The 72,089-nt window shown below is 39.1% G+C and overlaps 1 protein-coding gene across 2 annotated transcripts; it reads left to right on the top strand.

Moving 5' to 3' along the window:
• Positions 1–39,165: 39,165 nt before the first annotated feature.
• On the top strand, positions 39,166–54,446 carry IL15 (interleukin 15). Of its 2 annotated transcripts, XM_068990194.1 has the most exons (6): positions 39,166–39,177; positions 40,273–40,370; positions 41,657–41,741; positions 49,225–49,269; positions 51,204–51,341; positions 54,339–54,446. In XM_068990194.1, the coding sequence occupies exons 1-6, from the start codon at positions 39,166–39,168 to the stop codon at positions 54,444–54,446; spliced, it is 486 nt and encodes a 161-aa protein (XP_068846295.1). The 2 variants fall into 2 exon arrangements, with proteins under 2 accessions (XP_068846295.1, XP_068846296.1); XM_068990195.1 differs by lacking the exons at positions 39,166–39,177; positions 40,273–40,370 and adding an exon at positions 40,941–40,969.
• The last annotated feature ends 17,643 nt before the right edge of the window (positions 54,447–72,089 follow it).

Here is a 72,089-nt window from a genome sequence, read left to right as displayed (position 1 = left end):
GCATTACAGGCATATTCTTTACCACTGAACCGTAAGAGAAGCCCAAAATACACAGATGGAGGAGGTGGGGGTTGAACCTGGGGCCTCGTATATGCAAGGCATGCAATATACCACCGAGCTACACCCCCTGCAACTTTTTATTGGCCACCACTTAATTGGAAAATAAAGTTAAAAATGCAGGTGTCTGATTATGTAGGACTTTGAAAATGCTATATAATTTATTTATTATTTTTAAAGAAATGTTTCCTTTTATTAAAGAAACTCTTTAAATCATTCAGACTTCTTTATAAACTCCTCTTATGGCTGTACCTCTGTCCTATAAGATCTCAACTCCTAAATTGGTCCTTTTACCTGGGGTTTATTTTCCTTTTTTTTTTTGCTTTTTATTTTAGGTTGGTGTATAGCCAGTTAACAATGTTGTGGTAGTTTCAAGTGAACAGAAAAGGGACTCAGCCATACATATACATGTATCCATTCTCCCCGCAAACCTCTCTCCCATCCAGGCTGCCACAGAACATTGAGCAGAGATCCATGTGCTATACAATAGGTCCTTTGTTGGTTATCTATTTTAAATATATCAGTGTGTACATGACCATCCCAAGCTCCCTCCCTATCCCTGCTGCTGCTGATAAGTCGCTTCAGACACGTCCAACTCTGTGCAACCCCATAGACAGCAGCCCACCATAAACTCGAACAATGCCGTATAATTTATACATACAATAGTAAGCAATGGAAAACTTGATACAGTTTAAGTGATCTATGATGATAATAAAGTTGTTGTTTTAAATCAACCCATTAGAGGCACAGACAGCAGAATTAAAGAGTGAAACAGAGATTATCGTTATGGGAATTCAGCCTTAAGGTGATGTAAGTTTCAACTAAGTTGTTGAAAATAGCGGTGGTGACACACAAAAGCAAGAAATGGTTACTGGGGCTCAGAGAGAGGCTCTGACAACAGGTGCTTCTGAGCCAGGGGTCATGGTCGAAGCAAGTTGAATGAAAAGTTAGCAGAAGGTGTTGTCTTGGCAGAAAAGCTTTGCTTTTAGATTAATGAAGTTTGAAAAAGTGATAGCCTATTTGGGTGGAAATACCATTGATAGCGATCAAACTTTTTCATGTAAAGGGTCAAATAGTAAATATTTTAATTGTTGTGGGACAACTATTGTCTCTGTTACATATTCTTCTTTTTTAATTTCTTTTTTTTCTAATTTTAAAATGTAGAACAGAAGCTTCAACCTGATTTTCCCCATCAAGCCATATTTCCCAAACCCCTGCTATAATTTATTGTCAGAGGACCGAATGATGGCAGACATGTCCAGGCTAGAAATCTAGATTTCCTAATCTTTAGCATATATATGTTTTGAAAAGTCATTACTGAAGTGGGTTGCCATGCCCTCCTCCAGGAGATCTTCCCAACCCAGAGATCAAACCCACATCTCTTCCATCTCCTGCATTGGCAGGCTGGTTCTTTACCCCTAGTGCCACCTGGGAAACCCCAAATTAATATAGACTTTAAAAAATCGTTAGAATTAACATAATAGTTTCTGAAAATTCTTAAGTTCATAATTCTAAACAAATTAATGTAAAGTTTGGCTTACGTTTGGTTTATGAGAGCATCATGGTAAATGATAAAACAAAACAGCACATAATTGTAGCTAGCTGCACTTGGCATCAAGGATTGGGGATTATTTATGTTTTAACTATGGGATTAAAGGGTGTAATAATCTTTTAAAACTGACCAAAATAAATGCATTATAAAAAGCATGTAATAAAACAACTTGAGTTCTTTAATTCTATCTAAATTAACCAAAATCAATGGCACAGTTTAAAGAAGCCTCTTAAACTAGCTAAAATTAATGAGTCCATTTATTCCCTCAATTCAAGTAGATCACAAGAGAATAATTATATTTTCCAACTGAGTTTTATTGATCTTAAGTTTAACTAAGGCATTTTGCTTCTTACAACAGATTTCTAGAGAGATTCAATCTCATCCCATTAGAACCAAGACATTATTTTATTTGTTTTCTTTAACGTGATACCTTATTTCAGATAAACTTTTGAAATTTACAAAGCATTACTTTCTTATAGATGCAGAATTCGGATTACAGAAAGGAGTTTTAGATAAATTTATTATTGTGTTTAGTTTTAGGTGCTAAGTTTTGAGAAAAACATTGATATATTAGGTTTTACTTACAAGGAGGCAATCAGGAATAGAAGCTATCTATTACTAACTCAAGTGAAAAATAGCCAAAACACCTAGCAAAGAAAGACTTTGGATGGGCTGTGCATGAGGGTGGCTCTATGTATATCAATTTTTTAAAATATTTATAAGAGTAGAGGAAGTAACGGGTTGATTCATCCATCCATTTATCCAACCATCCATCCAACCATCCATCCATCCAACCTTTTAAAAATTTCCTTCTTTACGTTTGTCATCTTGCATGTGCTTGAGATTCAAAGATGAGTAAGACATCCCCTACCTAAAGAAGATCACAGATTAGTGAGGATAGTTTTGTGGGCACAGTTTTAGCTGAGTAAACTAGTCAGCCTTTGTTTTCTCTTCTTTAAGTCTGGATATTAATAATAACTAGCTCATAAGGTTATGGTTAGGGGGAAAACTAGGTTGTGAAATGTACTGCAAAATGCTGTAGAAAGTTAGATGGTTTAACATTATAGGCTGAGGTTTATTAACTAGAGATTACTAACTCATATTTTCTAAATCTTACAATTTAGAAATTTGTATACGGTGAATCAGTTATCTGTTGCTAGGTAACAAATTATCCAAAATTAGTGGACTTAAAGCCACAGTGCTTTATTATTTCTTGCAATTCTGCTTGTTGACTGGTCAGTTTCTCTGTTGGTCTTGTCTGGACTTACTCAAGATTCCTCACTCACATGTCTGGGCCCATGGGGCTGGCTGTGATCTGAGTTTTTCTCTATATATGATTATTTCATTTAGCAGTCTAGCTGGATTTTCTTTCATGGCAGTGGAAGCATTCAAAGATGGAGAAAACAGAGAGGCACGGCTTCCTACAACCTAGCCCTGGAAATTCCTTTTTATTTTTGCCAATCTTCTCAACCTCAGCAAGTTATAGAGATAGGTCCAGCCCAGGTTAATGGGACAGAAAAGCGATTCCATCCCTCTATGGAAGGAGAAGTAACATTACATTGCACAAAGGCACAGGGATGAAGGGATTGTTGTGGCCATCTTTGCAATATGGTGAGTTTTCATTTTACCTTTGATAAAATCTTTCTATATACAGAGACTGACAGTTGTATTTTTTTAATTTTGGTAATCATTACTAGTAAATAATTATATGAAATAAGATAAAGGAAATATTGCAGCTTCTTCTGACTTATGCATTTGTTATGAGTAAAGGTTCTATCTGTATATGGGTAAAATCTACTAATTTGAATTTTACATCCCATTAGTTGATCTTCAGTGGTTTAACCATAGAAATAAGTCCTACCTCTTACTAGCTGTCATTTTCATTCCTTCATAACAAAAAGATAAATGTATTTTAATTCAGTTTTCTTTTATTTCAGTGTATAGCCAAGGCTTAGAGATAATAGAGTAGAGATGGGGAGCAATTTTGTTTTATTTTTTAATCTGGTGGTTTTAATGGCTTCCCCCAATGACCTAGCGGGTAAAAGAATCTTCCTGCGATGAAGGAGACTGGGTTTGATCCCTGGGTTGGGAAGGTCACCTGGAGATGGGAATGGTGACCCACTCTTGTATTCTTGCCTGAAAAATCCCGCTGGATAGAGGAATCTAGTGGGCTATAGCCTGAAGGGTCACAAAGAGTCAGACATGACTGAGCAACTGAGCAGAGCCGAGTAGTTTTTATGTCATTTCTGTTTTAATGTCATTTCTAGCTGTTTAGTCTCCTTACTTTTTAAAATTTTTAATTGAGGGATAATTGCTTTGCAATGTTGTGTTGGTTTCTGCCATACATCAACATGCATCAGCCGTGGGCATGCATGTTTCCCTCTCTGCTGAGCCTCCCTCCCACCTCCCATCCCATCCTACCCCTCTTATGATCCTGTGTGTTTCTGCATTGTCTTTTGTAATCTCTTTTTCATTCCTAATTTTGTTGATTAGAGTCTTCTCCCTTTGGTTTTTGTTTGTTTGTTTGTTTTTGAGTCTGGCTAATGGTTTGTCAATTTTGTTTATCTTCTCAAGGAACTAGCTTTTAGTTTTATTGATCATTGCTATTGTTTCTTTCATTTCTTTTTCAGTTATTTCTGCTCTTAACTTTATGATTTCTTTCCTTCTACTAACTTTGGAGTTCTTTTGTTCTTCTTTTTGCCAGTTGCTTTAGGTGTAAGGTTAGGTTATCTATCTGATATTTTTCTTGTTTCTTGAGGTTGGATTGTATGGCTATAAACTTCCTTCATAAAACTGAGTTTGCTGTGTCCCATAGGTTTTGAATCATTGTGTTTTCATTATCATTTGTTTCTAATTTTTTTTTTTATTTCCCATTTTATTTTTTCAGTAACCTGTTGGCTATTTAGAAATGCATTGGTCAATGTGTTTGTATTATATATATATTTCCTTGGTCAGAAAAGATGCTTGATTTGACTTCAGTTTTTGTTAAATTTACTAAGGCTTGATTTGAGACCCAAAATATGATCTATCCTAGAGAATGTTGTGTGCACCTGAGAAGAAAATGTATTCTTCTGCATAGGATGGAATGCCCTGAAGATATCTATTAGATCTAATTAGGTGTAATATGTCACTTAAGGCTTGTGTTTCTTTATTTTCTGTTTTGATGATCTGTCCATTGGTGTAAGTGGGGTGTTAAAGTTCTCTGCTATTATTGTGTTTACTGTCTATTCCCCCTTTTATGTCTATTAGAGTTTGCCTTATGTATTGAGGTGCTTGTATATTTGGTTCATAAATGTTTACAACTGTTATGTCTTCTTGTACTGATCCCTTGATCATTATGTAATATCCTTCCTTATCTCTTATAATATTCTTTATTTTAAGGTATATTTTGTCTAATATGAGAATTGCTACTTCTGCTTTCTTTTTTTTTTATTTTATTTTATTTTATTTTATTTTTTTTTCTTTTTTTTTACTTTTTTTTTTTTAATTTTAAAATCTTTAATTTTTACATGTGTTCCCAAACATGAACCCCCCTCCCACCTCCCTCCCCATAACATCTCAGTGAGTCATCCCCATGCACCAACCCCAAGCATGCTGTATCCTGCGTCAGACATAGACTGGCAATTCAATTCTTACATGATAGTATACATGATAGAATGCCATTCTCCAAAATCATCCCACCCTCTCCCTCTCCCTCTGAGTCCAAAAGTCCGTTATACACAGCTGTGTCTTTTTTCCTGTCTTGCATACAGGGTCGTCATTGCCATCTTTCTAAATTCCATATATATGTGTTAGTATACTGTATTGGTGTTTTTCTTTCTGGCTTACTTCACTCTGTATAATCGGCTCCAGTTTCATCCATCTCAACAGAACTGATTCAAATGTATTCTTTTTAATGGCTGAGTAATACTCCATTGTGTATATGTACCACAGCTTTCTTATCCATTCATCTGCTGATGGACATCTAGGTTGCTTTCTTTTGATTTTCACTTGCATGAATATCTCTTTTCATCGTCTCACTTTCAGTTTGTATGTGTCTCTAGTCTGAAGTGGGTCTCTTGCAGACAGCATATATGTAAGTCTTGTGTTTGTATCTATTCAGGTAGTGTGTGTCTTTTGGTTGGAGCATTTAATCCATTTACACTTAAAGTGATTATTGATATATATGTTCCTATTAGCAGGGAAAACAAATTACATATATTGATTATAGTCTCTCATGATAGGGAATGTCTTTTATTTTTCTTGAAGATGAACAGAATTTCTTATCTTCTGACTTTTAAATATTCTGCTACTTTTGGATAGAATCTTTTGTATATGTCTGTTAGGTCAGATGACTGGCCTAACATGTAGTTTAAATCAAGGGTTTCCTTACTGATATTTTGTCTGGATGATCTATCCACTGATATCATTGGGATGTTAAGTCCTTTGCTATTATTGTATTTTTTTTCCTTTTCTCCCCTTGGGTACATTAATATTTGCTTTATATATTTAGGTGCTTCTATGGACAGAGGAGCTTGGTGGACTATAGTCCACGGGTCGCAAAGAGTCGGACACGACTGAGCGACTTCGCTTTCACTTTATGTTGGTGGATAAATATTTATGAATGTTTCATCTTCTTGTCGGATTAACCCTTTGTCACTGTGTAGTGTCTTTTCCTTAACTCATATCCATTTGTGTCATTTATATGTAATATTTTGCTCTCATCCTAACAGTGGTCTCATAGATTCACTTTATTTTTCATCTTACTATATGGTTTATCCTCTTTCAAAGTATTCTAGTTTCTTTCTAACTCTATTACATGGTTTATCTTCCTTCAGAGTACTCTCATTTCTTATCCTATTCCTAATATTCCAACATAATTAATTTTCTGCTCTTTTCTCTCAAGCCACGTTTCCACTCTCATAACTATGCCTTATTTTGACTAGTCAAACCATGTAAGCAAATTGAGCATTCACAAGGCACTTACTCTTTCCTGTTTGGGTCCTAAAATTGAGAGTGTTTTGCTAAAGTTGATATTAGCCTTGCACAGGTTTCAGGTAATTCTTCAGTTGTTCTTTATTGTAATAGTGAACCAGAACCTAGAGCACTTGTGACTTTATTTATCAGGACCCTAATCTTGTTTAAAGATATCTTTAAAGATATTATTATTGTTTTTTATGCTCTGCTGAATTGGAGCATGTATAAGATGAAAATACACAAATGAGCCAAAATCATTTTCAAATGTACTTTGTGAATCATCTGATTAATTTCATGTGTTATCTCACATGACATTTCAATTACACACACCTGTTAAGTCTGTTTAAGGTATTGGCGACCTTGGCAGAAATAATAGCCAAACAATTTTGCAGGGGATTTCAGAATGGTTGACTTCCAAAATGTGACAAATATCTTTGAAATGTCATAAAATATTTAAAAGTACAGTAATTGCTTCTTAATTTCTTATTGCATGCTAATTACTTTGGAGAAGGAAATGGCACCCCACTCCAGTATTCTTGCCTGGAGAATCCCATGGACAGAGGAGCCTGGCGGGCTACAGTCCACGGGGTCACAAAGAGTCAGACACGACTGAGCGACTTCACTTCACTTTCACTTACTTTGCTAGGTTTATCGTGTGCATCATCTCTTTACTCTTCATTACAGCTTCTTATGATTTATATTGTCATCTTTGCTTTTTACAAGCTTTGGGAGGTAAGTAAATTGCCCTATGTAGTAGTTTTCTATGCCGTGTAACAAATCATTCCAAACTTAGTGGCTTAAAATAACATCCATTAATTATATTACAGTTATGTAGATCAGAAGTCCAGACAAGCTTGACTGGGTATTTTACTCAGGGTCTCACAAGGTAGAAATCAAGGTGTTTTCCAGGCTGGGCTTTTTATGTGGAGGCTTTGAAACTCCAGAAACATCGATTGCCAAGCATTTAAGTTAAATTTAATTATTCAGCATAATTCATTGTGAGCATAATTCAGTTCCTGTGGTTGTACGAGTGAAGTCCTTGTCTCCTTGCTGCCTGTCAGCAGGGGCTACACACGAGTCCTAGAAGCCACCAGTATCCCTTCTTACATGACTCCCTTCATCATGAGACCAGCAAAGGCATGTGTAGTCCTTCTTATGACTTGAATCTCTTTGGCATCCCTTTGTGCCACCATCCAGAAAATGTTCTGAGCGCATGTGATTAAATTAGTTGTCCTCTTTGCCCACTTCCCCTCGTATAATCTCCCTGTTAAGGTCAACTGTGCCATATAACATCTCCATATAACAGGGGTAATACCTCACCATATGCACATTTTAAGGTAGGATTTGGTAGGGGTGCAGGGTGAGGTATATAATTTTGCTTGTCATGCCCTGTTCCTCCAAAATAGTAATTGACTGAGTTGGGCAAGCCTGGATTTGGTTGAACTACAGAACTTTGTCTCCATAGCACATTCATCAGAGGGCCTGATTTTATACACGGGCATTATGGGAACCAACATTATTGCTACATAGCCAGACTGTGTTGGTTCTATGTACTGCTGTGAAAAGTACTGCATTAGAGGGTGCCAGCACAAGCTTTACATGAGCACTGGACCTACAAAATAGGATATCCAGATGGCCAAGAGTAACCTAAATTAGGCTTTGTTATGCTCTGCATATTCCCATGATTTGCACTGGACTTCAGTTTAATCCGCCCTGTTGTATTTCAAGCTGTGGTTTCTGCTTGCACCCTGTCTCCTCTCTGCTTATCTTGGAAATGCACTTTAAAGACTTGATTAACTGAGTCAAACTCATTTCAGTTTCTTTTGGAAATCAGAGTGCAATTGTAGTTTTTCTTCTTTATTCATATTCTTTTCAGAGGTAATTGAAGTGAATGACTATAATTCCTTTAAGAGTGTGCTAAGGGAACTGCAAAAAATATAAAGTCAATGAAGAAAATTCCCACTCTTGAGGATGGCAAGCTACCATTAACTAGAGACCACATGGAGTAGAATTTTTGATCTGGTGCACTCGCACATATACAGCACATGGTGTTATATTGAATATATGATATATACTACTTAGGCTATTGAGTGTAACTTTTTCTGAGAGTACTATTGATTTCTTTGTTGACTGCTTGTGAATCTTGTTTTTTCTCCCCATTAAGACAATGAGAGAATCTATTTTTTCCACATGATTTAGAGGTTGGATCCACCCTCACAGTTGTGGGAACCAGCTCAGTTGTATTAGGAGCAGTATAGTTTATGTGTGAAACAGTGTGCATTCTGGATTTTCATAATAATAATTACTTTAATAATTATTATTTACTCAGTAATTAAGTAATTTGGGGCAAGTCAGTAGACATCTCTGGACCTCACTGTCCCAACTATAAAATGAACAACCTACTTTGGCTAGTTTCCAGGTTGCTAGAGACTTTTAATTTATTTTGGTTTGACTACCTAGAGTTTGTTGGATCTCAACAAAACATACGAAGAAAATTTACAGATGCATGTTTGTGACTATTTTTTTTTAATTTAATTAGGTCCCATTTGTTTATTTTTATTTCCATTTCTGTAGGAGGTGGGTGTGTGACTATTATAATAATAAAATTGATTGGAATGTACGTGGGCTTGACAAGTTATAGGACTGTTTTTCTTTCTTCACACAATGAAACTCTTTCTTAGCTTCCAGTTTTGATGCTCTGCTCTTCTCAAGTGTTTCATTTTCTCCTTCTTTTTTTTTTTTCCTTTTATCCATTTCACCAAGCATATCTTTTATACTGATTATTTGACTATTTGGTTACAAGCTAGGCATGATTATTCTCACTTTGATGAGACAGTCATATTTCCGCTATCTAGGATAAATTACCAAAATATTGAGACACAGGCATCATAATAGCAGACCAGAGCCAGAATAGTTATCACACATTGTCTTAGCAAAGTTGTTTTTGCCTTTCTTTGTGAAATATGTTGTATGAAATACTGGTGTCATTCTGACAGGCTCTCCCCCAAATTGATGGCCCAAGTCGTAGCATCCACAGGACATTTTAAACTGTTAAAGAAAATTAAGTGAATGGTTAAATTAGAAATGGGGTCTGAGCTATAACTTCTCTCCCTAGAGGGGAGGATATTATGAGCAACATGCATCTAGGGAATGATTTTTCTGGTAATAAAGTTTGGAAAATAGCAACCCAAACAGAACAAAACCATTCATGCTGCCATTCAGTATGCAGGGAACAAAAAGACTTTTCACAATGCAAGAACCCTTACTACTATATGTTTGCAGCGATGCCTTCGTGCAAGGGGAAACAGCTGTTTATCTGTTTTTCTTTTGGTTTTATTTTCTTTTTACTCTGCCATTCTGTCAGCGCGTGGCTTCATAAAGCTGTAGGATTCTGATAGGAAAACTAGTGAGTCCATGTGCTTTGGAAGCCAATGTGTTGATTTTCTAGCTGGATAACAATGTTTTATTATAGCTAGAGGGAGCGTGTGACTACAATCGTTAGAGGCAGGAAGCCTAATGCCACCAGTATCATGTCCAGAGTGAGCTATCTCCTGTTTTATGCGCTTCACTCTACTGAATGAATATTGTATCACTGCTTTTATTTTTTTGTTCTTTGAGTATCAGAGACTTGTCAGATGGTTCTGTTTCTGTCAAATACTTGATGGAAAGTAAAGCTTCCTGCATGGAGATGGCTTTACAACTTGCCTATAAAGGAAATCTCATAAAAGTTGATTGGAAATTGTCTTTATGAATTCTGCCCTCTGTGTTATTACAAAGTTCATAACTCAGCGCTGTGTTTGCCTAGTGTATTTGGATACATCTTTCATCTGACCACCCTCTTCTGACAGAACATCTGTCCCACTAGCCTTTCTTTGGGGGCTCAATCAGTTCAGTTCAGTTCAGTCAATCAGTCTTGTCCGACTCTTTGCAACCCCATGAATTGCAGCAGGCCAGGCCTCCCTGTCCATCGCCACCTCCCAGAGTTTACTCAAACTCATGTCCATCGAGTCGGTGATGCCATACAGCCATCTCATCCTCTGGTGTCCCCTTCTCCTCCCACCCCCAATCCCTCCCAGCATCAGAGTCTTTTCCAATGAGTCAACTCTTCGCATGAGGTAGCCAAAGTATTGGAGTTTCAGCTTTAGCGTCAGTCCTTCCAATGAACGCCCAGGACTGATCTACTTTAGGAAGGACTGGTTGGATCTCCTTGCAGTCCAAGGGACTCTCAAGAGTCTTCAACACCACAGTTCAAAAGCATCAATTCTACAGTGCTCAGCTTTCTGCACAGTCCAACTCTAACATCCATACATGACGACTGGAAAAACCATAGCCTTAACTAGACAGACCTTTGTTGCCAAAGTAATGTCTCTGCTTTTCAATATGCTGTCTAGGTTGGTCATAACTTTCCTCCCAAGGAGTCAGCGTCTTTTAATTTCATGGCTGCTGTCACCATCTGCAGTGATTTTGGAGCCCCCCAAAATAAAGTCTGACACTGTTTCCACTGTTTCCCCGTCTATTTCCCATGAAGTGATGGGAACAGATGCCATGATCTTCGTTTTCTGAATGTTGAGCTTTAAGCCAACTTTTTCACTCTCCTCTTTCACTTTCATCAAGAGGCTTTTTAGTTCCTCTTCACTTTCTGCCATAAGGGTGGTGTCATCTGAATATCTGAGATTACTGATATTTCTCCTGGCAATCTCGATTCCAGCTTGTGCTTCCTCCAGCCCAGCATTTCTCATGATGTACTCTGCATATAAGTTAAATAAGCAGGGTGACAATATACAGCCTTGACATACACCTTTTCCTATTTGGAACCAGTCTGTTGTTCCATGTCCAGTTCTAACTACTGCTTCCTGACCTGCATACAGGTTTCTCAAGAGGCAGGTCAGGTGGTCTGGTATTCCCATCTCTTTCAGAATTTTCCAGTTTATTGTAATTCACAGTCAAAGGCTTTGGCATAGTCACTAAAGCAGAAATAGATGTTTTTCTGGAACTCTCTTCCTTTTTTGATGATCCAGCAGATGTTGGCAATTTGATCTATGGTTCCTCTGCCTTTTCTAAAACCAGTTTAAACATCTGGAAGTTCACGGTTCATGTATTACTGAAACCTGGCTTGGAGAATTTTGAGCATTACTTTACTAGAGTGTGAGATGAGTGCAATTGTGCGGTAGTCTGAGCATTCTTTGGCATTGCCTTTCTTTGGGATTGGAATGAAAACTGACCTTTTCCAGTCCTGTGGCCACTACTGAGTTTTCCAAATTTGCTGGCATATTGAGTGTAGCACTTTCATAGCATCATCTTTCAGGATTTGAAATAGCTCAATTGGAATTCCATCACCTCCACTAGCTTTGTTCGTAGTGAAGCTTTCTATGCCCCACTTAACTTCACATTCCAGGATGTCTGGTTCTAGGTGAGAGATCAGACCATCGTGATTATCTGGGTCATGAAGCTCTTTTTTGTACAGTTCTGTGTATTCTTGCCACCTCTTCTTAATATCTTCTGCTTCTGTTAGGTCCATACCATTTATGTCCTTTATCGAGCCCATCTTTGGGTGAAATGTTCCCTTGGTATCTCTAATTTTCTTGAAGAGATCTCTAGTCTTTCCCATTCTATTGTTTTCCTCTATTTCTTTGCATTGATCTCTGAGGAAGGCTTTCTTATCTCTCCTTGCTATTCTTTGGAACTCTGCATTCAGATGCTTATATATTTCCTCTTCTCCTTTGCTTTTCACTTCTCTTCTTTTCACAGCTATTTGTAAGGCCTCCCCAGACAGCCATTTTGCTTTTTTGCATTTCTTTTTCTTGGGGATGGTCTTGATCCCTGTCTCCTGTACAATGTCATGAACCTCCGTCCATAGTTCATCACACACTCTATCAGATCTAGTCCCTTAAATCTATTTCTCGCTTCCACTGTATATCATAAGGGATTTGATTTAGGTTATACCTGAATGGTTTGGTGGTTTTCCCTACTTTCTTAAATTTAAGTCTGAGTTTGGCAATAAGGAGTTCATGATCTGAGCCACAGTCAGCTCCCGATCTTGTTTTTGCTGACTGAATAGAACTTCTTCTCTTTGGCTGCAAAGAATATAATCAATCTGATTTCGGTGTTGACCATCTGGTGATGTCCATGTGTAGAGTCTTCTCTTCTGTTGTTGGAAGAGGGTGTTTGCTATGACCAGTGCATACGCTCGGCAAAACTCTATTAGTCTTTGCCCTGCTTCACTCCATACTCCAAGGCCAAAATGCCTCTTACCCCTGGTGTTTCTTGGAGAAGGCAATGGCACCCCACTCCAGTACTCTTGCCTGGAAAATCCCAAGGACGGGGGAGCCGGGTAGGCTGCAGTCCATGGGGTCGTGAACAGTCGGAAACGACTGAGCGACTTCACTTTCACTTTTCACTTTCATGCGTTCGAGATGGAAATGGCAACCCACTCCAGTGTTCTTGCCTGGAGAATCCCCAGGACGGGGGAGCCTGGTGGGCCGCCATCTATGGGGTCACACAGAGATGGACACGACTGAAGTGACTTAGCAGCAGCAGCCAGGTGTTTCTTGACTTCCTACTTTTGCATTCCAGTCCCCTATAATGAAAAGGACATCTTTTTTGGGTGTTAGTTCTAAAAGGTCTTGTAGGTCTTCATAGAACCATTTAACTTCAGCTTCTTCAGCATTACTGGTTGGGGCATAGACTTGGATTACTGTGATATTGAATGGTTTGCCTTGGAAACGAACAGAGATTATTCTGTTGTTTTTGAGATTGCATCCAAGTACTGCATTTCAGACTCTTTTGTTGACCATGATGGCTGCTCAATTTCTTCTAAGGGATTCCTGCCCACAGTAGTAGATATAATGGTTATTTGAGTTAAATTCACCCATTCCAGTCCATTTTAGTTTGCTGATTCCTAGAATGTCGATGTTCACTCTTGCCATCTCCTGTTTGACCACTTCCAATTTGCCTTGATTCATGGACCTGACATTCCAGGTTCCTATGCAATATTGCTCTTTACAGCATCAGACCTTGCTTCTATCACCAGTCACATCCACAGCTGGGTATTGTTTTTGCTTTGGCTCCATCCCTTCATTCTTTCTGGAGTTATTTCTCCACTGATCTCTAGTAGCATATTGGGCACCTACTGACCTGGGGAGTTCATCTTTCACTATCCTATCATTTTGCCTTCTTATACTGTTCATGGGGTTTTCAAAGCAAGAATACTGAAGTGGTTTGCCATTCCCTTCTCCAGTGGACCACATTCTGTCAGAACTCTACCCCATGACCCGTCCATCTTGGGTGGCCCCACAGGGCATGGCTTAGTTTCATTGAATTAGACAAGGCTGTGGTCCATGTGATCAGATTGACTAGTTGTCTGTGATTATGGTTTCAGTGTGTCTGCCCTCTGATGCCCTCTCGCCACACCTACCGTCTTCCTTGAGTTTCTCTTACCGTGGATGTGGGGTATCTCTTCACGGCTGCTCTAGCAAAGTGCAGCCGCAGCTCCTTACCTTGGACGAGGGGTATCTCCTCACGGCTGCCCCTCCTGACCTTGAACATGGAGTAGCTCCTCTCAGCCCTCCTGTGCCCGCGCAGCTGCCGCTCCTTGGACGGGGGGTTGCTCCTCCCGGCCGCCGCCCCTCACCTCAGGCGTAGGGTGGCTCCTCTCGGCCGCCGCCCCTGACCTTGGGTGAGGGGTATCCCCTCTTGGCCATGCCTCTGCGCGGTCAGTCATTGCTGGCGCGCTTCTAGTCTTGTTCAGCTCATCCTTGCGGTACATTAGAATCAAGCTTTTGTAGTTCTTTCCTTGGCTATTTGCACTGTAAAGGATCAAACATCATTTATGTTCAGTAATTCACCTCTTTTATTACTCTAGGCATAACTCCCAAGAAGTGCCTCAGACCAAGGAATCCTCACTGAGCATTAATTAAACATCTTGGAGAGGTTTTTTTGTTTGTTTGTTTTGTTTTTCCATTGAAATGAGCATACTTTAATGCCAGCTTTTCCTTATTAAAATTTCTCATTCTCCACTTACCCTTTGTGGTTACATCACCTGGCTATGTATCCTTACTGGCTGACATTTCTGGTGCTCAACTCAGCCTTAACACCCGCCCAATAATTCTGTGACTCTAAGTGGTCTTGTTTTACCTTAATTAAGCCAAGCCTGAGAGAATGCCTGTTTCTCTCACTGTACATTTTCCTTCTTTCCCCAGAACCCCACTTGATTGTTGCTCAGAACTCTTACATGAGATGCGCTGTGAAACACGGTGCCTTTCCTTCTTCTGTTTTCTTAAGAGTTGGCATGTCTCATTAACCCGAGTTAAAAGAAGAAGACATTTTTTTAAAGGGTTAATAGAAGTCACAGTAATCTTTTCTTTGCCTGGAAACAGGTTGTCCAGCATCCCAACGGAATCTAACAATACAGATATTTCTTCACATTTTCCTTTAAAAAAAATCAAAGGGTAGGTGGCAGTCTAGAGGGTCTATTTCCCTGTTCCTTAATGACTCATGGGAGCCCAGATGTTGAAATGCTCTAAGTGGGGAAAGAATTTTCTTTCATCATCTTTTCTGCTAATGGTGTTTATTTGATGTAAATATTCAGTTCAAGCATGATAATGGGTGCCCGAAGGAATCGAAGTGAAAAAACAAGATTTTTAGCATATTTTTCATTCCCGTATAATTTATGTTTTATGTGTTTCTGTTGGAAACGGAGAAAGCTTTTTTTTTTTTTTTTTCCCCCAAAGGCAGTTACTCTGCATGGCCTTTTACCCTATTATGGGGCTTTCTTTCTTTTCATATGATAATCCATAGACTCTTCAGGAGCTCAAGTTAAGTCATTAGTTTCTTGAGAAGAGATCATTAGTGCAGAGCTGAATCTCCATTGGTTGTACAAAACTCCCTGACATCAAGTGATCCATTTTGTTGTTTCTGAGGCCAAGAATTACTATTTTCTCTTGGCATCATGCAGATTGTGTATTTCAATAGAATTCACAAATTTACAGCTCATATTCAAGTAATTTATGCTGAAGACTAATTTCTCTATACAGTTGTTCAATTTTTTTAAACACTCCTTTTCCACTGCTGCTTTCTGAATTTTTGTTCTGAACTCTTCTTAATTTTTTTTGGACATGCATCCAGAATGCAGAATCTTTGTTCCCCCGCCGGGGACAGAACCCATGCATCCTGCAGTGGAAACACAGAATCTGAACCACCAGACCACCAGGGAAGTCCCTAATTTTTTTTAATTAAGAAAGAGAAGTCGCTTCAGTCATGTCTGACTCTTTGCAACCCCGTGGACTGTACCCACCAGGCTCCTCCATCCATGGGATTCTCCAGGCAAAAATACTGGAGTGGGTTGCCATTTCCTTCTCCAGGGGATCTTCCCGAGCCAGGGATCAAACCTGGGTCTCCCACATTGCAGGCAGATGCTTTAACCTCAGAGCCACCAGGGAAGCCAACATTAGATATATTAGATATATTTGAATGGTCTGTTCTGCTACAGAGATTATTAATGTTAACACTTTGTTCTTTTAATGTACTTTCTTCCTTCAGGGATAGTTTGTGATATACAGTGAGTGTTTTCTTTTTTCTATATTTACTTCTTTCGTTTTATTTTTTGGCTGTATGGGGTCTTCGTTGCTCTCCGTGGGCTCTCTCTAGTTGTGGTGATCGGAGGCTACTCTTCGTTTGGGTGTGTGTGCTTCTCGCTGCCGCGGCTTCTCTTGTGGAACACAGTCTCTGGGCACTTGAGCTGGGTAGTTGTGGCATGCAGGCTCAGTGGTTGTGGTACAGGGGCTTATTTGCTCTGTGGCATATAGAATCTTCCTGAACCGGGGACTGAACCCATGTGCCCTGCATTGGCAGGTGGGTTCTTATCCACTGGGCTCCCAGGGAAGTCCATTGTGAGCTTTTTCTGAACACTTATTAATGTTAACAATAAAGACAGGTTCAACTATTATCTTCCTATGTAGGTGACTACAACCATAATATCCAGCTTTGTTCTCCTTCTCTATACTTTCCTCTTAAATTCAGATCCATAAGAAATGTTAACAACAAGGTGAACTTGAGTTAGTGAAATCTGAGTTTTCTGTCAAGTCTAACCTTGGAAAATATTGATAATTGAATTCCACAAAAATTTTGATTTTATCTAATTACAAGCTTTTCCCCATCAAACTTTTGATCAAAACCATTTAAGGTATAAGGTACTAGCTAGAATTTTCCATCAGAAGGCCAGTGCTATATACCTCCCCATAGCTACAACACCCTTACATAATAGTCACATCACAAAAATATATAAGATTTATAGAAGTGGAGACTTTTATCAGATTCTATGAAATGGGAAAGATATGTATGTGTGCACGTCGCATGCACACACACACACGCACATAGATAGACATACAACGGCAAGCCAACACTGGGAAGTTCCCCGGACAGTTAAGGAATAGTGAGAGACACTGTGATGTCATAGATAAAGTGTAGGAACCTGGTATAATTTATTTAACAACTTATGGCTCACTTTTATCCTATCTATATATTAGGACAGTATTCTCAAGTTTGGGGCTTCCCTGGTGGCTCAGAGGTTAAAGTGTGGGAATGTGGGAAACCTGGGTTCGATCCCTGGATTGGGAAGATCCCCTGGAGAAGGAAATGGCAACCCACTCCAGTATTCTTGCCTGGAGAATCCCATGGGCGGAGGAGCCTGGTGGGCTACAGCCCATGGGGTTGCAAAGAGTCAGACACAACTGAGCGACTTCACTTTCTCAAGTTTACTTCCACTTTCAGTCATTGAAATAATATTTGTTTGCCAGTGGAGAAGGTGGTGCTGAAGGGGAAGAATAAGGTTTTTGGCTGGAGATGGGGTGGTACAAATTTTCTGGGAAAGAAAAAAACATTGTTTACTTTTCACTTTTATCAATAGTTAGAGTTCTAAAGAGGGCCATAACCAAATGTAGTCTGAAGGGATTTATAGAGATTGAATGAAGGCTGGCTTTAGTAAGCCAGTCAAAATGCAGAAACACCATGCATACTTGATAAGTCTAATGACGTATATATAATATATTATGTATATTACGAGAGACAACAGTCACAACCCAGATGGAAGTTCCTATTGGGCATATGTGCTGGAGAGACTGGAGAATTGTATGCTGGAATCTCAACTAGTTATGACCCAGTCCTCTATTTACCCTTCTAATAATTAACGTGTGGTTCAGCATGCCATCACCGACAAATTTCACTCTTAAATAATCAACAGTCTCTATTTTCCTAGAACAAAAGGATGATTGTTGATGACCAGGAAACAAAAGCTAATTTTTTTAAAGTAGAAGAGCTATCACTCAGATTAAGGTAATAGTTTGTCTAATAAGTAAACACTTGGTTGAGCATCATACTAGCTGATGTTAAAAAATGATGAATGATTTTTTTCTCTTCAGTTATGGGTTTAATTACTGACTAATTCTTGTAAAGTATGATTGTTAGGTAGCTTCACTGTCTTAAGAATCTGAAGTTGTATTCTGTTGTCCAGAACAAATATCTGATTCTTCACCTTGACTTGGAAGGTCGTATATAGTCTCACTCCAATTCACCTATTCAGACGTATTTCCTTTGACTTCCTTCCTTACTTTCCAGTTGGTGACTCCTCTTAAGTTTTTTCATCCTTGGATGGTATAATTTATGCTGGGGCTATATTAGCTGGAATAGCCTCCTTCTTCCTATTCAAATCATATTCACTCTTTAGTACTAACCTCAATTGCCCCCAACCATCCCAAAACCTCCATTTGCAGCAGCCTTTCTCCTGTCTTATTTATTATTCATATATTCATGTATTCACAATCCACAAATACTTATTGAGTACTGCCTATGTTACAGGTACTCTCCTCACCTAAACATGAATTTTTATTGCATGTATAGTTATATCCAAGTAGTTATACTGAGTTTGTGGTTTAATGTTTATTTTACGTCTGCTCTAAACCTGAACCCACAGTAACAATAATTATGTCTTTTTTTAAAAAAGGAAATCATAATATAGTGTAAGATAAGACCAGGCAAAGAATTACAAGGATGGTTCTGTCTTCTGTTGGCTACTTAGTTCTTGGGTAATTGAAATCAGTGGACATTTATTAAAACTTCCATCGTGTTAACTGCAATGCTAGGCACTGTAGGAGATAAACGAATGTATTTTATGTATGTGCCATGTATAAGATTTAAAAAAAATCACTTTGCAGAGCCAACAATTTAGAAAAAAGGTATTCTGAAACCTTTAGAGGATTTGATGTTTTAGCTTCATATGATTTCATCCAAATTTTTGGATATGTGTTTATATGCATTTTTCTGAGGAGAGAGTGCATAGCTTTTAGATGTTAAAGGTGTCATTGATCATTTTAAAAAAAGAGAGATTAAAGAGCTCATGTTTTCAATTTGTATAAAACAAGCACCCAACTAAAGAACAGAGGCTTTGGAAGAACAACAATACTCTAAGCTGGGTTTTTGTCTGCATACACTCAGATTTCTCCTTTTATGTGATAATGATTCTTAATGTTTTCTATAGGGAGAATAGAAGGAAAAGTTATTGTTTCCTGTGACAGAGTAGATTGAAATTTTTTTTTTTTTTTGGTTGATGGTTTAGGAAGTATTCCTTTACCTTCAGAATGCATTACCAGAAGTAGTGCATTTTTAACCTCCTCCGAAGGCAATGGCACCCCACTCTAGTACTCTTGCCTGGAAAATCCATGTACGGAGGAGCTCAGCTTTCTTTATAGTCCAATTCTCACAGCCATACATGACTCTGGAAAAACCATCGCTTTGACTAGATGGACTTTTGTTGGTAAAGTAATGTCTCTGCTTTTTAATATGCTGTCTAGGTTGGTCATAACTTTTCTTCCAAGGAGCTAGTGTCTTTGAATTTCATGGCTGCAGTCACCATCTGCAGTGATTTTGGAGCCCCCCAAAATAATAGAGTCTGTCACTGCTTCCACTGTTTCCCCATCTATTTGCCATGAAGTGATGGGACCAGATGCCATGATCTTCGTTTTCTGAATGTTGAGTTTTAAGCCAGCTTTTTCACTCTCCTCTTTCACTTTCATCAAGAGGCTCTTCAGTTCCTCTTCACTTTCTGCTATAAGGGTGGTGTCATCTGCATATCTGAGGTTATTGATATTTCTTCCGGCAGTCTTGATTCCAGCTTATGCTTCATCCAGCCCAGCTTTTCTCATGATGTACTCTGCATATGTTAAATAAACAGGGTGACAATATACAGCCTTGATGTACTCCTTTCCCGGTTTGGAACCAGTCTGTTGTTCCATGTCCAGTTCTAACTGTTGCTTCATTAGCACATATCTGAATAGAGCATCTGGGTTTCCTAGGTGGCGCTAGTGGTAAAGAACTCGCCTGCCAGAGCAGAAAACATAAGAGACATGGGTTTGATCCTTGGGTCTGGAAGATCCCCTGGAGGAGGGCATAGCAATACACTTCAATATTCTTACCTGGAGAATCCCAAGAACAGAGGAGCCTGGCAGACTACAGTCTTTAGGGAGGCAAAGAGTCAGACATGACTGATGGAACTTAGCATGCAATATACACAAATATAAAATAGCTGAAAGCCCTGAGGAGTCAAGGCACCAGGCTTGGTGTTCGGGTCCTTGAGAGTCATGGATAAGGTTTAGATTCCCCATGAGGTCTGCTGGGGTTAGGTTGTCACTGGAGTCAAGGTAGATTGAGGGGAGTACTGTCAGCCTGCCTGCTGATAGGACCTGCTGTTAACCTGAGATGCCAACTAGGAGGTAGAATGTGACACAAGGCTGGGGTCACCCTCCATGCCTCCACTACAGGGCTGGGGCTCTTCCTTCCTCGCCATTTAAAATAGGAGCATTGGAACTTCAGAGCTACTAATTACATGATAAATCTACCTCATTCTAAGTGCTCAGAAAGTTAGAACTTAACCATTATTATTTAGTCTTTTGTCCCAAATAATGTTTCAGTCAGTCTCTGGGAATTTTGCAATGAATGTCTTTTAAAAATCTTATATATTACTTTAAATGTTCCAGAGTAATTCTCTTTCTACACTTTATGCCAAACAGGGTGGGATTCCAGGTGACCTAACCTTTTACTAAGACAGATTTTAAAATGGCTTGTTCCAAGGAATATTTATGTTTGAAACTTCAGGATCCTATTAAAATCAAATCACATGGAGATAGAAGTGCTGTCTTTCCTTCATTCTTAAGACTCATCTGCAGTGGGTGCCATGCTATGGCTGTATTTTCCTTAAGGAGTGATGACTTTGCCGTCCGCTTGGTTGGGAGTGCCGGTTGCTGGACAGTCCTCTCTGGGAGAACCTCTCGTTGCCCAGGTCACAGCCACCCCCGGGGCATTGTGCACCCAGTGTTCTTTGCAGAGAGGGGAGTCTTACAAAAGCCCTGTTTTCTCCAAGATCAACCACGTCAAGGGCCATCCCAGCTTCAGTGCACCATAGAGCCGAGAGAGAGACTGGGCCTTACTGGGCTTTATTTCTCCTTCCTTACCCCACTGGGAGTGATCCCAAAGACACTTCTCAATATACATCCTGCACATAAATCTGTTTCAGAGTCTCCTTCCCAGAGAACTTGCCTTGAGATGCCGTCATTGTCTTTAAGAAGCACCTATCTTTTTACTAGAGAAGGCAATGGCACCCCACTCCAGTACTCTCGCCTGGAAAATTAGCTTTTCTCGACATGAGATTAGAGATCATTTATAAGATGGAACCCTACTTCAGAAATGTTTGAATTGAAAAAATGCGCTTTGTACATTCAAAAAAATTGTGCTGAGTCCATAGGAGAGCTGTAATTGCTGGCTGTGTGATCATGTCTTTGTTGTTCAGTTGCTAAGTTGCGTCCAACTCTATTGTGACCCCATGGACTAGCCTGCAAGCCTCCTCTGTCCATGGAATTTCTCAGGTAAGAATCCTGGAGTGGGTTGCCATTTCCTCCTCCGGGGGATCTTCTCTACCCAGAGACTGGACCTGCGTCTCCTGCATTAGCAGGGGAGTTCTTTACCACTGAGCCACCAGGGAAGCCCAGGATCATGCTGTGGTTGTTGTTTAGTTGCTCAGCCAGGTCCTATTCTTTGCAGCCCCATGGACTGCAGCACGCCAGGCTTCCCTGTCCATCACCATCTCCTGGAGCTTGCTCAAACTCATGTCCATCCAACCATTTCATCCTCTGTCGTCCCCTTCTCCTCCTGCCCTCAATCTTTCCCAGCATCAGGGTCTTTTCTAATGAGTCAGCTCTACACATCAGGTGGCCAAAGTATTGGAGTTTCAGCTTCAGCATCAGTCCTTCCAATGAATATTCAAGATTGATTTCCTGTAGGATTGATTTGTTGAATCTCCTTGCAGTCCAAGGGACTCTCAAGAGTCATCAGTTCTTTGGCACTCAACCTTCTTTATGGTCAAATTCTCACATCCATACATGACTACTGGAAAAATCATAGCTTTGACTATATGGATCTTTGTTTGCAAAGTAATGTCTCTGCTTTTTTTTTTTTTTTAATATTCTGTCTAGGTTGGTCATAGCTTTTCTTGAAAGCATCTTTTAATTTCACGGCTGCAGTGACCATCTGCAGTGATTTTGGAACCCAAGTAAATAAAGTCTGTCACTGTTTCCATTGTCCCATGATCATGTTAGCTGTGACTAACCCCAAGCAATTAGAAGCCTTTCACCAAAGCTATCATCTGAAGAAAGTTTAAAGATTATTCTTCCCATTTCTCACTGCAGTTTTCTCTTTATATGCTCTCCTAGCTTGATCTGAATTCATGGTTTTAAGCCCATGCATTATATCTTCAGCGCTGCCATGTCTTAAGATTCTAATTTGTATATCATCTGTCTTTGATGATATGCAAACCATTATCTTTGCTATTCCACCACCCTCCCAAGCTTCACCCTGAGTGAATCATCTTCCCTTCCAGCCAACCCTGTCTTATGTCCAGTCTCAATTAGTAGCTCCACTACTCTGACATTCCAAACCCAAAACCTGTGAGTCATTCAAGCCTCTTCCTGCTTTCTCCCTCTACATACCAGACAGTCAATGCAACCTGCCAATTTTTCTGTGAAATGTTACTCCAATAAGTAACACTGTTGCTGCTGCTAAGTCACTTCAGTTGTGTCTGACTCTGTGAGACCCCATAGACGGCAGCCCACCAGGCTCCCCCATCCCTGGGATTCTCCAGGCAAGAACACTGGAGTGGGTTGCCACTTCCCTCTCCAATGCATGAAAGTGAAAAGTGAAAGCGAAGTCACCCAGTTGTGTCCGACTCCTTGTTACCCCATGGACTGCAGCCCACCAGGCTCCCCCGTCCATGGGATTTTCCAGGCAAGAGTACTGGAGTGGGGTGCCATTGCCTTCTCCAAGTAACACTATTCAGTTCAGTTCAGTTCAGTTCAGTCGCTCAGTCATGTCCGACTCTTTGCTGTTACTACTTTGGAATTCCTATTACTACTTCTTCAGATGTGAACTATGTACGGTAGCACATGAACTATCCACTGTAATAATGTTGATTTGTTTTGCTACCTTCAGGCTTGCTTCCTTTAAATATATTCTCTTCAGGGTGGTCAAGATATCTAAATCGAATGCAAATTTTGATTGTGCCTTGCACTTCTGAATACAGTGAGCAGCAAGTTCTATCAAGCAAGGTTTTCCATGACAACTCATTTATCCTTGATCATACCACTTTCATAACACTTTTGGGCTTCCCTTGTGGCTCAACTGGTTAAGAATCCGCCTGCAATAGGGAGGCCTGCGTTGGATCCCTGGGTTGGGAAGATCCCCTGGAGAAGGGAAAGGCTGCCCACTCCAGTATTCTGGCCTAGAGAATTCCCCAGGCCAGAATAGTATAGTCCATGGGGCCTCAAAGAGTCGACTGAGCGACTTTCAATTATTCCACTTTTACCCCCTTTCTCCAACTTGATGTGTTGGTAAAATTGAAGTGCTTGGAGTTTACCTGAATGCTTCACAGTATTTCTTGCCTCCATGCCTTCCCCCCACTATTTTCCTCTGCTTGAAAAGCCCTTTTCCCCTTTCTAAGACTGGCTAACTTTAATTTCCCTTTAAGGTAATCAGTTTTTGTCATCTCCTCTAGGATGCTTTCTCTACCTACAGACCTGGATATCCAAACTGGTTTAGCATTTACAGTATTGGGCTTCCCTAGTGGCTCAGTGCTAAAGAATCTGCTTGCCAATGCAAAAGACATGATTTTGACCCCTGGGTGGGGAAGATCCCCTGGAGAAGGAAATGGCAACCCACTTCAGTAGTCTCGTCTGGAGAATCCCATGGACAGAGGAGCCTGGCGGGCTACAGTTCATGGAGTTGCCAAAGAGTCAGACAGGACTTAGTGACTAAACAACACCAAGGAAAGTATGTTTGCTTTCTGTGATTTCTTCACAGACAGGGACTGTGGTTATTCACCTTTGTAATCCTAATGCCAAGCACACAGAGAATGCTCAGTAAATGTCTGGTGAACAGAACTGGAGAGTGAAGACAGCAGCTCTCTGGTTCCCTTTTTATTTACTTATTTAAAGAGTCTGCCTGCAATACAGGAGGCCTGGGTTCTATCCCTGGGTCGGGAAGATCCCCTGAAGAAGGGAATGGCAACTCACTCCAGTATTCTTGCCTGGGAGATCCCACGGGCAGAGAAGCCAGGCAGGCTACAGTCATTGGAATCGCAGAGTCAGACACGACTGGGTGACTAACACACACTTTATCGCTTATTTAGTGTATTATCAACATTCCCAGTATTCTTTTTGTGGTCTTTGTCCTGGAATCCAGTTCTCACTCTCTTCCTAACATCTTGATAAAATTGGATGCTTAACAGCTGTGGGACTTAATCTTTTCAAAACGGAACTCCTGACTTTTCTCTTAAATCACCACTCCCTGACTCCCTCAGCTGAATAAGCAGTGAACTGGCTCTTGCCATTTCAGGCCCACATCTTCGATGTCATCCTTGACACTTCTTTTTCTTTTATAACTAACATCCAATTCAGCAGAAAACCCTGTATCTTCAAAATATACACTCTCTCTCTCTCCATTACTGTCATCCTGGACTACTGTAGCAATATTACAATCGTTTCCCCAAGCCTGTGCTTACCCAAGCAAAGTCTTTCTCAATATGGTAGCCAGAGTGTAGCTTTAACAATCTAAACCAGAGCAGAAAGGCCAATCCTGCAGCCTCAGCAAATAAATGGTTAGGAACAAAAAGAGATGAGGTGGAGATTAAAGAAGACTTAAAAGACAGAGAACTAGGAGAGTGAAAAAGGAAAGAACTTATTCCCATTAAAAACAGAATAGTGGTTACATTTAGCAGAAGGCAGGAGATTGTGTTTGAATAGAGAAAAAAGGTTCCTTCCTGTTTGGAAAGACTGGCTGAAAGGTACACAAGAATCTTTTCTGTTATTATTACAACCATTCTGTGACTCTGAAATTATTTTAAAATAAAAAAAATTTAATTGTAAAAATAAATAAATAATACAAATCTAAACCAGCTTACATCCTTCTTGTGCTCAGTATGTTTCAAAGAGATTTTCCAGTGAAAGCTCAAGTCCTTACCCAAGTCCATACCTCTTGCCCCTGTCCCCTACTCTTGTCTCACCTCACTTCCTAAATTTCTGGCTGAATTACAGCTTCTTTGGGTCCAGTGGTTAAGAGTCTATGCTCCCACTGCAGCGAGGGGGTGGGGGTGGGGCGGTGGGTAGGGGGACATTTTCGATCCCTGGTCTGGGAATTAAAATCCCACATGCCATGCAGCAAGGTCAAAAGGATTAAAAATAGAGCCTCCTTGCCTTTCCCAGCAAGCTTTTCCCATACAAGGGTCTTTGTATTCCTTTTTGCTTCTGCCTGGAAAACTGTTTCCTCAGACACTGTCTCACACTCTTCCTTTAGGACTTTGCTTCAATTTCAGTTCAGTTCAGTTCAGTTCCTCAGTCGTGTCTGACTCTTTGTGACCCCATGAATCGCAGCATGCCAGGCCTCCCTGTCCATCACCAACCCCCGGAGTTCACTCAGATTCACGTGCATCGGTCAGTGATGCCATCCAGCCATCTCATCCTCTGTCGTCCCCTTCTCCTCCTGCCCCCAATCCCTCCCAGCATCAGAGTCTTTTCCAATGAGTCAGCTCTTCGCATGAGGTGGCCAAAGTACTGGAGTTTCAGCTTTAGCATCATTCCTTCCAAAGAAATCCCAGGGCTGATCTCCTTCAGAATGGAGTGGTTGGATCTCCTTGCAGTCCAAGGGACTCTCAAGAGTCTTCTCCAACACCACAGTTCAAAAGCATCAATTCTTTGGCGCTCAGCCTTCTTCACAGTCCAACTCTTGCATCCATACATGACCACTGGAAAAACCATAGCCTTGACTAGATGGACAGATGTCACCATATTAGTGAGGTCTTTCTTGCCCATCTCTTGTAAAATAGAGGTTAACCTCATAAGTACTGTATTTATTGTTTTCCATGGTAGTTGTGTTTTGTCAGTCATATATATATATATATATATATATTTCACTCCTTTAGTTATGTCCTGACTTCCTGGGTTGTTTCTTTTTTTTCCTTTTTTCAGTGCTGTGTCCTTAGGATAATGACTGAGACATAGTAGGGGCTTAATATATTGTTGATGAATGTGTGAGTGAATGAAGGAACCAGGAATAAATTCCAATTATGTTTCTGCTTACCATGTGTAATGTTGGGCAGATGATTTCACTTCTTTGAGTTTTACTCCCTTCCTTTTGTGAACGGAGGCTGATAATAATGGTGCCTGCCATATTTTTCTCAAAGGTTGTTGATGAGACGCTAGTGTAATATTCAGAGATGATGTTGTGAGTCCTTACTATGCCTTGTGCACAATATAAATTTTAATCTTCACAGTAATCTTCACGATGATCATAAGAGATATGTTCTATGATCATCTCCATTTTGATGATCTGGGGGAAAAAAAGGAACTAAGGCATATGCATGTCTTGAAGTCACCTAGAGTATAAATGAGAGGATTCAAACCTGTATAGTTGTGACCATGTCAGTGTTGACTGGCAGCCCCGAGTGTGTGTCTGCTCATTCAGGGCCTGTACTTTGTGTAAATGACCCCAGATAGGAATCTTACAGGTTTGTATCAGACACTGTTTTTCAGTTGGATCTTATTCTGATATTTTAAAAATTTTGTGCTGAATTTTCTTAAATTATTTTTTCCATCTACAAAGGCAACCATGTGACTTTTCTCTGTTTATCTGTTAATGTAGTGAACACACAACTAAGGGCTTCCCAGGTGGCGCCCTGGGAAAGAACCCATGGTCAAGAACTCGTCTGCCAAGGCAGGAGACATAAGAGACGCAGGTACTGGAGGAGGGCATGGCAACCCATTCAAGAGAGGAGCCAGGCTGGCAACAGTCCACAGGGTTGCAAAAAGTCAGACATGACTGAAGCAACTTAGCACGCGTGCATGCACACAAGTAAACTTCCTGATGCTGCCATCTTTTCAAGGACAAACTTCTCTACTTAGTAAAATTTAATATTTTGGAAATTAGTATCTGTGTTCCTATAAGAGATTGCTATATGATTTTCTTTCCTAGGTTATCATTACATAGTTTTGATGTAGATTTTGGTGCCCATGAATTAGAATAATACTGTAATTACCGTAAGGATTTGTAAATTTCCTGAATTTTTGGTAAAAACCTTCCTAAAGAATTCAGAGTCTTTTAATACATGTCTGTGTTAGTCGCTCAGTAGTGTCCAGCTCTGCAATCCCATTGATTGTGGCCCGCCAGGCTCCTCTGTCGATTGGATCCTGCAGGCAAGAACACTGGAGTGGGTTGCCATTTCCTTCTCAAGGGGCTCTTCCCAACCCGGAGATTGAACCTGGGTTTCCTGCATTGCAGGTAGATTCCTTAGTAATCTGAGCCAACAGAAAGCCCCCTTTATTACATATATTTTGATTAATCTTTAATTGTTTTCCTTATTTTCATGAGTCCATTTTGATAATTTTCTTAGAAATCAGTGTTCAAATAGATTTGCATGAACGTATAATTTACAAAAATTATACTACTAATTGCCTTTTTGTATTTTAATACATATATTTGTAATCTGACATTTTGCTTTTTAGTTTTGATCAGATTTATTTTTCAAAGATACATCTCTTAGTTATACTAATTACCTTTTTCTACTTTATTACTCTTTTTATCTTTAGTAATACTTAATTCTCCTTTTAAAATTATTTTATACATTCTTGAGATTAATAAATAGTAAAGTATTTCAATCTACTTATTTTCTGTGAGAATCTATAGAATTCTATATGTTATGCTTTTGCCATAATGTTTTTTAATGACATGTAATTTTCAAATTGATTTTCTTTTATACCAGCTCTATTTAAAAGGGTAATTTACATTTTCAAGTGTATACATTTTTTATTTTCTATTTTTATTGCTTTTTAATTCAACAGCATTGATATTATTTTAATTCAACATTATTCAATTCAATCATCCAATATTATTGATATTATTGATTTGTGTTTATAGCATGTGGCATATAGAATCTGATTTCAGATTTTTGTGTAATTTTTTTGAGACATTAAGTTTAGCACATTGATGCTTTAGGAATATGTCATAAGCAACCTCTTAGGAATGTCCTATGTATTTATTTTCTATGTGCTATAAGGTAGAATATTTCATCTATCTATAGGTAATCTAATACACATACACCCTACATAAAACATTGTTCATTGTGCTTTAAAATTTACCACAGGCAGTGGTGTGCTAGAGCCAGCTCTAATTGGCTTGTGAGAGCCAATGGTTAAATATGCAGAAATTTTGTGAACCAGTTGTTAAAACACTGTGACTTGAAATCAGTATGGTGAGGTACTTACATAACAGAAATTGGCAAATGCTACAAGGTGATGGTGGTGGTGGTGTTTTGAGAATTAGCTAACTCACATACCCAAACCACAGCCCTACTCATTTTTTTAATGTTTAAATTTCTGAGCAGAGTTTAAGATTTTTAAATAATTCCTTGTTTTTCTATTAGATTTTCCTTTATATAATTTGAAGCTATATTGTTATATATTTGAAACTATATTCTTAGAAGCATAAAGCTTCATGGTTATTATATCCTCTTACAGATAGTAACTTTCATCCATATCCATTATCTTTGCATTGCTTAGAATTCTAGTTGAATTTCTGCCTTGAATTCTAATTTTATGGTATTATTATTACTATACTCATATTTGCTTAGCATATCTTTTCTTGTACTTTCATTTTCAAGCTTTTTGTAACATTTTATTTTTGTTTAATTTTTTACAAATACCATATTAAAAAAACATTATCTGTTATCTGTCTGCCTCTCTATTTTTAAAACTCAATCTAAGTGTCTTTTAGTAATCAAATGTAGTTTTTGATCACATCGTTTCATGTATGGGTGAATGTACTTGTATATTTAGATTTACTACTGCTACATTACTTTTTATGTGTGAACTTCTTATTGTGATTTCTTTGTTTAATTTTCTCCTTTCATGCTTACCATTACCTTCTGTTAGTTTGCTTAGGTTTTCTTTGCCTCATTTTACTTTATTTTATTTTTAAGCTTGAAAATTACAGTATATCCAGGATATTCTTTTTCTGTATTGAACTTTTGATTTCTGCATAAAGTAATAATCTTAGCATGAGTTTTCCTCTTTTCTCACAATATTTACCACATTGAATTTACCTGTGATTTTCCTTCCACACTGCTATCTGGAAAAGTACATATTAAGTCAGGAGTTGCCTGGTGTAGAGGTTGGGACTGGTGTGACTGTAAAGGGGCATGGGAGAAATTTTGATGATTATAGCTGTTTTCTGTTTTTGTGGAGCAATTTCATGGGTATATACAGTTATCAAAACTCTGCATATCATATACCTAAAATTGGTATGTTTTATCACCTTGAAATTATATCAATAAAATTGATTTTAAATGTATAGTGGGGAATGTCAGAAAGAAACAGAAATCATTAGCAAGATGTAGAAAAGGCCCAATTAAAGATTGCATCTCAAAAATTTATCAGGGAACATTTTTTCCAACAATACTATGTAGCTTGGAATTGGACACTGGCAAAATAAAAGTATCAGAAAGGTGAAATGTGGAGAAAACTCGGTGGAGGAAAATTTAGATTCTCTTTAGGATAGTATTACAGTGGCCGACTGGGACACCTGCTGGATAGCGAAGCAAGTGCAGGTAAGAGTCTGATAGTTCTGAGTGTGTGTGTGTGTGTGTGTGTGTGTGTGTGTGTGTGATGGGGGCAGTGTAATTGTAAAGAAGTGAAAAATAAAACCCAACAAATGTGACGTGTGCTCATTATGTACCTAGTATGCTTTTTTGTTTTGGAGTTCAGTAATGAACACGATACACAAGGTTACTACCACAAGAATCTCATATTTTTGCAAAATTAAATGAATGAATGAGATTTATAAAAAAAAAAAAAAAACTTTAAAAAATGTGGCTGTTATTTATACCCAAGTGTGAATATTACATGTGTTGGGCTCCATGATTTCTTATATCCCATATTTTTCTTTTTCTTGGATAACTTTTTTTTTTAGTTTCCTAAAATGTATTTTCACATTATTATTTCATAGACATTCAGTGGATTTTAAATTTTCTGAGGTCTGGTAGGAAGAATGTTCTTTATCCTCTTTCTCAAATACTAATGTTCTTCTGTACTATGGTTTCATCTTCACCAGTTTTTGGAAAAAAGTGCTTTTGGAAACTAAGCTAGAGGAATAGATCTTATTGACCATTTCTGGACAGTAGGTTAAGTATTAAAGTCGTGCTGCTCTGCAGAAGCTGTCTACTTACACCTGCCCTAGAGTTAGCCTTTCTCAAAAACATTTATCCAAAACATTTTTCAACAACACTTACACCAAATGATAAAAAATGCACATGAACATATTGCTGTGTAGAACTATTATCAAAGAGTGGTAAGAGCATCGTTTGTATATGCCCTTTAGCTACGTATATGCTTCATTGTCTGGAAAAGGAAATGGCTACCCACCCCAGTGTTCTTGCCTGCAGACTTCCATGGGCAGTGGGGCTTGGTGGGCTACAGCCCATGGGGTCGCAGAGAGTCAGACACAACTGAACGGCTACCGTGCATACACACACACACATGCATCATTGTTGTCTTTGATGATAAACTACCTTAGGTGTTTCTATATTCACTTTCTGTAATACCATCTGTCTAGTTAAGGCCTTTTGAGTTGTCCTGGTAACTAAGGTGTCCAAACTTCGTAACTACCTTTGTCCTTGGCAGTGTGATATTTAAATGGCTGTGATCTGTTTGGAAGCATTTCAGTATAGTTAAGCAATTTGTCTTAAGTATTCCAAGAACTTCATGTTGTTTTATTTAAAATATATGTGTATATTATTTTATAGGTCTTACATGAAATAGCAATTTTTAAATACTAAAATAATCTTACTTAATCATTTATTTTTGTTGTTTTGATAAACTGTTGTGATTCATAGGCCTTAATAACATATTGTGTGGAGTCATGAAAATTAAATGGCAACTTCAAATCTTGTTTTTATTTTTATTTATTTATTTAATTTTAATTGGAGGCTAATTACTTTATAATATTGTGGTGGTTTTTGCCATATATTCACATGAATCAGCCATGGGTGTACATGTGTTCCCCATCCTGACCCTCCCACCCACCTCCCTCCCCATCCCACCCTTCAGGGTCATCCCAGTGCACCAAGTCTTGTTTTTAAATGGAAGTAATTTTTAAAAGTCACAGTAGTAACTCATGGTAACATAGTTCACATTGGATTTTTTTAGCCTTAATATTGAACACAGATTGTGTGTTTAAGAAATTTCTTATTTGAAAATTTCATAGTATTGGTGTCAGTTGAAATCAGCTTGAAAGAAGTTACTGAAAAAATGCCAGTACACTTAATGACAGGACAATTTAAGATGTTAAAGATATCACTTTCTCAACTCTACTGAAATTGGGAAGGCGGTGGCACCCCACTCTAGTACTCTTGTCTGGAAAATCCCATGGACGGAGGAGCCTGGGAGGCTGCAGTCCATGGATTCGCAAAGAGTCGGACACGACTGAGTGACTTCACTTTCACTTTTCACTCTCGTGCATTGGAGAGGGAAATGGCAACCCACCCCAGTGTTCTTGCCTGGAGAATCCCAGGGACGGGGGAGCCTGGTGGGCTGCCATCTATGGGGTTGCACAGAGTCGGACAAGTGACTTAGCAGCAGCAGCAGCAGCAGCAGCAGGAAATCCCTAAGTGTCAGAGGCTGGCCTGTGGGTCAAATCCATCAACAGTCTATTTTGGTAAGTAAAGTTGTATTGGATATACCCATTCATTCATGCATTGTATATGGCTGTTTTCACATTGTGTCAGCCTTAGATAGTTGAAACAGAGACTACAGGATTTACAAAGCATGAAGTTTACTATCTGACCCCTTACAGAGAGTGTTTACTGACTCCTGCTTTATACAATAGCGACAGTCTTGTTTACAGTTTCCTCCCATTACTTTCACACCATTATCAAATGGGTGGGGAAGATCCCCTGGAGAAGGAAATGGCAACCCACTCCAGTACTCTTGCCTGGAGAATCCCATGGACAGAGGAGCCTGGCGGGCTATGGTCCACGGGGTCGCAAAGAGTCGGACACGACTGAGTGACTTCACTTTGTTATCAAATGACTCACTTTCCTCTGAGTACACAAGTCCTTGAAGGCTCTTTTCTCCACCTAAAGTCTTGTTTCTTTTTGCTCATATCTAAAATCTATCTGTTCTTCAAGATATGATTCAATTGAAGTGTTTAGTTCCGAAGTCTTGTCCAACTCTTTGTGACCCTATGGACTGTAACCCACTAGGCTCCTCTGTCCATGGGATTTCCCAGGCAAGAATACTGGAGTGGGTTGCCGTTTTCTTCTCCAGGGGATATTCCCCACCCAGGGATCAAACCCACATCTCCTGCTTGACAAGCAGAATCTTTACCACTGAGCCATCAGGAAAGCCCCATGATTCCATTAACCCTTCCTTTATGAAGCTCCACAATTACAATTTTTAAAAAAGAGTGATATTACCTAGACACATGTCTTTTATACTCCTTTACGTATACTCTAAAATCCCTTGCCTTTCTCTTGGTTGTACTTGCTTGACATATGCTACTGCTGCTGCTGCTAAGTCGCTTCAGTCGTGTCCGACTCTGTGCGACCCCATAGGCGGCAGCCCACCAGGCTCCCCCGTCCCTGGGATTCTCCAGGTAAGAACACTGGGGTGGGTTGCCATTTCCTTCTCCAATGCATGAAAGTGAAAAGTGAAAGTGAACTCCCTCAGTCGTGTCCGACTCTTAGCGACCCCACGGACTGCAGCCCACCAGGCTCCTCCAGCCATGGGATTTTCCAGGCAGGAGTACTGGAGTGGGGTGCCATTGCCTTCTCCATTGACATATGCAACCATGACTAAATCTGTTTCTCTACCTACCCCAAGCCTAGCTATTCTTTGTATGTAGTAATGTGGCTGTAGGAAACACAAGCATGCTGACTCATCTTACTTTCTGGCCATTCATGGCCATGAACTTTCATTAGGCTAGTGAAAGTGAAGTCACTCAGTCGTACCCGACTCTTTGTGACCCCATGGATAGTAGCCTGCACCAAGCTCCTCCGTGTATGGGATTTTCAAGGCAAGAGTACTGGAGGGGGTTACCATTTCCTTCTCCAGGGAATCTTCCCAACCCAGGGATCGAACCCGGGTCTCTCACATTGTAGACAGACGCTTTACCATCAGAGCCACCAGGGAAGTCCATTAGGCTAGGCTCTTGTAAAATACTTAACATCTATGCACTGTCCTCTATACCTTGATAGCTCTTTCATGTATTCTCCTACCTTCAACCCATACACCTCCTTCCCAGGCTATCTGTTGATGACTTTAGTCCTAGTTAACAGAAAATCGAAGCAATGTCAAGAAATTTCACCACCACGTCCACCTGCCTCTCAGCCTGAGCATCTAGGCTTCCTTCTACTCAGCCTTCCTTCCCAAGATCATATTGAAAAGGTGACCAGTTTTGGACCTTCTTGTGTATAAAATACTCTTTTGATGTTCTGAGCACTAAGTTTCAACGTGAGGAGGGTGGATTTGCCCTATGACTAACAGGCAGTCCTCAGACACCAGTAGGGTGATGTCCAAGAATTCAACTCAGTTCAGATACTTTTTACCCAAATGAGGAGTCAGATCTGACAGGTTGATGGTTCAGCCATCCAGACTGGCCCCCTCCCAGCCTTCCATCATGAGCTTTCAGTTGCCTGTGGAAAGTCTAAGTTGTTATCTATGCTTCTGACCAACTGGCTATAAATCAGAGGTCCCCAACACCCCCAGTTTATTGGTTTTTAATAAATGAATAACTCAGGATTAGGTAGACGGAAGAGCTGCACAGGACAAGGTGTGAAGCAAGGGCACAGAGCTCCATGCCCTCTCCTAGCACCTCCACATAGCCCCCAAAACCCTGAAGCTCTCCAGACCCGTACTTTTGGTTTTTTTATGTACATTTCATTACATAGACATGACTGATTAAATCGCTGATCCTTGGTGATTGAACTCCATCTCCAGTTCCTCTCTCCTCTCCTGAGGTGGGGGCAGAAAGAGGACTGAAAGTTTCAACCCTCTAATCACATAGTTGCTGCTACTGCTGCTGCTAAGTCACTTCAGTCATGTCCAACTCTGTGCAACCCCCTAGATGGCAGCCCACCAGGCTACCCCGTCCCTGGGATTCTCCAAGCAAGGACACTGGAGTGGGTTGCCATTTCCTTCTCCAATGCATGAAAGTGAAAAGTGAGAGTGAAGTTGCTCAGTCGTGTCCAACTCAGAGACCCCATGGACTGCGGCCCACCAGGCTCCTCTGTCCATGGGATTTTGCAGGCAAGAGTGCTGGAGTGGGGTGCCATTGCCTTCTCTGATCACATAGTTGGTTCTCACAGTTGGTTTCTCCCTGAAACCAGCCCACATCCTTGGATGGACTCCAAAAATCACCTGATAATCATAATAAAAGATCTCATCACTCTCAAAGACTCCTTATCACCCTCATCACTGAAAATTCCCAGGGTTTTAGGAGCTGTGGGCCAGAAATGAGAATGAAGACCAAATACATATGATAAATCACGATACCCCAGATATCATCCTCGCTTGCCTATTCGAGAATATCACTCTAACAATCGTTCCCCTCTCTTGTGTGTGTGTTAATCGCTCAGTTGTATCCAAGTCTTTGGGACTCCATGTACTATAGCCTGTCAGGCTCCTCTGTCCATGGGATTCTCTGGGCAAGAATACTGGAGTGGGTAGCCATTCCCTCCTCCAGGGGATCTTCCTGACCCAAGGATTGAACCTCGGTCTCCTGCATTGCAGGCAGATTCTTTACCCTCTGAGCCACCAGGGAAGCCCTGTTTAAGAGTATCCCTCTGACAATTGTTCCCCTCTCTTCCATAATCAGTTTTTACCACAGCATACAAATGTGCTGTTATTTCCCTCACTTTCTACCACCTATTATCACCTTTTGGAGCAATATTCTTCAAAACATTGTCTGCGCTTCAGTTCAGTTCAGTTCAGTCGCTCAGTCGTGTCCGACTCTTTGCGACCCCATGGATTGTCTGCACTAGCAATTTAGAATCCTTTCGCTTTCTCTGCTGCCCATTTCACGTAGGCTTCTGCCTCCATTACTCCCCTCTAAGTGCTCTTTTGTGTCACCCATGACCTTCATGTTGCTAAGCACTCAGTCTGTGTCTTCCTTGACCAGTCAGCACATCTGACATGCTCTTCATTTCCTTTTCCTGAATGTACTTTTCTCGCTTGACTTCTAGAATATCACCCTTCTTAAAGTTGCAGCCTTGTCCTTCTTACCTGTTTCCTTTTTCCTGTATCATTTAGCCACTCTTTAATGAAATATATAATCCATTTACTTATGTATACTATATATAGTCCATCTTTCTTCCTGAAACCAAGGTGCTTCTGTGTTCACTGATTTGCTTTGTGAACAGGTATGCCTCAGTCATACCAAAACGTCCAGCAAGTAGTAAGTACTCAATAAATGCATACTAAATGGTTAAGGACAGCCATGTAATCTTACATTTTTGTATTCCACATAAGCATTCAACCTTGGTCTGCCCTCGGTTTTAGTTTTTTTTGAGTGACTAGCTGAATATGTGTGGAGAAGGAAATGGCAACCCACTCCAGTGTTCTTGCCTGGAGAATCCCAGGGATGAGGAGCCTGGTGGCCTGCCATCTATGGGGTCACACAGAGTCGGACACAACTGAAGCGACTTAGCAGCAGCAGCAGCAGCTGAATATGTGTACCAAATAAACCAATACTTATAGCCCTTCTTTTCTTGCAGAGTCTATTTAAGTTTATTTTAAATGTGTGACTAGGCAGGTAAATAATTAAACAGAATAAAGCAAAAGAAAACAGCAGTATGCTCGATTGTTTGTCCTTACTGGGAAAAACTACTATTGGCATAGAATAGGGGCTTCCCAGGTGGTGCTGGTGGTAGAGAAACCACTTGCCAATGCAGGAGACTTAAGAAACGTGGGTTCAGTCCTTGGGTTGAGAAGACCCCCTGGAGGGAGGGGCAATCCACTCTAGTATTCTTGCCTGGAGAATCCCATGGACAGAGAGCCTGGCAAGCTATAGCCCGTAGGGTCACTAAGAGTCGGACACAACTGAAGCACCTTAGCGTGCAGAATATTTACAGTTGTTTTCACAAGTCACTCCAGAATTAAAGCTACTGGAGCCACCCTGTTGTGTGGGTTGTACTTTTCACGATGTCTAACTCTTAGGCAGTGAAATAGATAGTATTGCTGCCATAAGTTCAGGGAGTGCCCTGCAGTAAGACCCTGTCACAGGAATCAAAAAAAATCAGCTTAAACTCTGATACCTCTTTGAGAGTAGGGCTTGGATTTAGTCTGTTTTATTCCTGGATCTAGGTATGCAGGTGAATGAAGGACACGTCAAAGATGCTGATTGCTAGGGCCTTTCATGACCATATGCCAACTGTGTGCCAGGATTAAACCCTGCTTCCACAGTTCTCCGCAAATATGACATTATAAGGAAGTGGACAATTTATTTCATCACTACACTTCTATTCTCGGAAAGTAATTAACCTGGTTTCAGCCACTTTTGTCTAACAGGTACTTTGTGGGGGTCAAATGAGATGATGTTTGTGAAAGGACTTGAGTTTTGTTTCACGTCACAACAGTTTGAAACACATTTGTTTGTTTGTTTTTTTATTGAAGTACAGTTAATTTATAACATCTTGCTAATTTCTGCTGTATAGCAGAGTGATTCAGTTACACACACACACACATGTATATAAATAAGCACATATGTTCTTTTTTATATTCTTTTCCATTATGGTTTACCTGAAGATATTGCATATAGTTCCCTGTGCTATACAGTAGGACTTTGGGATGTTTGCACATTCTGTGTATACTATTTTGCATCTATTAATTCCAAACTCCCAGTCCATCCCTCTCCCACCTTCCTCCCCCTTGGCAACCACAAATGAAAGACCTGTTTGTAAACTGTCAGAGAGCAATGGCTTTTTATGATTCACATGGGATGGATCAGCTGCTTTTTACAGTAAGGACCTCCCCTTCTCAAGCAGAGTTTATTAGTTCTTGCATCTCTCTTCTACTTGTGCAACCTGGATTGTGAGGTAGCATTTTGATAGCCACATATGACATTTATCTGAAGCAAGTCACTTAACCTCTCAGAACCTCAATTTCTTCACTGTAAAATAAGAGTTATATATCTCATATAAAGATATTGCCAGGATTGAATATGATAATGTATGTGAAATAATTTTGTAGACTTAAAAGCACTTGGTAAACAATTCTTACTCTAATTAGTATTGCCATCGTGAGTGATGATTATATTAAATGTCAACACTGAGTCTTACTCAAAGAGAAAGTTACAGAGTATTTTACCTTTTTGGATCTTCTTTACTCTCCTGGATGACACACACTCTCATTCTTAGGAAAGTTATTGATCCACAGAAGTATGGAATGTCAAAACTTCCAAAGCTGTTATGAAAATCTGTCTTTCTGTCAGCCAGAAAACTATGTCAGTTCTTTTGCCAAATTAACAAAGCAGTAAAAATATCCTCAAGTAACACTGGTTTTTATTATCATTATTTGTTAGACGTCTTTGAGGTCATTTCCTACTTGTTCTACCATACTTGGCATGGAGCATTCTGACTAACGCTGTTAGTTGTCCTTGACTTACAGCAGCTGCTAGTGGGTAGGCAGGACAGTGAAAGTCTGACTGGTAAGATTTTAACATCCTGTGTGTGTGGAGACGCACTGAAGCAAAAGCCCAGGATTGAAATACTCATTGCTTACTCAAGCAGCTTCATGAGGCCTCATTAACAATTGTTATCACCCTTTGTACTGCTTGGTCCCAGCTCAGTAAATCCTGTTTCTTGAACAATGTGGAGTAGGGGGTCCTACCACTAAAAAGGAAGTGGGGAATTTAAAAGAGTTTGAGTGAAATGGTGAAGATAATTTTCAAGTTTTGCAAATAATTTGGAGCAGTGAGATAACATAGACAAAGAGAATGATTAAGATGAGAGTAACAGAGGTTGCTTTAATTAAACTGATTAATGAGTGATTTAGATTATGTGTAATAGGAAGATTAGGCTTAATATTTTGTTGTGGAATAGATGGCATTTTTATTGGAAATACACTTATACTCTCTTTTTTAATACTTGGTTGAATTCTAGTTTTTCTTTTAAAGAGTTATACATCATATAAGGTAATCATTTTTATATTTCAAAAACATCTGAAAATAAAATAATTATTTCAATCTACAAAACTTAATTGCAGTGAATACTTATGTTGAGAGACATGGCAGATTTTGGTTTTTGAAGGAAAGTCAACAAATACTATTTTAGAATGATGGCCAAAATAGTTGTTTAAATTTTATATATTTTGGTTTTATTTTTTTTTAAATAAAGTGGAATTGGATATGGGAATGTGTAATCTTCATATACTTCATCACTTTGAATTAAAGAAAACAGGATTTTGTTACTTATGAAATTCTCAAGTGAGTTTCAGTTAACAGTGATATAAAGACTGAAGACATCTATTCAGTGTCTATAAGAAGTAGCTACTTCTGTTGTAAATTATATTAATAGCCAGTAGTTTATATGCATTAAGGTATTTGGCTGCTTCAACTTTTCATTAATATGTCTTTGGAATTCAGTCAATTCAAGAATCTAATATAGTGGAAAGGACTTGGGCTTTGTAATCAGACAAACCTGGTCTCAAATCATGGCTGTCTCATACTTCCTGTGGGGCTTGGGTAGCTCACCCCAAAGTTGCTAACCCTCCGTCATAGGATTGTTCTGATGATTAAATGAGGTACACATTTCTAAGTGACTAATCGAGTGACTGTGAAAAAGTTGGTGCTCAATAACTGTTAATTCTCTTCCCTTTCTTTGCCCCTACTAGTCCACTTGTGTTTTTAATGGATCGTCTTTACTCTGGGTTGTATTGTAGGAAGTATTCTGGATGGATGGCTGCTGGAAACCCATTGCCATAGCCAGCTCTTCTTCAATACTGAAAGATTTACTCTGGCATTGAGTAATGAGAATTTTGGTAAGAAAAATTAGAGGAAGATAGTATATGGACTTTTCTTAAAAGGTCACTTGTGTCTCAGATACTTCATAATAATTTATATGGCTCTTCTCTGGAGATTTTGGGATGTCACAGATGTCTGTTGACATTTGGGTTATTCTTATTTTGAAAGTAAATAAACTAGGTTTTTAAAGTCTATTAGCACCTTGATGTGCTCTTCATGTTGTTTTTCACTTATCTCACTCTATTTTGTTCTTTAAATGTCTAATCAATAAGTTGCGTAATTCATTCTTTCAGTGTGAATAACATGGAGCACAGATTCTTAGAGGTTAAGTCAACACTGCTCTTTGCGGACTTCCCTGGCAGTTCAGTGGTTAAGTCTCTGCCTTCCAATGCAGGGGGCTGTGAGTTTGACCCCTGGTTAGGGGGCTGAGATCCCATGATGCTGCAAGGCCAAAAAATAGAAAAAGCATTGCTCTCTGAAACTATAAAGATTTTGACCACATGAAAGAGGCAGGCAGAAATATCAAAACTCCAGGAAGTTCTGAGATAAGTAATCTTCCTAAATCACCCAGAAAATTTATTATATATCAGCTCTTAAGTTAGCATAGAGTATCTTTGGTTGGTTCCGTTTCTATTCAGTTTGTCTCCAAATGATATTAATATGTAATTAATTTTCATATTGTTATATGAAATTAATATATAACTAGCATACCTATATTAGTAATTCATATAACTAACATGAAATATGTTGGATAATTAAAAAGGAAGTAAGAAAAAAAGAAGAAAGGAAGTAAGGATGAGAAGGAAGTTAAGGATAATAGAAACAAATTACATTACCATATAGGTAAATTAGTAAATATACATATTTCCTATGCATCATTATTATTGAAATGCATCTGGAGAAATATGTATTAAAGAACTTTGCATGTAGGAGATAAAGTTGAAGGTAGGGGAGAAAGCAAAAAGGATACATTCTAATTTCATTAATTCCAATAAGGAATTCTGAAAGTTTGATATATTTACATTTTGGAACCTAAAAATATGATAAGGTATTGTTTTGAATCTCATTTTTTCACTGAGTTTAACCACTTTGTCTATAATTTTATTTTTCAGAAACCATATTTGAGAAGTACTTCCATCCAATGCTACTTGTGTTTACTTCTAAACAGTCATTTTTTAACAGAGGCTGGCATTCATGTCTTCATTTTGGGGTAATTTTATTTTTCAGCATAGAATCATCATGTTAATAACCAGCATCATTGTTCTTCAATATCTTCTCTATTAAATTGGTTCATGTACATTGTTTAAATCTTTAGGTTCTTAGTATGTGGGGTATGAGAGCAGATTATGGAGATTCAGAGGAGGTTTGGTAAACATCCTACAGAGAATTTCTATATTCTTATAAAATTCCAAATGAGTATTACATCCTGCAAATAAATTGGACTTCTTGGTATCTGACTAAACTTGGGAGGAAACTCTTTATTAACATCCTGTGTGATTTTGACACCAGTAAGAAAATAGATATTGAGGGCTTACCAATGTTACTTTTTTATCTACCCCTGGCATTGACTCTTGCTATCCTTTGAGCCCTATCTTAGTTCAGTTTGAAACATTTGTTTCTTCATTTAGGCCTTTTGATTTTCCTCTTAATAAACATTCATATTTTCCCATGCCTATTAACTGTTTCCTTCTCTGTTAGAGGAAAACTAATATACTGCACTCACCCAACTTGTAGTTTTGTGATCTGATTTGCAATTCAGTTTTATTCTGCTAATGCCTTCATGTTATGGGGAACCATAGATTTGTGCAGGTAACTCCTCTCAAAAACAGAATAGTTTTGACTTGCATGCTTCTTTCCTGGATCCATCAGGGAGCAACTATTTTTCTTGAAGCTATAAGAATTATTCTGCAGTTACTTGGTCAGTGTGTGTATCTTTTGTCCTGATATTAAATTCCATTTTGCAAAACTAAGTAAGTTGTATGATCTAGTTTTGTGACTAGGCCCGAGTCCATAATGTTTATGGAGAAAGCTGCTATAAGGTGCATGTAAGGGGCATATATTTACTGTCAAAATCCTTACATGAAAAAGGTGAGGTGATTGCTTATTTAATGATTTTACCCATTTATTAGACTTAAAAGTCTGATGGGACCTCTACTTAAAGGAAAGTAATAATTCATTCAAAAACATATTCTGGGCACTGCCACATATCAAGCAATGTTTTTATTTAGATATGATAAATTGCACCAGCTTATCTATACAGTATCCCTCTGAATTAGATTTTTCTGTAATCCAGGTTGGTCATAAAGCTAGAGTAAAGCACCAAAATTGTATTCTATGTTCAGTGTTTATATTCATCTACGAGGCACAAAGGCAAAGATAGCACTCATTTTTTCACTTGTTGGAATGAAAAGGTCTTGATTGCTCTTTTGCCTGTAGTATTCATCAAGACAGTATTATGTTCATTCACAATGCTTTGCTCTTTGGTTTTGCTTTCAGCTGTATCAGTGCAGGTCTTCCCAAAACAGAAGCAAACTGGCAGTATGTAATACATGATTTGAAAACAATTGAGCATCTTATTCAAGTAAGTACTCATTTGTCCATAAAATATTTCGTATAATTGCTATGGAGTCTGTTTCTCCCTGTATTTTGCTGTCAGTCTTAATGAAATCTCACATAAAATAATAATGTTTCAGTAGAATTGGTATGCCTCATAGAACCTCCAATGAAATCTTTTATTTAGAATTTTCAGACAGCAATTACCTTTAAACCTCAATTTATGAATGGCCTAGCATGAAGAGCTCTATGTGACCACAGGCCAGAGAGACTCCCTTTTCCTGTCAGATATATAATAGATATATCCTCCAGATATAAAACGGACTGGAGAAGCTCGTTAGCAGAAAAATCAGGTGACTTGGGGACGCTTATACGGGAAATAGGCTGATCCAGGGAAGGACTCTCTGTTCCATGGGCTAGAAAACCCCCTCTAGAGACACCGGTTGTTCTGGCAGAACCTGTAGAGGATAGAAATAGGGGCTGTATTGTTTTATGGGCAACACAAGAGGACAAGTGAGCATCCCAGGGACAGCAGGTATACCAGACCTTCCAAATTTGCCCCACAAAGATTCTGAAAACTAAACCATCATTGGATCACAGCATACAAACATAAGTCAGCCCCTCTGTGCTAAGCCTACACAGAGTGGCTGCACGCTAAACTACAGGACTTACGTAGGACCAGGGTCTCCTTACATAATATCCTAAATACCAGAATATATTGAAAACTCAGTTTTCAAACCAAAAAGCAGGAAAATCACAACTTGAATGAGAAGAAAGTCTGAAACAGACTCTGAAACCGAGATGGATTAGATGTTGGAATTATTTGACAAGAATTTCAAAGCAGCCATCGTGAAGATGTGCCAGCAAGCAATTGTGGATATCCTTGGAACAACTGAAAATAAAACAAAAAACAACTCAGAAAGTCTTAGCGAAGAAATACAATATGTAAAAGCACACCAAATGGAAATGACAGAACTGAAAAATACAATAGCTGAGATATAAAACAGACTGAAAAGGCTCATTAGCAAAATGAATATGACAGAGGAAAGACAGTCAACTCGAGGGTAGAATAGAGAGAAAACAGATTGGAAAAAAGTAAATAAAGCCTCAGGGATTTTGGGGACAATAAAAGATCCAGCCTTCCTGGCATTATCATCCTAGAAGGAGAGGAGAAAAAGAATACTGACAAAAAGACATAGATCAGCCAAATCATTGACAAAATACAAACTGACTTTGTGCTGTCTACAAGGAAATAGATAGGTTGAAATTAAGAAAGAGAAAAGAATATGTCATGTTGTAGTAGATTGAATAGTGTCCACCCCTAAATTCACATTCACCTAGACCACAGAAGTCTTTGCAAATATACTCAGTTAGGGTGAGATTACAGTGAGGTGAGGTGGGCCCTAAATCCTTGACTGTTGTCTTTATAAGAAGAGAACAGGATACATAGACACAGGGAAGAAGGCCCTGTGAGAACAGGCAGCCACAGCCAAACAAGATTGGAATGACTGGCGTGATGCAGCAAGGGTTTGGGAGTCAGAGGGAGTGACAGTTCTCTAGTACCTTCAGAGGGAACAGGCTCAGCTGAATCCCTGGCTTTGAACTGAAAGAGTATGAATTGTTATTTGAAGGCCCTCACTTTGTGGTTCCCTGCTACAGCAGCTCTAGGAAACTGAGGCACACACACATAGTCATTCACACAATAATTTTAAAACTCAGAAATGGCTTTATTCATATCAGATAATGCAAACTTAATAGCAGATAAAATTACTAGAGTCAGGAGAGACATTACACCTTGAAATTAAATTATACACTTAGAAACATTCCATGGGTCAAAGAGCAAGTCTCAAAAGATATTAAAATACAGAACTGAATGAAGACAAAAATGCACCATAGGAAGATCTGGGGGGTTTAGCTAAAGCATTACTGAGTGGAAAACTGATAAAGTTACATGATTACGTTAGAAAAGAGGAAAGATCTCAGACCACCAATCTAAATTAGTGCCTCAAGAAACTGGGGAGAGAAGAGCAAAATAAATCTAACCCATGCAGAAGGAAGGAAGTAATAAAGACAAAAGCAAAAAGTAATGAAATTCAAGTTAGGAAAGCAATAGGGAAAAATCAACTAAATATAAAGCTCATTACTTGTGGAAAAAAATCAATAAAATTAATAAACCTTTAGAAACCTCGACAAAGATAAGAGATGACAGATACCATTAATATCAGGACTAAAATTGGGGTCTTACTACAGAACCTACAAACATTAAAAGGATACTAAAGAAAAACCACGAACAACTTGATTCTCATAAATTTGATAATTTAGAGGAAATGGACAATTTTCTCATAAACCACAACCTATCTAAATGTAGCCAAGATGAAATAGATAATGTGAACTCTCCTATAACTACTAAATACTTTGAATTCAGCAGCTCCCCAAATAGAATCTCCAGATCAGCTGGTTTCAGTGGAGATCCACATACAGCTGTGTAAAAGTAGTAAATGGGGTTAACAAACTGTAGTTCATCCATACAGTGCACCGTTACTCAGTAGATAAAAAGAAACAAGCTACTTAGCCATGAAAAGGTAAAGAGGATCCTTAAAACCCATTTGCTAAGTGAAAGAAGCCAATCAAAATAGGCTACATGCTGTATGTGATTCCAACTATATGACATTCTGGAAAAGGTTGGATACAATAAAATCATCAGTGATTACCAGTGGTTAGGAAAAAGGGATGGATGAAAGTCTGGAGAACAGGTGATTTTTAGGGCAGTGGAACTATTTTGTATGTAACTATAATGATCCATGCATGTCATTACACATTTTCAATAACTATAGGTGTACAATACCAACAGTGAACCCTAATGTAATCTATGGAGTTTAGCTGAAAATGTATCAATATTGACTCATCAGGTGTAATAGATGTACCATCCTAATATAAGATATTAATAATAGGGGCAACTTGGGAAGGGGCCTGGGGCCATATGGGAACTCTTCTGGCCATGTCCTGCAAACCCACAACCGCTTAAAAAATAAAGTCTATTAACTTTTTCAATAAGCCAGTTTCAAAAGGTTACCTACTGTATGATTCCATTTATATAATATTCTTGAAATGATATCATAGGAATGAAGAGCAGAGAAGTGGTTGACAGGTATATAGAAGGATGGTGGGGGGGAATACGAATGTTTCGGGAGGAAGGTGATTTTAGCTATAAAAGAGTAATGAAATCTTCCTTATGGTAATGGATTGTTCTGTATCTTAAATATGGCAGTGGTGACATGAATTTGCACATCTGATAAGATGGTAAGGAACTATACACATACACACAAAAACTGGTGAAATCTGAACAAAGTCGGTGGCTGTATCCATGTCAATCTCCTCATTACGATCTTGTGCCATGTTACGCAGGGCAAAATGTGGTCTACTGGAAAAGGGAGTGGCAAGCCACTTCACTGTTCTTGCTTTGAGAACCCCATGAATGGTACGAAAAGGCAAAAAGATAGGACACTGAAAGATGAATACCCCAGGTCAGTAGGTGCCCAATTAGCTACTGGAAATCAGTGGAGAAATGACTTCAGAAAGAATGAAGAATGGAGCAAAAGCAAAAATAGCACCCAGTTGTGAATGTGAATGGTGATGGAAGTAAAGTCTGATGCTGTAAAGAACAGTATTGCATAGGAACCTGAATGTTAGATCCATGAATCAAGACAAATTGAAAGTGGTCAAACAAGGAGATGGCCAGAGGGAGCATCAATAATTTAGGAAGCAATGGACTAAAATGGACTAAAATGGGTGAATTTAACTCAGATGACCGTTATATCTACTACTATGGGCAAGAATCCCTTAGAAGAAATGGAGTAGCCCTCATAGTCAACAAAAGAGTCCGAAATGCAGTACTTGGATGCAATCTCAAAAATGACAGAATGATCTCTGTTCATTTCCAAGGCAAACCATTCAGTATCACAGTAATCCAAGTCTATACCCCAACCAGTAATGCTGAAGAAGCTGAAGTTGAACAGTTCTATGAAGACCTATAAGACCTTCTAGAGCTAACACCCCCAAAAAGATGTCCTTTTCTTTATAGGGGACTGGAATGCAAAAGTAGGAAGTCAAGAGATACCTGGGGTAACAGGCAAATTTGGCCTTGGAATACAAAATGAAGCAGGTCAGAGGCTAACAGAGTTTTGCCAAGAGAATGCACTGGTCATAGGAAACACCCTCTTCCAAGAACACAGAAGAAGACTACACATGGACATCTACATATGGTCAATATCAAAATCAGATTGATTGTATTCTTTGCAGCCAAAGATGGAGAAGCTCTATACAGTCAGCAAAAGCAAGACCGGGAGCTGACTGTGGCTCAGATCATGAACTCCTTATTGCCAAATTCAGACTTAAATTGAAGAAAGTAGGGAAAACCACTAGACCATTCAGGTATGACCTAAATCAAATCCCTTACAATTTTACAGTAGAAGTTAGAAATAGATTCAAGGAATTAGATCTGAGAGACAGAGTGCCTGAAGAACTATGGACCAAGGTTTGTGACATTGTACAGGAGACAGGGATCAAGACCATCCCCAAGAAAAAGAAATGCAAAAAGGCAAAATGGTTGTCTGAAGAGGCCTTACAAATAGCTGAGAAAAGAAGAGAAGGTAAAGTCAAAGGAGAAAAGAAAAGATATATCCATTTGAATGCAGAGTTCCACAGAATAACAAGGAGAGATAAGAAAGCCTTCTTCAGTGGTCATTGCAAAGAAATAGAGGAAAACAATAGAATGGGAAAGACTAGAGATCTCTTCAAGAAAATTAGAGATACTAAGCAAACATTTCATGCAAAGATGAGCTCAATAAAGGACAGAAATGGTCTGGACCTAACAGAAGCAGAAGATATTAAGAAGAGGTGGCAAAAATACACAAAAGAACTGTACAAAAGAGATCTTCATGACCCAGATAATCATGATGGTGTGATCACTCACCTAGAGCCAGACATCCTGGAATGTGAAGTCAAGTGGGCCTTAAGAAGCATCACTACGAACAAAGCTAGTGGAGGTATTGGAATTCCAGTTGAGCTATTTCAAATCCTAAAAGATGGTGCTGTGAAACTGCTGCACTCAGTAAACCAGCAAATTTGGAATACTCAGCAGTGGTCACAGGCCAAACGTCAGTTTTCATTCAACTACAAAGAAAGGCCATGCCAAAGAATGCTCAAACTACCGCACAATTGCACTCATCTCACATGCTAGCAAAGGAATGCTGAAAATTCTCCAAGCCAGGCTTTAGCAGTATGTGTACCGTGAACTTCCAGATGTTCAGGCTGGTTTTAGAAAAGGCAGAGGAACCAGAGATCAAATTGGCAACATCCACTGGATCATGGAAAAAGCAAGAGAGTTCCAGAGAAACATCTCTTTCAGCTTTATTGACTACGCCAAAGCCTTCGATTGTGTGGATCACAACAAACTATGGGAAATTCTTCAGTTCAGTTCAGTTCAGTTGCTCAGTCGTGTCTGACTCTGTGACCCCATGAATCGCAGCACGCCAGGCCTCCCTGTCCATCACCAACTCCCGGAGTTCACTCAGACTCATGGCCATCGAGTCAGTGATGCCATCCAGCCATCTCATCCTCAGTCGTCCCCTTCTCCTCCTGCCCCCAATCCCTCCCAGCATCAAAGTCTTTTCCAATGAGTCAACTCTTCACATGAGGTGGCCAAAGTACTGGAGTTTCAGCTTTAGCATCATTCCTTCCAAAGAAATCCCAGGGCTGATCTCCTTTAGAATGGACTGGTTGGATCTCCTTGCAGTCCAAGGGACTCTCAAGAGTCTTCTCCAACACAGTTCAAAAGCATCAATTCTTCGGCGCTCAGCCTTCTTCACAGTCCAACTCTCACATCCATACATGACCACAGGAAAAACCATAGCCTTGACTAGACAGACCTTAGTTGGCAAAGTAATGTCTCTGCTTTTGAATATGCTATCTAGGTTGGTCATAACTTTTCTTCCAAGGAGTAAGCATCTTTTAATTTCATGGCTGCAATCACCATCTGCAGTGATTTTGGAGCCTAAAAAAATAAAGTCTAACACTGTTTCCACTGTTTCCCCATCTATTTCCCATGAAGTGATGGGACCGGATGCCATGATCTTCATTTTCTGAATGTTGAGCTTTAGGCCAACTTTTTCACTCTCCACTTTCACTTTCATCAAGAGGCTTTTTAGTTCCTCTTCCCTTTCTGCCATAAGGGTGGTGTCATCTGCATGTCTGAGGTTATTGATATTTCTCCCGGCACTTGAAATTCTTCAAGTGATGGGAATACCAGACCACCTGACCTGCCTCCTGAGAAATCTGTATGCAGGCTTAAGCACCAGTTAGAACTGGACGTGGAACAACAGACTGGTTCCAAAGTGGGAAAGGAGTATGTAAAGGCTGTATATTGTCACCCTGCTTATTTAATTTATATCCAGAGTACATCATAAAAAATACAGGCTAGATGAAGCACAAGCTGGAATCAAGATTACCGGGAGAAATATCAATAACCTCAAATATGCAGATGATACCACCTTTATGGCAGAAAGTGAAGAATAACTGAAGAGCTTTTATGAAAGTAAAAGAGGAGAATGAAAAATTTGGCTTAAAAATCGAAGTTCAGAAAACTAAGATCATGGCATCAGGTCCCATCAGTTCATGGCAAATAGGTGGGAAAATTTAGGGAAACGGTGACAGACACTGTTTTGGGAGGCTCTAAAATCACTGCAGATGGTGACTGCAATCATGAAATTAAAAGACGGTTGCTCCTTGGAATAAAAACTATGACCAACCTAGACAGCATATTAAAAAGCAGAGACATTACCTTGCCAACAAAAGTCCGTCTAGTCAAGGCTATGGTGTTTCCAGTGGTCATGTATGGATGTGAGAGTTGGACTGTGAAGAAAGCTGAGCGCCGAAGAATTGATGCTTTTGAAATGTGGAGTTGGAGAAGCCTCTTAGTCTCTTGGACTGCACAGAGATCCAAACACTCCATCCTAAAGGAAATCAGACCTGAATGTTCATTGGAAGACTGATGTGGAAGCTGAAACTCCAGTACTTTGACCGCCTGATGTGAAGGACTGACTCATTTGAAAAGACCTGGTGATGGGAGGGATTGGGGGCAGGAGGAGAAGGGGACGACAGAGGGTGAGATGGCTGGATGGCATCACTGACTTGATGGACATGAGTTTGAGCAAGCTCTGGGAGTTGATGATGGACAGGGAGGCCTGGCGTGCTGCAGTCCATGGGGTCACAAAGAGTCAGACATGACTGAGCAACTGAACTGAACTGATGGTGCATGACGTCATCACTGGGGGAAGTGGTGAAGGGGTACACAAGATCTCGCTGTATTTTTCTTATAACGTCACATGAATAAAATTATCTCAAAATAAAGACTTTAATTTAGAAAGTTTAATTTAATGTTTTCAGTAGGTTGTTCCCATCGTATCTAAAGCAGGGAATAGCTTCTCATGTTGCTTCTTTTTGTTTCTTTTCAGTCTATGCATATGGATGCCACTTTATATACTGAAAGTGATGCTCATGTGAGTATATTTTGTTTTCAACATTGCTGTCTTTTCCAGTGTTCAAAGGCTTGGAAATATATTTTTATAAATTTACTGGAACATGTATAGTTTTAAAATCTAATGTTTGCGGTGTTCATATGATCAATGAATTTTATATGCAATTGTTGAGATTGTAGCACTTTAGGGAGAAAGAGCTACATAGATGCTATTTACACTGTAGCATCTTTGTCAAATCAAGACATGAATAAGCCTTTTTCTATCAATGTCAAACAAAACATAGTATATATATTCTGTCATGCAAGTAAAACATAATGCAATTGATGCAAGAATCAAGTTGGTCAATTTAAAAATATCCAACATATCAATTTTATCCAGTGCTATCACTTTCAATCATATTTTTTACAAATTGTTTAAGTATATTCCTGTTCTACATTTTGCCTGAATCTTTACAGTAGTCAGAAAAGGATTCTGACTGGTTATTCTTTATGTGAGAAAAGAAACAAACAAAACCCGTAATATCTATCAGAATTCAAAAATGATCTTAAATCACTTCATTAATATGCTGACATTGCTTAAGGCATATAGAATTTCTGTTCAGTTGGTGGTCCATTCTCTCTGAATTGGTTACTAAAACCAAGACACAAGTCCCTGACATCTTCTCTTCATGGAAAACAAACTCTGTGTTGTGTGTATTCACAACAGTGAGTCTTCTATTATTCCTTAATTAGAACTTCTCCGAAATAGAAAGTTTACCCTACTGAGACTTCTTAAGCATTGGAAAGAAGCCACAGCCAGAAATTAGGGGAGAGGGGCACAGGTATCTACCAACCCTTGGATACAGTGCTGCTGCACTAGAAACAGTCTCCTCTTTTGGCTTCGACATGTTTTCCATTTTCCTTTGCATTTTCTTCAAAGTAGAAAGCAGTCAGTTAACCGCCAACACTCAGAATCCTGAGACTGCTGTTTTTGTAAGAAGATAACCTTGCTGCTCCTGGGGTTGTAGCTAGCAAGAAGCTGAGACCGAAATTTAGATTTAAACCCTGACTCAGCCACTTTCTAGCTTTGTTGCCTCGGAAGACACTAAATACTTCTGAACCTCAGTTTTATTATTTATATTTTAGTTGTTATTTATTTTATTGACATGGCAACAGTATTTACCGTTTCAATCCAGAGCAGTGGCTATGGGAAGGTAAGGAGTATTTCCAGTGCCAGCCAGGTGGCTGTGTCCTTTCCTTCCTTCCCGCCTTCATTCATTCAGGAAGCACTTGCCAAGTGCCTGCAGAGCTCCAGGCACTACTCATGGCATTGGAAACAAGGATTCAGACAGTCTCTGTCAGATCCCCCACATGCTCATTAAATACTTTGGCTTGAAGTTTAGGTTTTTGTTTAAGTAATCATCTTGAGAAATGTATTTTTATGAGACCTGAGAAGTACCTTTCTGATTTGGCCAGCCTGCACATAGGCCATACTCCTGCTTTGATTTTTCTAAGAAATTTCTTGGAATCCTGTGTGCCACTGGAACTTGCAGGAATAGTATGATTAGCAGCTACCAAATTTAAAACGTTAACCATACAGTCTGATTCAAAAAAAATCTTCCATATGCACCATCTATATTCATGTTTTGAGAGTTCCAGGTCAATATTATCACCCCTTTAGACAGAGGAAATGTGCTTAGTGGGGAAAAGTGGCGTATTATTTCTACATTGTCTAGTTTCATGTTCTTTCTTCTGCACAGTAGCCCCATCTTTCCTGACTGTTTTTTGTTCTCAGTTTGTTTTTGTTTTGATTTCAAAGCCAAAAGAGGAAAATAAGTGAAGCTGTTTCCTATGTAAAACGTCTTACGAGTATTGTGTTGGATTGACTTTTTACAAAATCAGAATTGCATCTGTGTGAAACTGAAATAATGGGAAAATAATTGTTATCAAAAACGATTCTTTGTAATTCTGTTTTAGCCCAATTGCAAAGTAACAGCGTTGCAGTGCTTTCTCCTCGAGCTACGCGTTATTTTACACGAGTCCAAAAATGCCACCATTTATGAAATAATAGAAAATCTTACCATGCTAGCAAACAGAAATTTATCTTCTATTGAGGTGAGTTATCCAGTAGTTGTCCAGAGTTGCATCAGATGCTCTTGGATTGACTGGGGGCAATCATTAGCTGGATGGGAATAGACACGGAGACCCTTGGAGGGAGCACTTGGGAAAAGGAGTTAATTCCAGCAGAATGGCTGCCAGAAGCTGCACCCCCACTCCTGTGCACACAATCGTAAACTTTTCCTTGATTTATTTATTCAACAAACATTTCCTACATGCTCCACAGTGTGTGCTTCAGTGCACACAGGGGTGTGCTGAGATGTGTTGAAATGACAAAGGTTAACTAGACAAAGAGGTCACTGACCTCATGGTGTCGATCACCAGGTATAGTTACATAATTGTTAAGCGTGTGTGTGTGTCCGTGTGTGTGTGTTAGTCACTCCGTCCTATCCAACTGTTTGTGACCCTGTGGACTATAAGCCACCAGGCTCCTCTGTCCATGGAATTCTGCAGGCAAGAATACTGGAGTGAATTGCCGTTTCCTTCTCCAGGGGATCTTCCCAACCCAGGGATCAAACCTGGATCTCCTGCATGCAGGCAGATTCTTTATGTCTGAGCCAACAGGGAAGGTTCTTTATGTCTGATGCCCAATTGTTGAGCATCCATAGAGTAATACTTGTGTTATTACTCTGTGCCAGATGCTGTTCTTCCAGGGTCAGATGGTAACTCGTTGAATTCTCTCAGTCAATCTGTGAGATATGGTTATCATTGTTTCTGTTTTGAGGTTTAAAAATTTGGGGCTCTGGGAGCTTGCATCTCTCTCTCCAGTTTATGCAGTTAGTAAAATGAGGAGCCAGGAATCCCCGAGCAATTTCTCTCCAGAGGCTCCTTCTTATCTACTCAAAGGATAAATGTTGCAAAAAATAATCATAAAAATCTGAATACTTGGAGTATAAGGTATACTCCTAGGTAGCAAGAGCAGTATCGGGCTCCTGGAGAGCAAATGCCAGGGACCCCTATGCTAGGCTGGAGCATCAGCTATGCAAGGCCCTGAAGTACAGACGATTATGGCTTGCATGGTGAAACACTAGTGGCCAAAGGAAAGTGGACAGAAAAAGTTTTATAAACAAACAAAGCCATCATCATAATTTGTTCACTTAACAAATACGCTTTGGGACCCATTGTAGGCCCTCATGATAACAGAAGTTAAAACAAACATACTGTTCCTGCTCTTACAAAAGGAGGAAACACGTAGTAATCAATAAGCAAATAAATAGTAGGTCAGGTGTTTATTAATAACTGTAGTGGCCACAAAAGAGGCAGATAAGGACACTGAGGCTCTAGAGAAGGTTTGCTTACAAAGCTGACAATTGGCAAAAAACATGAGAGAGAATGAGCTTCAAGGATGCCATGGGGAAGTATGTTCAGTCAGAGGCAACTGAAAGAGCAGAGACCCTGAGCTAGGGTGGCTGGACACCGCTGATTTTCCCTAAAGTACCAAGCTGCTTTAGGTCTCTACTTCAGTGTCACCATCTCACAGCAATGTCACTTCTTCACAACTGCAATCCTGCCCCCACCTCAGCATGCCTCACCGCCCTCTCTATATGTCCCACCATCTTAAATACTATACATTTTACTTGCTGGATATTGTCTGATTTTTCCTACTAGAATTTCAGCTTCAGAGGGGCAGGTGTTTTGTTTCCATTTTTTTTTGTTTGTTTTTAATGCTGTATCCCAAATCCTAGAACAATGCTTGACATGTACTAGAATGCTGATCTATTTCTGAAATGAATATATTAATGTTTAAAATACTCTTGTGATATGTTATCTCTCTGTTATTGGTGGAAAGGCTGAGCCATGCAACAGATAATTCATAGCAAGTGTCAATGGGGAACTCTTTAATGTGCATTTTTATAGTCCCCCTCATCATGGCATAGTGTGGCCCAAATGCACAGTCAGAAGACCTGGATGTGGAGAATTTCACTGATTGTGTCAACTAAATGAGTCATTTACTATCTCTGCCTTCCTATCTGACATGATTACTTTCAGAATCAAATAGGACAGCATTATATGGAATATGACAACACCTGGCAGAGGGTATGTTCTTGATAAATGTTGGTGAATTTGAATTTTAAATGTTTAATGGATGGAAGATTCTCAGTTTGATTTTTCCTGAAACAGCTTTCACAGTTCAGATGATCCTGGGAAAGTTTGTTTTGTAGATTGCTACACTTGTAGAAACTGTGTTTAAAGTACAATAATTTATGGTATTCATAAAAATAGTTCAAATTAACCAATAATAATTGGCTGAATAGCATGTGCCAGGCCCTGTGCAAAGCAACAATATGTAGCCTTGACTTCCTGGAAGAGCCTAGAGCAAACAGTGGTCTGAGAAGCATAAAGCTCCTTAATATCAGCCTAACCCATGATGTGATGTGAGAGAGAGCCTCAATACAGAGTTCTGAGGATGAAGAGATGGGACATTTAGTCCAGCCTCGGGAGCTCCCAGGTTCAGAAAAGCCTTCCCAGTAGAGACAGCACCTGAGTGATCTTAAGTGTGAATGGTTGTAGCTAAAATAGAAGTGTGGAAGGAAGAGAGAAAAGCAAAGACAGCAAAACACCTAATAGGTTATGTATGTATGGGACCAAAAGGCATGAGCCCAGTGTTCCTAGGGCTGAATCTTTGAGCTGTGGGAAAAGTGAAAGAAATGGGTAAGGAATAGCTCAAGGAGAGCCGGCATGCCACGCAGGGGACCAGGGACTTCATGCTAGGATAGACGACCAGAAACTACTGCAGGCCTCTAAGCAAGAAGTTTGTGGTTCAATAGATCTTTTTTAAAATTATATTTTTCACTGTCCTTAATTCACTCTAGGGAAAAATCAGTCCTTATTAAATCTCTCCAGTTCTCTTTTCCCTTAGTTCTTCCTAATATGGTAATTAATCTGCCAAATATTTTATGTCTCGACACCTCACCATGTGGTTCAAATGATATGATATTCACAGGAAAGGCATATTTTAGATTTTCCAATCTAATCCTTTCTTTTTATTTGCAGAATAAAACAGAATTGGGATGCAAAGAATGTGAGGAACTGGAGGAAAAAAGTATCAAAGAATTTTTGAAGAGTTTTGTACATATTGTGCAAATGTTCAACACTTCTTGATTGCAGCTGATCCTTTTCCACATTTCTATTATTAACAAACATTTTTCCACGGCTTAGAGGCAACAAAGCACTCAGCATTTCAAATGTGCTGCCAGAACAAATTCTCCTGGCAAGACGATGCTCAGGATCTTGGTTGGGATGGATTCATAACGGTAAAAGTTGAAACATAGCAGTGAGATCACATTGTCTGCCAAGGACGGACTTATTTTGTTCATTTATTTTTAATTTATTACTGAAGTTGTACATATCTGTAGCATAATGTAAAATGTTGAATAAAATTGTGTACATATTTTATCCTTTGAAATTGCACTGATGTTTTACATCTTATAAGAAAATAGAGGGTGTTTGGTTCAAGGGTGACAGTCAAATTATTTAACAAGCTGTACCATTTGGTACTACGGCTATAGGCATAGAGGATGCCCCAACCAATGTGGAAATTGACTACCAACCTTCAATTACTTCTTCAGGTGTAGCACTTGGAAGGAGAATTGACTACCAACAAGAAAGGAGGAACTCGGTAGAAACCAATAATTTCATTATTGATATACAAGGCCCTTCTTCTTGCTATTGTTGTTGTCTAGTTGCAAAGTCATGTCCAACATTTTTTGTGACTTCATAGACTTTAGCCCTAGAACATGGCATCCAGTCCCATCACTTCATGGCAAATAGAAGGGGAAAAAGTATAAGTAATGACAGATTTTATATTCTTGGACTCCAGAATCCCTCCAGACAGTGACTGCAGCTACAAAATTGGAAGGTGCTTGCTCCTTGGAAGAAAAACTATGACAAACCTAGACAGCGTAATAAAAAGCAGAGACATTACTTTGCCAACAAAGGTCCGTAGAGTTTAAAGCTATGGTTTTTCCAGTAGTCATGTATGGATGTGAGAGTTGGACCATAAAGAAGTCTGATCACTGAAGAACTGATGCTTTCAAACTGTTGTGATAGAGAAAACTCTGAGAGTGCTTTCGACAGCAAGGAGATCAAACCAGTCAATCCTACAGGAAGTGAACCCTGAATATTCATTGGAAGGACTGATGCTGAAGCTGAAGCTCCAATACTTTGGCCACCTGACGCGAAGAGCTAACTCATCGGAAAAGACCTTGATGCTGGGAAGGATTGAAGGCACGAGGAGAAGAGGGAAGCAGGGGATGAGATGGTCAGATAGCATCACCAACTAAATGGACATGAATTTGAGCAAACTTCAGGAGATGGTGAGGGACAAGGAAGCCTAGGGTGCTGCATGCAGTTCATGGGGTTGCAAAGAGTCAGAGACATGACTTAGCGACTGAACAACAACACACTGTAGCCTGCCAGTTTCCTCTGTCCAGGGGATTTTCCAGGCAGCAATACTGGAGTGGGCTGCCAGTTCCTTCTCTAGGGAATCTTCCTGACCCAGGGGTTGAGCCTGCATCTGCTGCACTGCAGGTGGATTCTTTACCACTGAACCACACTAAAGCTCTTATTATTATGAAGAGAGTTTGCAAGTGCCTGGGAGGGAATATGCATCAGGCCATCTATAATAAACCTTTACTGTGGCTATAATAAACCTTTACTGATAGGTGAAATTGTGTATCAAAAGCTAATGGTTGCAACAATGTTTATATATACTTCATTCTTCCCTCATGTACAAGTATTTTACTTTCCTACATTGTTTTTGTCATGTTTGTATAATAAAAAACTGCTGATGAGAGCTGACATGATGTGGCATGAAATAATTGTTTCTATTATTTTTTAGTATACTGTCTATAATTTTCAAACTCTCTTGAAATTGAACTGACTGAAATGAAATATGCTCATCTCATCACAGATTTCTTGCCCCTAGTTCACTTCTGGCAGACTTTACTGAGAGATCAAAGAGTAGGGATTTATCTTAAGAATTTGATTTCTTTCCATGTCATAGTGCAAACCATTTCTCTATTGAATCATTCTTTAGTAGTCTAATACCCCATCCATGCTCTTGTGTCTCATTCTTTCAGTCAATGTATGCTTAATATTTTCTTTCAAGATAGTTTTGGAGAAATCTGTATTCCATTTGCCCTTCAAAGAGTCATGTATTGGCTCTCAGTCTGTCCCTTGACCTAAATCCAGACAAATAATATTTGGCAGCCATTGAGCTTTGGGCTTTTTTTTTTTTTTTAGTTTCATCTGAAAAGGAATTTTTTTTACAGGGAAATTGTTTTATTTATTGTATCAAAGGTATTAAGCATAAATTTTAAAAGCTGAAATACAGATGTTTGGAAATTCATTAAAGATCAAATTATTTAATATGTTAAGGAAATTTTGCCATGTTCATTAAACCCAATGCATTATAGGAATTCTGTTTTTCGTTGAGTCTCTGTAGAAGTGAATAATAATGTCTAAAACATGATAGTATATTTCTCTGAGATGAAAATATTCTAGATGGAATGATGACATTTGTAAAACAGCCATGATCATGCCTCCACTGTTTTATTTTGTGTCTTTTGTGTCTCCACACAAGATTTAAGATTTTTATTTTGGGTCTTGTGGTACATTTTGGTCTGTAACTTGGATAAAGATAGAAGGTGTGTTTATCAAATCTGTGGAATATGCAATGAAGATTTACAGTTCCCTCAGGCTAGAAGGGAGTGCCAGGGTAACAAGATGAAAATTAATAAGGATATACAAAGAGTTCTGTACTTGGGCCACAATAATGAACTGCAGGAGTAAAGAATAGGAGGATGCAGCTGGATTTGGCAAAAAAGATTTTAGGGTTTTTATGCACTAATAACTCAGTTTAAGTTGACAGTTTGATATGACTATCAAAAAGGTAATTGCAATTGTTAGCTACTTTAATATAAATATGTATTTTTGAAGTGTACCTGATGATATCAAAATCACCTGGAAGGTTTTTGTTTGTGTTTTTGTTTGGGTTTTTTTTTTTTTTTTACAGTTGTATTGAGAAATAAATTGGCATACATCACTATAGAAGTTCAATCATGAATTTTGATTTACATATATTGTAAAATGATTAATGTGATAGGTTTAGCTAACATCACCTTCTCCTATAGATACAATAAAGAGAAAAAAGGAAAAAACAGGGAAAAAATTTTCTCCTTGAGATGAGAACTTACAGGATTTACTCTCAGCAACTCTCCTGTATAACATACAGCAATGTCAGCTACCGTAATTATGTTGTCCATTACATCCCTAGTAATTATTCATCTTGTAACCGGAAGTTTGTATCTTTTGACCACTTTTCTCCTATTTCCCCTCCTTGCACTCTGCCTCTGGTAACCATGAGTCTGATCTCTCTCTCTCTCTCTTTTTTTTAAATTTTGTTTTGCTTTAAGATTTCACAAATAAGTGAGATTATACAGTATTTGTCTTTCTCTGTGTGACTTATTTCACTAAGCATAATGTCTTCAGGTTCTACTCATGTTGTCACAAATGGTGGAATTTCCTAATTTTTATGGCTAAATAATATTCCTTTCTCTCTCTGTTTCTCTCTCTTCATCCATATCCTAGGTTGTTTCCATATCTTGGTTATTGTAAATAATACTAGTATGAACATAGGGGCACATATATATTTGCAAGCTAGTCTTTTTGTTTCCTTTGGATATGTTTTCAGAAGTAGAATTGCTGGATCATATGGCAGTTCTCCTATTTTTAACGTTTTGAGAAACCTCCATACTTTTCTCCACAGTGGTTGCACCAGCTTAGAATCCCACCAACAATGCATAGATTTCCCTTTTCTCTGCATCCTTGCCAACACTTGATATTTGTTGTCTTTTTATAGAAATCATTCTAATAGATGTGGATATAATTTCTTATGGTTTTAATTGGTGTCCCTGATGATTAGTGATTTGAGCATCTTTGTTGGTTTTGTACATCTTCTTTGGAGAAATGTTTATTCAGGTCCTTATCCCATTTATTGTGTTTGTTTTTTATTGAGTCGGATGAGTTCTTTATGTATTTTGGATATGAACCCTCTATCAGATATATAGTTTGCAAATATTTCCCCCAGTTCTATAGGTTGCTTTTTCAGTTTGTTGATAGTTTCTTTTAGTGTGCAGATGCTTTTTACTTGGACATAGTCCCAACTTTTTATTTTTTAATTTTTTATTGCTTGTCCATTATGTGCGATATCCAGAACCCATGTAAAGTAGCTTTTGTTCATGTTTCCTTCTGAAAGTTTTATTATTTCATATCTTACATAGAAGTTTTAGATTCATTCTATTTCATTTTTGTGAGTGGTGTAAGATAGGGGTCCAGTTTTGTTCTTCTACATGTGACTATCCAGCTATCCCAACACCATTTACTAAAAAAATCTTCTTTTCTCCATTGAGTATTCTTGGCTCCCTTGTCAAATATTAGTTGACTATATATGCCTGGTTTTATTTCTGGGTTCTCAATTCTGTTTCTTTGGCCTATTGTTTTTAATCCCAGTATTCTTTTATTTTGATGACTATTGTTTTATAGTACAACTTGAAATCAGGAAGTGTGATGCCTTTTGCTTTGTTTTTCTCTGAATTTCTTTGACTATTTGGGAAATTCTGTGATTCCATATAAATTGTAGGAGTGTTTTTTCTATTTCTATTTTTAAAAAAGGCCACTGGAATCTTGAGAGGGATTGTATTGAGTCTATAGATAGCTTTTGGTAGTATTGCCATTAAAAAATATTCTTCTAGTTCATGACTATAGGATACCTTTCCACGAATTTGTTTCTTCTTCAGTTTCTTTCAGCAGTGTCGTATAGTTTACAGAGTACTTTCACCTCTTCAGTTGCATTTATTACTAAGTATTTTGTGTTTATTGTGAATGAGACTGATTTCTTTCTTTTTCAGAAAATCTGTTGTTAGTGTGCAGAATGCTACTGATTTTTTTCACAGTCTATCATTCTGTCATTTCTTCTGAGGGATTCTTCCCCATAGTAGTAGATATATAGGTATACAGTCATCTGAATTAAATTTGCCCATTCCCGTCCATTTTAGTTCACTGATACCTAAAATGTCGATGTTCACTCTTGCCATTTCCTGCTTGACCGTGTCCAATTTACCTTGATTCATGGACCTAATATTCCAGGTTCCTATGCAATATTGTTCTTTACAACATAGTGAAGGTGATGGACTTCCAGCTGAGCTATTTAAAATTCTAAAATGCCAGCAAATTTGTAAATCTTAGCAATGGCCTGAGGATTGGAAAAGGTCAGTTTTCATTCCAATCTCAAAGAAGAGCACTGCCAAAGAATGTTCAGACTACCTTACAATTGCAGTCATTTCACATCCTTGCAAGGCTTCAGCAGTACATGAACTGAGATCTTCTAGATGTACAACCTGGATTTAGGAAAGGCAGACGAAATTGCCAACACCAGTTGGATTATAGAGAAAGCAAGGGAATTCCAGAAAAAAAAAAATCTACTTCTGCTTCATTGACCACAGTAAAACCTTTCACTGTGTGGATCACAACCAACTGCGGAAGATTCCTAAAGAGATGGGAATACAAGTCCACTGTACCTGCATTCTGAGAAATCTGTATGCTGGTCGAGAAGCAACTGTTAGAACCAGACATGGAATGACAAACTGGTTCAAAATTGGGAAGGGACAATGTCAAGGCTATATACTGTCACTTTGTTTATGTAACTTATTTGCAGTGTACATAATGCGAAATTCTGGTTTGGATGAATCACAAGCTGGAATCAAGATTGCTAGGAGACTGATATAGTTGATTCATGGTGATATTTGGCAAACAATACAATTCTGTAAAGCAATTATCCTTCAATTAAAAAAATAAATTTAAAATTAAAAAAAACATTGTAATGAGAAACATCAACAACCTCAGATATGCAGATAATAACAGTCTAATTGTAGAAAGTGAAGAGGAACTAAAGACTCTCTTGGTGAGGGTGAAAGAGGAGAGTGAAAATGTTGGCTTAAAATTCAGCATTCAAAAAACTAAGAACATGGCATCTGGTCCAATCACTTCATGGTAAATAGATGGGGAAAAAGTGGAAACAGTGATATATTTTATTTCCTTGGGCTCCAAAATCACTGTAGACAGTGACTGCAGCCATGAAATTAAAAGTCACTTGCTCCTTGGAAGAAAAGCTATCACAAACCTAGACAGTGTATTAAAAAACAGAGACATCACTTTGCCAACAAAGATCCATATAGTCAAAGCTATGATTTTTCCAGTGGTCATGTACAAATGTGAGAGCTGGGCCATAAAGAAAGCTGAGTGCCAAAGCTGTGTGCTTTCACACAGTGGTGCTGTAAAAGACTCTTGAGGGTCCCTTGGAGAGCAAGATCAAACCAGTTAATCCTATAGGAAATCAACCCAGAATATTCACTGAAAGGAATGATGCTGAAGCTGAAGCTCCAATGCTTTGGCCACCTGATACAAGGAGCCAATTCATTGCAAAGACCCTAATGCCAGGAAGGATTGAGGGCAGGAGAAGAGGGCAACAGAGGAGGAGACAGACTCCTCCTCTGCCACTTGGATGGCATCAAACTCATTGGACATGAGTTTAAGCAAACTCCAGGAGACAGTGAAGGACAGGGAAGCCCGGCATGCTACAGTTCATGGGGTGACAAAGAGTCGGACATGACTTAGTCACTGAACTATAACAACAAATCCTTTATCGATATATTAAAATTTCAGTGGATGTAGTATAGCTTAATTAGCTGGAGTGGTTCTAGTCCCCTAAACAGTTTAATAAAAATTTTATACATGCATAAAAGGAAAATTTTACAATTCAGATGTAAACTGCTATCCTAAAATTAAAATTAAGTTGAATTTAGATGTGAATATTATGAGAAGTGGGCTTCCCAGGGGGCTCAGTGGTAAAGAATCTGCTTACCAAGCAGGAGACACATATTTGATCCCTGGGTTGGAAAGATCCCCTGGAGAAGGAAATGGCTACTCATAGTCTTGTCTGGAAAATCCCATAGACAGAAGAGCCTGGCAAGGCTACAGTTCACAGGGTCTTAAAAGAGTTGAACATGACTTAGTAAATAAACAACACAGAATCATGGGAAGTGATACCAATGGTATGGGAATATACTTTAGTGACATTAAACTAATGTTTTCTCTTCAAAAATTTTCCATTAAAAATAAGGATGAGTGAGCTTGTGTCCTTTGTAGAAATTTATTATACGATTTACTAAGTTTATATTAAGGTCCTACAAAAAAAATGACACATATGGGATGATTTTTTATTTGAATTTTTGTTTCTTATACCAGACTTCATCAAGATGAAGTCATATTTATTTCTCTGATTAATGATAAGTCAAACTTCTAATTTGAGTATCAATTTATACTCAAGCTGGCAACTGAAGAATGAAACAGCTATCTAGACAACAAGGCAAAATTGATTTTTATCCATCCTCTTTGTATTCCAGTAAATGTTTTCCAAATGTGCTTTTCTGTTTCCAGCAAACTAAAGATTATAATTTTATTTCTCTCAGCCATTAATTATTTACTTCTGAGAGTGAAGAAGCACAAGAGTGCTTTTTTTTTTTTTTTTTTTTAATTTTGTATCCTGGAACTTTACTGAAGTCATTGATTAGATCTAACAGCTTTTTTTGGTTGAGTTTGTGGGATTTTTCTGTATATAAAAATCATGTCATCTGCAAACATAGACAGTTTAACTACTTCCTTTACAAATCCAAGGGACTCCCCACGGCTCAGATGGTAAAGAGTCTTCCGGCAATTCGGTACACCCGAATTCAATCCCTTGGTCAAGAAGATCCCCTGGAGAAGGAAATGACAACCCACTCCAGTATTCTTGCCTGGAAAAACCTGTGGACAGAAGAGCCTGGCGGACTACAGTCCATCAGGTCACAAAGCGTTGGACACAACTGAGCAACTTCACTTTTACAATGCTGATAACTTTTTCTTTCTGGTCTTATTCCTCTAGGCAGGGCTTCTAGTACTCTGTTGAATAGGAGTGGCAATGTGGGCACCCTGTCTTATTCCTAATTTTAGAGGAAAAGCTTTCACCCTTTTACCACTGAGTATGATGTTAACTGGGGACTTGTCACATTAGCCTTTATTATGTTGAGATATGTTCCTCCCATGCATAATTTGTTAAGAGGTTTTTTTTTAATCATGAATGAATGAATTAACTTTTGAAACCAATTTCCAACATTTATTAAAATTGCCATATGGTTAGTTTATTTCATTCTATTAATGTGCTATATCACATTGATTGATTTGTGTATATGTATGTTAAATCACAGCTATTTGTAAGGCCCCCCCAGACAGCCATTTTGCTTTTTTGCATTTCTTTTCCATGGGGAGGGTCTTGATCCCTGTCCCCTGTACAATGTCATGAACCTCCATCCATAGTTCATCAGGCACTTTCTCTATCAGATCTAATCCCTTAAATCTATTTCTCACTTCCACTGTATAATCATAAAGGATTTGATTTACATCATACCTGAATGGTCTAGTGGTTTTCATACTTTCTTCAATTTAAGTCTGAATTTGGCAATGAGTTCACGATCTGAGCCACCGTCAGCTCCCGGTCTTGTTTTTGCTGACTGTATAGAGCTTCTCCATCTCTGGCTGCAAATAATATAATCAATCTGATTTCGGTGTTGACCATCTGGTGATGTCCATGTGTAGAGTCTTCTCTTGTATTGTTGGAAGAGGGTGGCGTTCTCTTGGCAAAACTATTAGCCTTTGCCCTGCTTCATTCTGTATTCAAGGCAGATGACAACACCCTCATGGCAGAAAATGAAGAGGAACTAAAAAGACTCTTGATGAAAGTGAAAGAGGAGAGTGAAAAAATTGTCTTAAAGCTCAACATTCAGAAAACGAAGATCATGGCATCTGGTCCCATCCCTTCATGGGAAATAGATGGGGAAATAGTGGAAACAGTGTCAGACTTTATTTGGGGGGGCTCCAAAATCACTGCAGACGGTGATTGCAGCCATAAAATTAAAAGACGCTTACTCCTTGGAAGAAAAGTTATGACCAACCTACATAGCATATTCAAAAGCAGAGATCACCTTGCCAACAAAGGTCCATCTAGTCAAGGCTATGGTTTTTCTAGTAGTCATGTATGGATGTGAGAGTTGGACTGTGAAGAAAGCTGAGCACTGAAGAATTGATGCTTTTGAACTGTGGTATTGGAGAAGACTCTTGAGAGTCCCTTGGACTGCAAGGAGATCCAACCAGTCCATTCTAAAGGAGAGCAGTCCTGGGTGTTCATTGGAAGGACTGATGCTAAAGCTGAAACTCCAATACTTTGGCCACCTCGTGGAAACTCCAATACTTTAGCCACCTCATTGGAAAAGATTCTGATGCTGGGAGGGATTGGGGGCAGGAGAAGAAGGGGACGACAGAGGATGAGATGGCTGGATGGCATCACCGACCCGATGGACATGAGTTTGAATGAACTCTGGGAGTTGGTGATGGACAGGGAGGCCTGGCGTGCTGCGATTCATGGGGTCGCAAAGAGTTGGACACGACTGAGCGATCGAACTGAACTGAACTGAACTGAAACTTCCTTAAGAGGATTATTCTGAATTGTTTGCTAATTCATAGATCTTCATTTCTTTAGGGTTTATTGAAGCTTTAATAGTTTCCTTTGGAAGTGTCATATTTATCTGATTTTTCATGGTCTTTGATTCTTTAATTTAGTGTCTGTGCATTCAGTAATACGGCTCCTTTTCCAGATTGCACAGGTTGCTTTCTCAGAGATAGTTCTTCAACAACCAGCTCAAATTGGGTTTCTGGATGTGTCTGCTGCTAATGTCCTTAAGCAGGTAGGAGCTGCTTTTTTGGTCTATTTTGGAGCAAGGCGACTTTGAGTGTGGGGCTTGATGGGATGTGATGCTGGCTGAGAACAGTTGGACAGGACTACTCACTTGGTTTCCTACCAAGTTGAGGCTGTAGAATGGGCTCTGCAGTTGCCTACATTCTCTAGTCAGACTTACTAGATGGTCCAGAATGGGTACTGTTGTCAGTAGTACATGAGGTTATGAATTAGTTTCCGTACCCTCACAGCAGAATGGGACCCAAGGCCTGCACAGCTCATTGCTTGAGGACTGAAATTAAGCCAAAGTGTGCACTGAATTCCCTAATCAGGTGAAGCCACTCATTTCGCTCTGCAGACTGGGGAAGCCAAGGGCTGTGCTCTCTGCTCAAGTGCCACTGTACGCAGGCTGTTGAAAGGGCTCTGCACTTCCCTGTGTGCTCCGATCAGGGCTTCATGGCAGGATAGGCTGAAGGCTGTATTCAGCAATGAGTAGAGCTGCGCATTGGAATCCTTGCCAGGATGCAGTGGGAGAATCAGCACTAAAGTCAGTAAAGCTCTTTTCTGTTGAACTCAAGCTAACCCACACCCCCAGGTTTCTCTACAGAGTAGGGACACTGGCTTTATTCGGCAAAGTCAGCTCTGCCCACCTGCCTCTTGGCTCAAGTGCCACTGGTCTGCACAACCAGTTGTGTCCAGCCCTTCTGGTCAGGCGGGATCAGAAGACATGCTCCACGGTGGGTGGATATCTCAGCTCCCTGGTCTGAATGAAAGGGGGGGGCTTGCTCCAGTCTACTCTCAATACGATGAAAAATTCTTAAGGTTTTATCTTTTTCCCTAGTCTTTCTACTGATGGAAAATAGAAAAATGTGCCATTTTTAACTGCAAGTTCCCAGTCAAGGTTAGCCTCCCTTCACTGCTTGTTGGGATGGAGGAAGGAAACCCATAATGGTGGTCACATTACCAATAGCAGTTTACAGTGACCAGGCATCTATTCTGGTTATATAAGCACAGAGTGGGTTTAAAATTTGGCATTTTCCAGCACTCAAAATTAGAATTCCTCCCACATTAGTTACTTAATACGGATCACTTCAGTTAATCTTAAGAAACTCAAAGCATATACGTGCAACTTCTTGAAACATTCTTAGCTAACTTAAGAAAGAAAGCAATCACATAAAACAATCTAAATTTTATTTCTCATGCTTGTATTCTTACCAAACTAGTCTTTCATTTGTGTTTCAAAAATTTCCTTTCTTGAGCCATTCTCCTTAATTAACCAGCCCAATGCTATTTGCCTAGACTGGAATGCAATGTTTATGTCTTGTCTGCCTTAAATACTGAAGGTATTTGTCTTATGTTACATATAATAAAGAAAGCACAAATTCATAGACCTAGGATCTCAAATAGTAAAGGCAAGTCTAATAAAAATCAGATTTGCAGCCCAAAGTCATATTGATAAATTACATTCTTGCCTTTTCTTAATTTCAGGTAAAGAAAAAGATACATGAGAGAATATTATTTGTATACTCTTCCTGGCAATAAGCAAAAAGGACTAGAAGGCAGAGGACAAGGAATACAAACAGAACCAATATATAATTTGTGATTCCAGAGGTTTTAAAGCCCAATCACAAGTTTAGTTTTATAGGCTCTCATTCTTTATCTTAGAGAATCTGTGCGATTGTTTTATTTTGCTGCTGTTGCTATTGTTATGTTGTGAGAAAGACTTATATGTTTTGATGTGTTACGGTTTCTTTCCATCAAAGTCAATGGCTTCTAAGTGCAAACTGACATATGATATAAAAATCAAGGAATGTGATTGATCCCTCTCCTCTTCCCACACACACAAATATACTGAAAATGCATTTTCCCCTTCATCTGCATTATATCAGGCTTAGTATAAGCTCTCTGTATTCATATGTGAGTCACGATTAACATATGCATGTCATGTATAAATATTTTGCCCAGAAGAAATCCCATTTCCATAGAGATATGGTTCAATGCTTCTGAATATCTGATGACTTAATTTCATCTTCACTGAGGAATTTATTATGCAAGGTAAACTTTAGCTTTATTGAAAATTCCCCTAATTGTATAATCTCTCTAATGCAACAAAGAAGAAAAATTAATGAATCATTAATAAGGAGTCACAGTTTTGTCCTATATTTTACTTTAATCCTGGATTTCAAACTAAGTTAACTGCTGGAGAAATTAAAAAGAAAATTGTTACACAGAAGCAGATTTGAAAATTGTACCTTTAATTTTTACAAATTGTATCAACACTCCCCAAAAGTGATCATCAGAGAATCCCTTGTCAGTCTCTAGGCACTTTGTCCTCATCATCGTTATCATTAAGGAGTTCATTCCATCAATCATGTTGTAACTCCATTTATGGAAAACCTACTGTGTGTGGACTTTATGATGGGTTCTGCAGTTACATCTGTGAATAAGACAGACATTATCTCTGTTTTCATGGAGTTTACATTCCAACAGGAAAGCCATATTATCAAATTAATCACTCAAGTGTTCATTCAGGTATTTTGAGTTCTAGGAAGGGAACCAGTTGGACATATGAAGAGAAAAGCAGTTGTATTCAAGATGTCAGAGAGCTTCTTTGAAACAGTGATATCTGAGCTCTGCTATGAATTATAAGGAATCAATCAGATCAAATCAAAACCACAATGAGGTACCATTTCATGCCAGTCAGAATGGCTGCAATCCAAAAGTCTACAAGCAATAAATGCTGGAGAGGGTGTGGAGAAAAGGGAACCCTCTTACACTGTTGGTGGGAATGCAAACTAGTACAGCCACTATGGAGAACAGTGTGGAGGTTCCTTAAAAAACTGGAAATAGAACTGCCTTATGACCCAACAATCCCACTGCTGGGCATACACACCAAGGAAACCAGAATTGAAAGAGACACGTGTACCCCAACGTTCATCGCAGCACTGTTTATAATAGCCAGGACATGGAAGCAACCTAGATGTCCATCAGCAGACGAATGGATAAGAAAGCTGTGGTACATATACACAATGGAGTATTACTCAGCCATTAAAAAGAATACATTTGAATCAGTTCTAATGAGGTGGATGAAACTGGAGCCGATTATACAGAGTGAAGTAAGCCAGAAAGAAAAACACCAATGCAGTATACTAATGCATATATATGGAATTTTAAAAGATGGTAACGATAACCCTGTATGCGAGACAGCAAAAGAGACACAAATGTGTAGCACAGTCTTTTGGACTCTGTGGGAGAGGGAGAGGGTGGAGTGATTTGAGAGAGTGGCATTGAAACATGTATAATATCATTTAAGAAATGAATCGCCAGTCTAGGTTCGTTGCAGGATACAGGATGCTTGGGGCTGGTGCACTGGGATGACCCAGAGGGATGGTATGGGGAGGGAGGTGGGAGGGGGGTTCAGGATGGGGAACACGTGTATAGCCGTGGCAGATTCATGTTGATGTATGGCAAAACCAATACAATATTGTAAAGTAATTAGCCTCCAATTAAAATAAATAAATTTAAATTAAAAAAACATTTTTTAATTAAAAAAAAAAGATAAAGTTTTTCATTATACTCCAAAAAAGGGGATTCTTATTCTGACACATGTGAAAAATATACGAGGCATTGTTTCTGCCTTTGAAAGAAGAGTCAGAGTCAAAATTGCCTTACCACTAAATTCCAGCATAATAAAATTATTTCTAATACCATCATCTTATATGGGCCTCAGGACTGCAGTCATTTAATGAATTGTTCGCAACACCTGATAGAAATCAACTTTAGCAAATAATTGTTCACTGCCCAAAACAACAAAGCTGTTTGCAGTACCTCTGACCTGAGAGGCCAGTGTCATGAGGATTAGCACCTAAGTCTATCTAGCATTGGGATCCCAGGACAGTCAGTATTGATGTGTGGTCCAAATATGAACACCGGGAAGGCTTCTTGAAAGAAGGACATTCTACATCATTTTTTAATGAAGACTATTTGAGGGAATGGAGCCCATTCATTATCATTAAGAAAAATAGGGTAGAGGAAGGCACCAGGATATAAAGAGAGCACTCAATAGGGCACAGTTAAAATGAGAAGTGGAAAGAAGCAAGAGCAGCAGGACCAGCTGGAGAGAGAGGAATCTTTGAACACACAATTTCAGCAACACAATAAGGGACTCGTGGGATCAGTCTGTACAGGGTCTTGGAAGAGACAAAAGCTGATTTTTTTTAAAGGAGATAATATGAAAGAAGCAACATTTCTGAATCTTCGTGACAGTTAAGAGCCTAAAGTTAAGCCAAGAATGTCAGTACAGTGATTGTTCCACATGACAAGTATCATCTTTTCAAGGGTTTTAAACATCATGGTCATCAGCCAGGTTCAGTTTTCTGAGTTGATTTAATAAAGTCAAAGACCCCTCACCCCAGTGGTCTATGGATTCTATTCTCTTAAGGACACACGGATGCTACTGGAAATAATATGATCCTCTTACACTTCCGTGGTGCTTTCAGTTTAGTTCAGTTCAGTTCAGTTCATTCGCTCAGTCAAGTCCGACTCTTTGTGACCCCATGGACCGCAGCACACCAGGCCTCCCTGTCCATCACCAACTCCCGGAGTTTATTCAAACGCATGTCCATTGAGTCGGTGATGCCATCCAACCATCTCATCCTCTGTCATCCCCTTCTCCTCCTGCCCTCAATCTTTCCCTGCATCAGGGTCTTTTCAAATAAGTCAGCTCTTTGCATCAGGTGGCCAAAGTATTGGAGTTTCAGCTTCAGGATCAGTCCTTCCAGTGAACACCCAGGACTGATCTCCTTTAGGATGGACTGGTTGGATTTCCTTGCAGTCCAAGGGACTCTCAAGAGTCTTCTCCAACACAATTCAAAAGTATCAATTCTTCAGTGCTCAATTTTCTTTATAGTCCAACTCTCATATCCATACACGGTGCTTAAACATTCACAAAGCACTTTTATCTTACTATCTTATTTGATAAGAGTTTTTGACTCTCATAGGTATAGGTGAAGAGAGGCAGAACTTATGAAAGATTTTGCTTATGTCTGTAATATATTAAAGACCAAAAAGAATGGAAGAAATCAACCTGAAGTTGTCCACGTTCCGCTGTGTATTTTTCTATGCCTTATTGTCTTTTATATTTCTTTTCAAAGAGGCATGAGCATAATACTTGAGGTGGAAAATTATTTGTTGTTAAAGAAATCAAAACAGAGTTTAAGCATGTATTTTTATTCCATATTTTGATTATTTTTTCTTCACACAATTCTATTCTGGTGTTTTGTTTGCTTTGCCCAGATGGCAAATGCACCATTAAGTTTATTCAGTCTGAATTAATTATCTTTTTATAGTAAAAGAAAATCCTCTCCTTTTGACAAGTAAGATGTTTATGCTCTATTTATGAATAAATAGAGGCAGCTGTTATACACAGCATTATTAATAGCATTGCTTTAAACATCTTATCTGAAAAGAAATCCAGTCTTCATTATAATGTAAGCTCTTGGTGTCCCAGAGTTTATTAAAGAATGAAAAACCACAGACCTCTTATCCACATTACAGCGTAATGGGAAAAATAGCATGCTTTCTATAGAAGAGGCACTGAATTCAAATTGCAGGCATAAAGCAGTGGTCTTAAATGGTTATTGTCTTTGCTGGTGGCTGGGCCCTGATTTTTCAGGGTTTCTCAGGTTAAGAGTATTAAGAGAAACCACACACTTCATCTAAATGACGCTATTTCTTAATTTCTCAGTTGAATGGCACTTGATATGGCCATAGTAGAAGGGATTTTTCCTTTGGTTAAGAGTGTATAGTTTTGCAAGGCAGAGAAAATTTTACTCCCTCAGAAAGGTCTTATGAACTCTCTGCCAGAAAAAATAAGACCAAGTATAACACTTTGTCACCACAATGAGATCATAATTCTCCAAGGCATCTGATTGGACTTTGGAATTTTCCTCTTTGAAGGAGTTTGTCTTTCCAGGAGTCCATAAAGCCAGTTTTTTGTTTTTTGTTTTTCTCAGTGAAGCCAACTTGTCTAAGGATTCATTTCATTTCTTAGTCATCTTTATTTTATCTTCAACAAACAAAATATTCACGGGAATGAATATTTGCAAGCAGTGTTATACCAAGGCTTCAAGTGGGTACATTGTCTTTAGGGAACTAAAAATAATAATAAAACTGACTGAAAGTCTGTCTGCCTTTAGGATCATGATGTGCTAGTGATTCTAAGGAATGCCAGTGGAAGAATTGTTGTTGTTCAGTTGTGTCTGACTGTTTGTGACTGCATGGACTGCAGCACTCCAGGCTTCCCTGTCCTTCACTATCTCTCAGAATATGCTCAAATTCATGTCCATGGAGTCAGTGATGCCCTTCCCTGAAAAATAATTGGGGAAATCTAAGTCTTAAATGAGTACGTAGTACATCATGAGAAACACTGGGCTGGAAGAAACACAAGCTGGAATCAAGATTGGTGGGAGAAATATCAATAATCTCAGATATGCAAATGACACCACCCTTATGGCAGAAAGTCAGGAAGAACTAAAGAGCCTCTTGATGAAAGTGAAAGAGGAGAGTGAAAAAGTTGGCTTAAAGCTCAACATTCAGAAAGCTAAGGTCATGGCATCTGGTCCTATCACTTCATGGCAAATAGATGGGGAAACAGTGGAAACAGTGGCTGACTTTATTTTTTGAGGCTCCAAAAGCACTGCAGATGGTGATTGCAGCCATGAAATTAAAAGACAGTTGCTCCTTGGAAGGAAAGTTATGACCAACCTAGATAGCATATTGAAAAGCAGAGACATTACTTTGCCAACAAAGGTCCATCTAGTCAAGGCTATGGTTTTTCCAGTAGTCATGTATGGATGTGAGAGTTGGAGTATAAAGAAGGCTGAGCTCCAAAGAATTGATGCTTTTGAAGTGTGGTGTTGGAGAAGACTCTTGAGAGTCCCTTGGACTGTAAGGAGATCCAACCAGTCCATCTTAAAGAAGATCAGTCCTAGGTTTTCATTGGAGGGACTAATGTTGAAGCTGAAACCCCAGTACTTTGGCCACCTCATGCGAAGAGCTGACTCATTTGAAAAGACCCTGATGCTGGGAAAGATTGAGGGCAGGAGGAGAAAGGGACGACAGAGGATGAGATGGTTGGATGGCATCACCGAGTTGATGGACATGGGTTTGGGTGGACTCCAGGAGTTGGTGATGGACAGGGAGGCCTGGAGTGCTGGGGTTCATGGGGTTGCAAGGAGTCGGACACGACTGAGCGACTGAACTGAATTGAAGTCTTAAAGAATTGTTTGTGTTGTGCTGTGCTTAGTCACTCAGTCTTGTCCAACTTTTTGTGATCCCATGGACTGTAGCCTGCCAGACTCCTCAGTCCATGGGGATTCTCCAGGCAAGAATACTGGAGTGGGTTGCCATGCCCTCATCCAGGGGATCTTCCCAACCCAGGAATCGAACCCAGGTCTCCCACATTGCAGGCGGATTCTTTACTGTGTGAGCCACCATGGAAGCCCAAAAATACTGGAAAGGGAAGCTTATCCCTTCTCCAGGGGATCTTCCCTATCCAGGAATCAAACCGGGGTCTTCTGAATTGCAGGGGGATTCTTTCCAGCTGAGCCACCAGGGAAGCCCAAAGAATTGGTTAGGTTATCATTGTAATAATACACATGAAACCTGCAAACTGGGCTTTCCTGGTGGCTCAGATGGTAATGAATTTACCTGCAATGCAGGAGACCTGGCTTTGATTCCTTTGTTAGGAAGATCCCCTAGAGATGGGAATGGCTACCAACTCCAATAATCTTGCCTGGAGAATTCCATGGACAGAGGAGCCTGATGGGCTATAGTCCATGAGTTTTCAAAGAGTTGGATATGACTGTTCAACTTAACAACAACAACAAAACCTGAAAATTAGCTTAAATTTACCTCTT

The sequence above is a fragment of the Capricornis sumatraensis genome, chromosome 17, assembly GCF_032405125.1.
Source record: "Capricornis sumatraensis isolate serow.1 chromosome 17, serow.2, whole genome shotgun sequence".
NCBI classification, from domain to species: Eukaryota; Metazoa; Chordata; class Mammalia; order Artiodactyla; family Bovidae; genus Capricornis; species Capricornis sumatraensis.
Note: the sequence above shows the minus strand (reverse complement) of the source record. Positions and strands in the feature narration are given on the sequence as shown.

What these genes read in the sequence shown, in the direction of transcription:
- IL15 (XM_068990194.1), top strand. An exon ending in CAATTGAGCATCTTATTCAA is followed by an intron (nt 41,742 to 49,224) that starts GTAAGTACTCAT and finishes GTTTCTTTTCAG; the next exon opens with TCTATGCATATGGATGCCAC. An exon ending in ATACTGAAAGTGATGCTCAT is followed by an intron (nt 49,270 to 51,203) that starts GTGAGTATATTT and finishes ATTCTGTTTTAG; the next exon opens with CCCAATTGCAAAGTAACAGC.